Source organism: Vigna unguiculata, chromosome 5 (genome assembly GCF_037176805.1).
Source record: "Vigna unguiculata cultivar grain cowpea cultivar isolate G323 ecotype 2 chromosome 5, ASM3717680v1, whole genome shotgun sequence".
Lineage (NCBI taxonomy): Eukaryota > Viridiplantae > Streptophyta > Magnoliopsida > Fabales > Fabaceae > Vigna > Vigna unguiculata.
The window spans coordinates 46877301-46948758 of record NC_140796.1 but is presented as its reverse complement, the minus strand read 5'-3'; the positions used below and the strand labels follow the sequence as shown (position 1 = coordinate 46948758).

At 30.2% G+C, this 71458-nt stretch overlaps 8 protein-coding genes across 11 annotated transcripts in view; 2 read left to right on the top strand and 6 right to left on the bottom strand.

The window, feature by feature from the left end:
- Nucleotides 1-518, top strand: part of LOC114186199 (putative Peroxidase 48) — a 2645-nt gene extending 2127 nt beyond the window's left edge. The window contains exon 4 of the mRNA XM_028074241.2: nucleotides 1-518. This exon is cut by the window's left edge and continues 293 nt beyond it. Within this exon, the coding sequence (XP_027930042.1) occupies nucleotides 1-198 (198 nt within the window). The 3' untranslated portion in view covers nucleotides 199-518.
- A 5914-nt stretch (nucleotides 519-6432) lies between these two features.
- On the top strand, nucleotides 6433-9708 carry LOC114186198 (inactive TPR repeat-containing thioredoxin TTL3-like). The gene is made up of 7 exons (XM_028074240.2): nucleotides 6433-7271; nucleotides 7366-7561; nucleotides 8025-8209; nucleotides 8290-8623; nucleotides 8734-8935; nucleotides 9012-9118; nucleotides 9198-9708. Exons 1-7 carry the CDS (start codon nucleotides 6679-6681, stop codon nucleotides 9351-9353), a joined length of 1773 nt encoding a protein of 590 aa, XP_027930041.1. The 5' UTR covers nucleotides 6433-6678; the 3' UTR covers nucleotides 9354-9708.
- A 2355-nt stretch (nucleotides 9709-12063) lies between these two features.
- LOC114183102 (uncharacterized) lies at nucleotides 12064-13216 on the bottom strand. Its single transcript, XM_028069971.2, has one exon. The coding sequence runs from the start codon at nucleotides 12679-12681 to the stop codon at nucleotides 12271-12273; it is 411 nt and encodes a 136-aa protein (XP_027925772.1). The 5' UTR covers nucleotides 12682-13216; the 3' UTR covers nucleotides 12064-12270.
- Nucleotides 13217-14290: 1074 nt separating this feature from the next.
- LOC114183516 (bifunctional riboflavin kinase/FMN phosphatase-like) lies at nucleotides 14291-20029 on the bottom strand. Of its 2 annotated transcripts, XM_085674052.1 has the most exons (11): nucleotides 19518-20029; nucleotides 18888-19077; nucleotides 18099-18229; nucleotides 17365-17434; nucleotides 16976-17041; nucleotides 16316-16345; nucleotides 16003-16154; nucleotides 15830-15907; nucleotides 15165-15298; nucleotides 14772-14864; nucleotides 14291-14565 (listed from the first exon to the last, which is right to left on the bottom strand). In XM_085674052.1, the coding sequence occupies exons 1-11, from the start codon at nucleotides 19627-19629 to the stop codon at nucleotides 14476-14478; spliced, it is 1146 nt and encodes a 381-aa protein (XP_085530178.1). In that variant the 5' UTR covers nucleotides 19630-20029; the 3' UTR covers nucleotides 14291-14475. The 2 variants fall into 2 exon arrangements, with proteins under 2 accessions (XP_085530178.1, XP_027926360.2); XM_028070559.2 differs by lacking the exon at nucleotides 16316-16345.
- Nucleotides 20030-23238: 3209 nt separating this feature from the next.
- Nucleotides 23239-26619, bottom strand: GRF9 (general regulatory factor 9). 2 transcript variants are annotated; one of them, XM_028070561.2, is made up of 7 exons: nucleotides 26375-26619; nucleotides 25602-25908; nucleotides 25416-25503; nucleotides 24371-24480; nucleotides 24127-24275; nucleotides 23655-23710; nucleotides 23239-23573 (listed from the first exon to the last, which is right to left on the bottom strand). In XM_028070561.2, exons 1-7 carry the CDS (start codon nucleotides 26445-26447, stop codon nucleotides 23571-23573), a joined length of 786 nt encoding a protein of 261 aa, XP_027926362.1. In that variant the 5' UTR covers nucleotides 26448-26619; the 3' UTR covers nucleotides 23239-23570. The 2 variants fall into 2 exon arrangements, with proteins under 2 accessions (XP_027926362.1, XP_085530179.1); XM_085674053.1 differs by lacking the exon at nucleotides 23239-23573 and having other exon boundaries at nucleotides 23607-23710.
- A 9124-nt stretch (nucleotides 26620-35743) lies between these two features.
- On the bottom strand, nucleotides 35744-36952 carry LOC114185928 (Heavy metal transport/detoxification superfamily protein). 2 transcript variants are annotated; one of them, XM_028073894.2, is made up of 3 exons: nucleotides 36829-36952; nucleotides 36592-36667; nucleotides 35744-36412 (listed from the first exon to the last, which is right to left on the bottom strand). In XM_028073894.2, the coding sequence occupies exons 1-3, from the start codon at nucleotides 36832-36834 to the stop codon at nucleotides 36066-36068; spliced, it is 429 nt and encodes a 142-aa protein (XP_027929695.1). In that variant the 5' UTR covers nucleotides 36835-36952; the 3' UTR covers nucleotides 35744-36065. The 2 variants fall into 2 exon arrangements, with proteins under 2 accessions (XP_027929695.1, XP_085529688.1); XM_085673562.1 differs by lacking the exon at nucleotides 36829-36952 and having other exon boundaries at nucleotides 36592-36709.
- A 1348-nt stretch (nucleotides 36953-38300) lies between these two features.
- Nucleotides 38301-43246, bottom strand: LOC114186204 (phosphoenolpyruvate carboxylase 2-like). The gene is made up of 10 exons (XM_028074245.2): nucleotides 42788-43246; nucleotides 41936-42330; nucleotides 41714-41798; nucleotides 41318-41540; nucleotides 40983-41086; nucleotides 40818-40905; nucleotides 40570-40724; nucleotides 39478-40476; nucleotides 38950-39336; nucleotides 38301-38784 (listed from the first exon to the last, which is right to left on the bottom strand). The coding sequence occupies exons 1-10, from the start codon at nucleotides 42953-42955 to the stop codon at nucleotides 38488-38490; spliced, it is 2901 nt and encodes a 966-aa protein (XP_027930046.1). The 5' UTR covers nucleotides 42956-43246; the 3' UTR covers nucleotides 38301-38487.
- Nucleotides 43247-58115: 14869 nt separating this feature from the next.
- LOC114185473 (T-complex protein 1 subunit beta) lies at nucleotides 58116-63922 on the bottom strand. Its single transcript, XM_028073209.2, has 11 exons — nucleotides 63633-63922; nucleotides 63488-63544; nucleotides 63261-63326; nucleotides 63052-63163; nucleotides 62057-62185; nucleotides 61547-61618; nucleotides 61273-61388; nucleotides 60561-60637; nucleotides 59789-60274; nucleotides 58968-59283; nucleotides 58116-58503 (listed from the first exon to the last, which is right to left on the bottom strand). The coding sequence occupies exons 1-11, from the start codon at nucleotides 63636-63638 to the stop codon at nucleotides 58357-58359; spliced, it is 1584 nt and encodes a 527-aa protein (XP_027929010.1). The 5' UTR covers nucleotides 63639-63922; the 3' UTR covers nucleotides 58116-58356.
- Nucleotides 63923-71458: the final 7536 nt, after the last annotated feature.

Here is a 71458-nt window from a genome sequence, read left to right as displayed (position 1 = left end):
AGAGGACTACTTTTTGCTGATCAGCAACTGATGGCTGAGGATAAAACTGCCAAATTGGTCTCTGCTTATGCTTCAGATGATGGATCAACCTTTCGCATGGACTTTGCCAGAGTCATGTTGAAAATGTCTAATCTTGATGTTTTGACAGGACTTCAAGGTCAAGTTCGACTCAATTGCTCCAGACCTGTGACTTCTTGAGTCAGTATATATGTACATTTCTGTGATAGTTCATTCTTTTGTACAGTTTGTTAAACCAATTTTGATTTTTGATGGAATATACATCTGGAGGCTAGTTTTGATCTTCTAAACTGTGGGGTTCAGTTGTAAACAAAAACATAGACTACTCTATGGAAATGTTCTTTCATTTCTCACCATTCAAAAAGAGAAAAAGCAAAATCCCTATACTGTCATAGTTGTAACAACTATTTCGTATGAATATGGTCCATCCACTAAATTTAGAGCTATTCAAAGTCACATTGATGAACACATAAAAAGTTTATAGTACTTGTGTTAATTCACCCTGTGTACATAATTGACTATTTGGATATTGCATCACCATGATCAATGAATATTGTTTGAAACTTCCATACAAATAATACATTAAATAACATAGGCTAAATTTAGTTTTTTTTTTTTTTAACATGATATCAATCATCATTAAGGTTTGTTTGGATTAGGGAGAGAGTAAAAAAAAAAAGAAAGAAAGAAAATAAGTGATAAGGTGAGATATATATTGATGTCATATGCTTGCGAATAATCGCTAACATGAATTTTCTCTATATGCATGAGTCTTAAATTTCAGAGTGTTCATTTAAAGTTGAAGTACCTGAGCCTTCATAATAAGGTTAACAGAGACCCCAGGTACCAATCATTGAGAAATAAATATATTGAAGTAGTTAACTATTTGATGTTATCCAAATTTACCTATTTATATTGTTAACGTCAGGATTACGAGTAAAAAAAATGAGAAAATTAATAAAAAAATTGTTTGCATTTAAGAAAAAAATAAAACACTCAAAGTTTATAAGATGTTAGAAGAAAAATTCTTGGAAGTGGAAGTTGAGGTGGAGGAGGAAGTTTTTAGTTTGAAAATAAAAATCTAAAAGACTATTATTACTGAATTTATGAACACATAATCTAAATGGAATCTAGATTTTATGTAGTTGTGCAAGTTGGGTTGAAATTCTTGCTGTGACAAAGTTTAACACAGACAGTGAAATGAACTTATTGGAGATTCTTTTTGAGCAAGCTAGGATGGTATTGGAAAAATTCATTCCTTCTTTCAAAAGAAGTTACCTTTGTCTGATAAAGTGAGTTTTGGATAAAGTGTCCACTAAACAAAATTTGTAAATTTGTGTTGTTTTCTTTTCTCTCTTGATCCAATGTTTAAATTTTGATGGGGGAATCTTTTTCTGATAAATAAATATGATAGTAGGGTAGTATAGGGTAATGTGATCCAATTCTTAGGGCAAGTGTGATGATGGTGGGCACTTACCCCAAATAACAAAGCAAATCCATGTATAGTGTTGTTAAGGTTTAACCAAAATTTGTAGATGAAAAAAGCAGTTAAATATTTTGGGCAATGTTGTTTTGTAACTAAGGAAAAGTGAGATATGGGGACAAGAAGACAAAAAACATAAGGAATAGAGGCATTCATCCTTAAAAGTATGTTTGTGGTCAAAGTGTGAACATCAAAAATCCCACTTCCCTTTGTTCTTAATATTAATTTGATAATAGAAATAAATAAAGAAAATAATTAGATTGTGAAAAAAAGTTTGAAAAAGAAATGGTGAAGGTTGGCAATAGAGTGAAAGTGGGTCCCACAGGCAGAGGGTGTGTGATGGACCCAGCTGGCACTGCACATGTCTATCTGCCACACTTCTCTCTTTTTTATTCTTCACTTTCCACTTTACTTCCTTCATTTTAATCACCAATTCATCATGCAACTATAACCTTTCTCCCTTCACAATTTCTACTAAACTATCATCACACACACCACTCTAACTAAACTCAATTACCATAATTCTTCGTAATTATTGCTATATCTCAATTAATTTAGTTTCAAATTTTTTTATTTAATTAATTTGTTCAATTGGTAAGTATTCAATAAATTTATTTTTATTTAATTTGCTTTAACAAGATATAATATTAAAATAACATGTACATAATGTTATTAACTTAAGATATGATTATATTATTTATACTCACTTCATGCACAATTTAAGATATAATGTGGTCAACAGGTTGTCTTGTTAATTAAGGACATACTTTACTTTCCTTACCTTTATGCAGAAAAGTGGGATGAACACATCACATGCAAAAGACTTAAGAAGTAATTTTATTTATGTTTCTGAAATACAAATAAGTTATTTTATTTTCATCTTGTTTTACATAATATACAATGGTAATAATAAAAATTTATTATAATAGTATATATTTTTACTTAAATTAATTAAAATAATTATGTGATATGTATATGTATACACGTATGTTTTAATAAAAAATAATTCTCATATTGTAAATAAAGATGATATAAATTTTTTAATTATTTTTCAGTACACTTCACTTGTTATAGTCTACTTTTTTTAATGTATCAATAAATTATATCCATCAGATAAATCAAACTATATGATAATTTTTTGTTTTATCATGCCTTCAACACATTATACTATATATACCAATAATAATTAAAATTAGATTACATGGTGTATTATATCATAGTGTTTCTTGATAACACTTTTAATAATATTTTTTAAGGCATGGAGATTATCAACAGACTTTTTTTCTTCTATGAATCTATGGACTAAATACAGTTCATCCAAAGGCATGGACGATTTCAGTATCTCTTTTCCTTTTGGGGATAGTGAAAAAAAAAATACAAATAAATATATTTTACAAGATGCATGCATATATTTAAATCAAAATTTTGTATAGAAATTTATGTTTTATTATATGTATAATACATGAATAAATAAAATTAGATAACACTGATATACTTTTTATTAAATATTAATTTGTTAATGTTTTTATATAAGGAATAAACTTCATTGATTTAATTGTTAAATTATAATTTATATAATTAAGATTAGTCACATAAAATATTGTTAAAAATTAATAAAAATAATAAAATAATTTATATCTTAAATAATACACTTTACTTTGAGTTTGATTTATAGAAATAATGCATTAAATACTTTTAGATTAATATTAAATTATATATATATATATGATTTTGAAAAAAACTAATTAAAAACATATTAAATAATGTTATAAAGAAAATGTATGTATATAATTTAATTTCTTCATTTCTTATATATATATATATATATATATATATATATATATATATATCTTATATATATATAATATTTAAATAAAGAATTTTTCTGGTTCAAATTGAATTTCAAAATAAATACTTTTTTTCGGTCATTCCTTAAGTTAATCTACTAAACACAATCTTTTAATTTGAATTTTCTTATTCATGATTTTAATCATGACCTCTATTATATATTTTAAAAAAATATAGTTTATTTTTCAAAAAAAGTTAACCTTTAGTAATGTTTTTTAAAAGTAATTTCTTTGTTAAAAATAAAAACAAACTAAGACAATATGTAAAATCCTAAAAAATAAAATTTAAGAAGTGATACTATTTTAAAAATGGAAGTCATAATATCATTTTCTTTTATTTTAATATTAAAAGATTTTATTATAAATGATTTTGTTGTAAATAAGTTTCATTATTTTAAAACACACTATCTCTTTAGAGATCACTTTTCTAGTCTAGAGTTCTCTGACTTCTCTCTAGGAGTTCTCATCTTCTGTTCATCAGTTTTGAACTCTCTAAAATCATTTGGAATCAAAAATACCAAAGAAAGGTGCCCAATTAGTAAATTGCATTCGATTAATTATTCTCCCAAATTGTTATTTTTGATACACCGTCGGACTCCGTTGTAGTGCCGTCGGGCACTAGGCCACTGATTTGGTGTCACCGAACGCCACTTTTAGACCATCAGGCATACCCAAATTAGTGGGTTTTAGGGGTAGTAATGTCGGGTCCCACCTTGTTTTTTTTTTTGTCTGCATCTTCTTTGGAAAATGAAAATTCCTATTTCGTTAACCATCATATCAAGCTAAATTTTGACAACTGCTCTTAGACACGTGATTAGGGATGTCAAAAAAATCCGTACCCGCGGATAAAACCCGCAACAGGTAAGAAATGAATATTGTAAATGAATATCCGCGGGTAACGAGTATGAGTATTTTTTATGTCCGCATGTTAACGGGACGGGTACGGATATCATAATATCCATACCCGTGGATACCCGTACCTGCTATACTCTAATTTAAATTAAAAAAAATAATAAACATGATTAAAATATTAATATATTGACTTTGTAAACTGTCATTCAACACTATTTAAATATGTTATTTGAACTTTGTTTGAGATTTATGAATGTTATGTATTGTATTTTATTTGAATTTATGATTAAAATATGTCGTTAAATATTTATTTTTATTTTTTTTATAAATACCCGCGGATACCCGTGGATATTAAAAAATTATGCAGGTACCCGTATAACGGATACCCGACAGATATGGATACGTGTACGGGACGAATATTTATCCAGCGGGTATGATACGAGGGAACTACTACCCGTTCCATACCCGCCTTGTTGACATCCCTACACATGATTCTTCACTTTGATTGGTGAGATTTTCTTTTTTTGAAGTTTGTGGTTATTTTCATTATTTTCATGTACTTTATGTATGTATATGTTTGAGATTGTAATTGATTGAGATGAAATTCTTGATATGTGAATTTGAAAATGCGATTAAGGATGTATATGATTGTGAAAGTAATTAATTGTGTTGAAAGTATTGTTGTGAAACTGTGATGAATATGGTTTGTTAATGTATACGAGCATTGCATGTGTTTGACATAATTTCATGGGTCTCATAGGGAGATCTTGTGGTGGTGTTATTTTAGTGTATACATTATTGGATTATGGATTTAAGTAAGGTAATATCCCAAAACTCTAATGACCATTCACACTCAAATAGAGTAGAATGATTCGTATAGTGAGAGTAGGAGTCCTAGTCTAAGGTAGGATAATAACTTTAGATGATCACAGATTAACCTTGTATATGGTAGGGTGAAACTCATTAGCAATGACTCTACAGAGTAGTAGAGGCCACCAAACAAGTGAAGTCTTTAGTGATTCCGATTCCAAATGGATGTATTCAGATAATTGAGTTTAGTGTCAATTGTCTGTGCGTAATTATGTGAATTATTGTAGTTTGTCTATGTATGACTTATAATTGATATGATGTAAATGGTCTTAGGATAATGTGAACCCTAAACCCTAACAATGTATTAATGTGAAGTTTTTTTTGCAAACCCTAAACCCTAAACACTTTGCATCTTTATAGTGTGAGCTCTTAAAATAATGTATATGTACTTTTTATTTTGTTAATCTGCCTTTAAATATTATTATAAAATGTCTTATTTTATTAATTTTATACTATTAAAATTAAATGTTACACAATATAAATAAAAAATTTATAGCACAACTCCATGAAGGATTGTATTTAGTAAATAAATTATTTTCTCTTTTGTTATTATGTGAATAGAAAATTTAAACATAAATGTCATATTCTTTAAATATGTTTTTAAATATGTTTTTAGTTTCTCAATTTTGATATGAAATTGTGATATATTATTGTTCAAAACTTTAATATATTTTGAACTAAATTTTTTGAAAGTGAATAAATATAATAATTTATCTTAATTATGTTAATTTTTTTTTATATATTAAATTGCTTTACACTAATTGACACAATCAATATCAATTGAAAAACGTTTTAATATGTTAAAAAAATTATCTTAATTATATTATATTTATTATTTTAAAATTTTTAAGATAAAAACTAACACACACAAAATTTTAATTTAAAATGAAATCAATTTAAAATCTAATTTCTAATTGAAAAAACATATTTAACCTCTAAAGAATTAAATTACTAGTATGTTTTATTTGACACCACCCATGTTTTATAATGAAAGCAGTGATAAAATTATCAACATTAATAAATGAGAGCAAATAAAAATAAGCAGACAATTATAAAAATAAGTACACTAATAAATGTAAACTAAAGTAGTTTTGAAAAGTGTTTAATAACAAATATACGTAATTCGAGAGAGTTTAAAATTGTCTAGTATAACCTATGATATAAACAATAATATTTATTTTAGTACTGTAACATAACCTTTGACTGTAATTTATGAAAGAATAAATATAAAAAGTGATAATTAAAAATAATAAATATAAATATCTCAGGGTAAAAAGAAAAGCATTTTGCATGGTCGAAGGAAAAGGGTGAGAGAATCTAGAGAGTTAAATAATGACAAAGAAGGAAAGTTGATCCTGAAAGAAGAAAAAAAACTGGAAGCTCCTACTGTTTACCATTTACAGTATTCCTCAAAAACTCTCTTCTCTTCTCTTCTCTTCTCTTCTCTTCTCTTCTCTTCACTTCACTCCCAACCAAACCAAACACATTCTATTCCATTCCTGTAACCTAACAACAACCATTCTCTTCAACCCTTTGCAATCTTCTATATAACAAAAAAACAACCTTAAAACAAACAAAAAACACAACACACAACACACAAACATAAAAATGTCCAACACTCTGCAACAACAAAATCCCACTCTCCAATCCAAACGTCTCGATCCGTCTTCCCAGCATTCCCGTCCCGGCCATCGGAGATCGGTATCGGCGGGAGCTCCGTTAATCTACTCCGGCGGCTCCTCGCTGCTTCCGACTGGGAACATCTGTCCGTCAGGGAAGATCCTCAAACCGGTTCTGCCCTCGCGTGGACCGAACCGGACTGACGTGCTGGGCTCGGGCACTGTGAACTACGGCCGCGGCAGCATAGTGCGTGGTGGCTCCGGCGCCTATCCCGTGCCGGTGGCTGTGCCCGCGGCGGCGTCGCCACTCACGGTGAAGCGCGCGCTCGGAGGGTCCGATCCTGAGGAGTTGAAGAGGGTAGGGAACGAGCTGTACAGAAGCGGGAACTTCTTGGAGGCGCTGGCATTGTACGATCGCGCTGTGGCCATCTCGCCTGGGAACGCGGCGTGCCGGAGCAACCGCGCAGCGGCGCTCACGGCGCTGGGCAGGCTCGGGGAGGCCGCCCGGGAGTGCCACGAGGCTGTGAAATTGGACCCTGCTTATGCTAGAGCGCACAAGAGGCTTGCCTCTCTTTATGTAAGGTAATTCGTGAATGCAATGAGATGAGATGAAATTTTGGATTTGGATTTGAGTTTGGTTTTGTTGAGATTGGAATTGGAATTGGAATTGGTTTAGGTTTGGGCAGGTTGAGAATTCGCGGCGCCATTTGTGTCTGTCAGGGATTCAAGAGGATAAGTCTGAGGAGCAGAAGCTGTTGTTGCTGGAGAAACATTTGAATAGATGTGCTGATTCGCGGAAATTTGGTGATTGGAAGAGGGTGCTCAGGGAATCAGAAGCTGCTATTGCTGTTGGAGCAGATTTTTCGCCGCAGGTAGCATGAATTTCTGATTTACCATGTTCTATTATGTTGGAGAAGTCTTATAAAATTAATAGATAGTCAAGTTGTGATTGGTTTCTGATTTCAAACTCTGTTTCTAGTTTTCAAAATGCAACTAAACTTGGTCGCTCATGTAGCTAGTGGAGGGTGTGGTACAAGGTGAAAACAAAGGAAGATGAGAAAAGATATCCAAGGTGTTTCTTGTTTTTGGCCTATAAAACACTTGTTTTATTACTAGCAACTTTTAAACCTTAATAGATTTTGGATGAGAGATTGATCAGTAAGCACTGTGAAGTTATTTTAGAAGATAGTTTTTAATTGAAAAGTGAGAACAGAGTCAAACCGGCTCTTGTTTGTGGTATGGTATTTGAGTCTCTACAATGATAGTTTTAAGCTCTTAGGATAGTTGGTATATGACAATTTGTATTGGGCTATCTGGTTGGACTGTTGCTTTCAGATTGTTGCTTGCAAGGCAGAAGCTTATTTAAAACTGCATCAACTTGAGGATGCTGAATCCAGTCTCTTGAACATTCCAAAGTTGGAAGGCTGTCCTGCAGCATATTCTCAAACCAAGTTCTTTGGTATGGTTGGCGAAGCCTATGTTCCTTTCGTGTCTGCTCAGGTTGAGATGGCCTTGGGGAGGTAAACACTAAACACCTTAGAGTTGCAATCCAAAGCTAAATAAAGCCTTTGAGTGAGAACTGAATGATGGATTGTTGCAGGTTTGAGAATGCTGTTGTGGCAGCCGAAAAGGCTAGCACTTTGGATTACAGTAATGTTGAAGTTGGTAGGATTGTAAACGTTGTAAGAATGGTGGCAAGAGCTCGTTCAAGGGGCAATGATCTTTTCAGCTCTGGCAAGTTTTCTGAAGCTTGTTCTGCTTATGGAGAGGGCCTCAAGTATGACAACTCCAACTATGTTCTATATTGCAATAGGGCAATTTGTTGGTCTAAACTTGGACTGTGGGAACAATCGGTTCAAGACTGCAACCAAGCTCTTAACATTCAACCAAATTACAACAAGGCTCTTTTTCGAAGGGCCGCATCAAATTCAAAGGTGAATCCACTTGTGTGTGTGTCTGTGTTTGTGTTTGTGTCTGTTCATTGTTGTTTTGTTCTCTGAAGTTGTTTCATTGTCGTTGTTAAAGATGCATGATCATGTTGCAGCTTGAAAGATGGGCAGATGTTATTAAAGATTATCAAGCCTTAAAACGCGAGCTTCCTAATGACATTGAAGTTGCTGAGTCTCTTCGTCGGGCTCAATTAGCATTAGAAAAATCTCGGCTAGTGGTGTATGGTACCAAGTTTGGAGTTGAAGTTGAAGAAATCTCAGCTTTAGACAAATTTAAACCTGCCATTGCTTCTGCTGGTAACTATCCAAATGTTTTGACTCTGCATTTTTCTTGCTTCATCGGTAACTTTTTAACAAAAGTCTGAATTTTCAGGTGTTTCTGTAGTTTATTTCAAAGAGGCATCAAACAAACTATGTGAGGAAATATCTCCATTTATAAACACCTTGTGTGTTAGATATCCCTCTGTTAAATTTATTAAGGTACACAAATAAGTGTTTTCTTTGTACTTCCCAACATAATTGCCATATTTTCCTGATTTTCTTTAAATTTTAATTGAAGGTGGACGCTGAGGAGTGTATTGCAATAGCAAAAGCTGAGAACATAAGAAGAGTTCCAACTTTTAAAATTTATAAAAATGGAGAAAAGGTGAAGGAGATGATCCAGCCAACACATGAGTTATTAGAGGAATCAATAAAGAGAAGTAATAGTTTGTAGGTATTAGAAGAATTCATGGTCATTATTTGCATTCACCTGCAACAGAAAACCACAGCAATATTGAAGAAGGTGCTCCAAGAATGCACCAATGTTTAGTTCAAATTAGGAATTCCAGCTTTCCCTGTGATATAAACCAATTTTTCAGGCAGGAAAACCTCAGATAGATTTTAGATACCATTTTGAAATCATATATGTATATCTTTTCCCGGAAAGTGCTATATGCCTCTTCCCTCCATGTCCTTCATTTTATTGCACCAGGTTTTGTGAAATGTTAAAATGTCACACTAAACATATTATTGTTTTAGATTTAGACCACCTCAAACAAGGAAAAGAAACTGTCAATGACGAGGAAAAATATGCTGTCTCCAAACTGCTTGTAAGTGATAAAAAAATTGGTCTGCAAAACATGAATCAGATGGATTTAGTCCTAAACTCATATATTAGTTGGCTTACTTAGTTCTTCAATGTTTCAAGACTAACTCACGCTAACAATTTTTGTTACAATGTTTTGTATGCACCGGATCTTTGTTCAAAGTGTCAGTGTAGGAGTTGAGAAAATTCACTAGAGATTCGATGAAATCGTTGTCATAATTTACTCATGTTTAAATTTCAATGCCAGTTGCAGATTAGTTGATGTAGGTGGTAACCATTAATTAGGGATTTAAATGTCCATCTTTTTTAGAACTTATAGTGGTATAATACCGTGAATTTTAACACTTTTTTAAACATGATTTTTTACACAAAATTCTATTATTTATTCTTAAAAATTGTGATTAATGTAAATTGATGGTAACACATGTAAAAACTTAGAGAAAACTATTGCTTGTTATGACAAAGTATTTTGTCTGCCTTGTTAATCAGTTTGTTGAAAAATTATTACAGTAAATTGATTGATAATTATTTTAAAGAAATATTTCCTCCTCCTTTGTGGATCCGAAAAATCTGTGATTAAAAATATAAAATTATTAATGTTAGACTTTAATTTAAAAGTTCTAAATGCTAGAATAAATTTTAAAAAGAATGATTTAAATTATTTGTGTGACACAATTAATGTCCTAAAATAAATCATTTTAATCTTAGTTAAATTGGTTTCATATAGATTAACAAAAAAAAAAAAAAAAACTCAACTAAATTTGATCTTTCTGAATCTCACTTTATCTTAAATTTGCAAAAAATAGTAACTTTTTAACATTCGTAATTATCTGCCACAATAGTTATATTTCAGTAGCATCCAACACAGCAAAACGTTTACGCATTAAATGGTAGTGTAGTTGGTGGAGGGTGTATGAGGACAAAATGTATGTATATACTCCAAATACTTTTAATTTTCATTTATCAACAATTAAATAAATGCATATATATTTCATTAATTCTATGACTAACATTAAAGCTATTTTTGTTACTTATTTAATTCATGTATTGTACACGCATACGTATAGGTAATAAATGCATAATCAAACATTTTTAATGTATGACTATGCTTCAAATTGAACTGTCTTCCTAAAAAAATGCAATTAATTGGAGAATTAAACTGTTCATATTTAAAGTATTAGGGATGGATTTGTGCAGTTTAAGTGTCCATAAAAAGATTTTTATACTTTTAACTTTATCAATATGATAAAAGGAAAATTTCAAATTCATTTCAAATAATCTGGATTAAATTACCTGGGAAAAAATTATCTACACCATTGTAAAGTGGAATAAATCAAATGTGATGTAACTACTTTAATTTTTATTTTTTAAATATTGTTTCTATTCTTCTTACTTTCTTTATTATTAGAAAGGATTTTATAAAATTAAAAATACAAGTTGTGTTATGATATTTCCAGCGTATCATATAATACAAATATAATATATCACATAAATACATTATTAATAACATTGGTTTCGTTTGAATTTAAGGCAAGATGCGGTACTAAATCTCCAAATCTAAATTGACTTTTTGTGTACATTTTTAAAGAAAAAAAATGATTTAATCCTATAAAAAGACATAGTTCCTCTGCATGACATGTATTTTTTAAGCTAAAAAAACTAATTACATATCAATAAAAATTAATAGAAACCAGAAATAATTAGTGATTCCGAACTTCCTAATAATTTATTTAGAAAGAGTTCTTAAAAGTTAAAGGCAACTCACATAAAAAAACTTGACCTATAAAACCTAATTAATCTTCAAAAGTTTAAGACAAAGATCAACCTAAATCACATGTTTGTCAGGTTGAGGAGAAGAAAGGGAGATTGAAAAGAAACATAATATAAGAAAGAGAAAATGGAAGATAAGGATATGGAGTAAGGAAAAGGGATAAAAGAAGAAAGAGAATGTGACAAAAATGATGAAAGAGAGAAAAGAAAGAAAATAGTAAATATACATAATGCAATGAAAAGAGAAACTAAAACCAAGAGAAAAATAAAGATTCATAGTTTTAAAATTTATATTAAAAGTCGTGTAAATTTTATTATATAAATAACTCATAATTTAGAAGTCATAAATATTTTGATTTTCCTTTTAGAAATGGTTAAACATGTTTATAATCTTTAAAATTAAATGTGAAATTAAAATTTATTTTAAATTTTAAAAATAAATATATATAGTTCTATTAATTTAACAATATCATTTTTTTTTCGTGTATAAGAACATCTCGTGTAAACATCTAGGGTTTAAGATTTCAGTTGAAATATATTAAATGATATAAACAATTCAAACGAAATATCATGGAGTAAGAGTATCTGTATGGAGTAACATTTACCAAAAGTTGATGAGGTATCTAAGAATTATTTATGATGAAAAGCTTGAAAATATTGATGAACAAGAACATTATAGATATGATGAGGAGGTTGACACATGTTACATGAAACATAGTATAGATCGAGAAAGGAAGGTATTATTTTTTGTTGGATGGTCCTAGAGATGGAGATGTCACTGGCCAGCAGCAAAAGCTTCAACAGGGAAAGTCTTGGTGATACCAGCCAGACTCTTGAAGTGGATCTTCCCCGTCGGAGACTCATCCACTGTTATCTCACTCACCGGAGGCCATAGCATAAGCTCTTTCGCCTTCACACCCTTCAGCTTCTTTATCTTCTTCTTCGAAACGTACCCTGTTATCTCACTGTCATAGCTCACCAACTTCTTTATCTTCTTGAACTCATGCTCCACCTTCTTCTTCTGCACGATCCACATGTATCCCGTGCCCTTCACGTGCCCCACTTCGATCACGTCTTGCAGAGGGAGAAGCCCCTCTGGAAGCTCGAACTCTTGCAGAAGTGAAACGGCGAGTTTCAGACCCTCCTCGTGACCCTTCTTCACAACCCCTCCTTCCTTTTCTGCCATTATCACAAACCCTTTTTCTTGCTTTGCTTTTGGGACTGTGAGAGATGCACAAACTGTTTTCGCTGCTTGTGTGTATATATAGATTCTGCTTGTGAGGGACAGACAACGTTTGTGCTTTGTGCAGATCGAAGTGGATTTCTTTGTATCTGCCGTCTCATGGTGTTTTTCTCTTGTCTCTTGCACTTGTTCTGCAGAATATTTATGGGGTGTGGTGTGGTTTTCTAGAAATAGTGACCATGGTCTGAACAATCAATGCAGACCAAGGAGTTGGTTCTTGGCAGATATTTAGGAAGAAATTTGTCGTAATTAGTTTAGATAATATCTGCATGAACATGATTAGGGTTATCATATGTTGATAACCATCTTATTTTATAATCTCGTCTTATAATTTTTTTATTGAATGATTTAGTTTTTTTTTAATTAAATATGTTGATTTATTATTTTATTCTTAAACAGAGTTGTGAACAACATGTGAGAAAAAAAAAGGTGTCAAATTATATATATTTTTCATTTGGTTATATGTTATGTGGTTTGTTAATAATTATAGATGATAATACATTGGTATCTATCCTTTAAAATAACAACTCTCTTTATTAATATAATAATAACAATAATAATGTATTGATAAAAAATATTTAATGGTTTTTTTCACAAAGAATGTTAATATATTTCTTTTTCTGTAATTTGTGTCACAAGATAGCTTTTATCTGAGTAATAAGAGATTTCATCAAATGGACTTTACTCTAAAAAAAAGAGTATTTAAATGAACTAACCAAAAGATTGTTTTTATTTTACTCAATTTTGGCCATTTGGTACAGCGCAAAAACATAGGTGTTTATCGGCTACACATTTTATATAGAAATTTGATTAATGGAAATTTGGGAAGAAAAGAGAACATTGAATTTTAACAATATAAAGTTCTTAGACTAAAAGGGCTACATGGAAGATAGAGAACATAAATTGTTTCCCAGTACATTATAACTTTTATTTTTTAAAATACATTACTTATCAATTATTACTTGCATTTCCTAACGAATCAATTCATATAATTCATATAAAATGTTAAATATGTTTTTGTCTTGTAATTTTTATTGAATTTTAAAATTAGTTTATTTCGAAATTTTAGACCAATTTAATTCTTCATCTTTTGAAATATGTGGATTTAGTCATTTTAATCAAATTTTGTTAGATTTTTTTAATGTTTCGTATACTTTTCAGGATTGTATTTGAGTTGTTTATACTATTTGTCACATTTTTGTTTTAATATTAAGTTAAATACTATTATGAAACGCACTTGAAATGTCAAATAAATCTAACAAAATTTGATTAAAATGACTAAATCCACTTATTTCAAGAGAGATGAAGAACTAAATTGGTCCAAATTTTCAAAATAAACTAATTCCAAAATTCACTAAAAGTTAAGGATCAAAAACATATTTAACCCTATAATTAATATCATATAGAATTAATATCATTATGACAAAATAAAGCACAATTAATTTCTTTGTTATTATTTGATTAATTTAACTGTTTTTCTTTTAATCTGACAGTTTTTTTCTAAATTTAACCATTTTTCAATTATAAAACTACCTATAAAATAAATAAAAACTTTTTACAATAAAGTTATAAAAATTAGATATATTTAATTTCATAGTTATAACAATAACATTAATAATAATAATTTTATTATTTTTTATTAGCATTAAAAAGTGAAAACACGTAGAAAGTTGCATAATTGTTACTTCCATCTCCAAATATACGGTCTCTTGGCTGTCCCCTCCACGTGAAGCTTTTCTATAAACAAGTGAATGATGGCAAATCCAGTGAAGCTCTTGCAATAGACTTGTACTCTTCTAGTTTATCAAAAGCAATTGACGACAGTTCCTGTTCACGCACGCAAATATTTACCATAAAATGGGGGACACAGATATAAGATAGCAGAAAGAGAAAGCTTTTGGAGCAAAATTGTAATATTCTAATGACCATTTATAACACGAATAATTTTGTTTTATGCACTAAAAGTCCTCGTATGAGCTTTTGGTTGCAAAATAGCCACCTTAGCCATCAAAAAAGGTGTCATCGTTTATTACCTTGTTATCCCACGTTCTTATGTAGCCAACAAGACTGATCTGCATATTCTGCTTCTGTTTCAGGTCACTATTTGAATCAATAAGATAAACACGCTGCAAAATGAGCCCCAAGTATTCTCCGTTAGTGACATTCATCAATGAGGTCCAGAAGGATATAATGCATAGTCTAAGAAAGGATTGCAGAAAAAAGTGTAGTTGTCAAAACTATGAGCTTCCATTCAAATATATACAAATTATGATGTGTACTAAACTTATAAATTTTTATGTGCTCTAACACTAGAACTCAAGAAATTTTGTCTAGACTTAACAACACAAGAGTACTAAATGGTGCATCAGAAGTTTCTGATGTGTAATGAAAAAATAAATTCTACAGTTTTATGATTGATCACTCACTATTTTTTTATAGGCAACACAGGAGAAGTCCAAATTAATGCTAGCCAGTATCTTGAATTTCCTATCTGTATCGATATTGGCCCAACCCAAGTAAAGCCCGACAGCTTGATCAGGAAGAGCAAGTGTTGCATTGTCTGGATTAAGGAATTAAATCAGATCTATAAAACCATGTTAAATCAAGAAGTTAAAAACTAAGAAGCAAAGGGCTAGTTTACTTAAAAAAAAAAGTTTTCATTTTTAATTACAAAATTGTCACCTTGTTTTCCATTTATTTTCAAAAATTTATAAAGGAAACAGAGAAAAGAGAAACAAATAAAAACTTGTTTTCAAGGTTGAAAATATAAAACATATTGAAAACAAGATGACAATCGAAGTAAAAAGTATAACAAAAAAATGAAAACAGAAAATATACTCTCAAATTCCTTAGGGAATTCCAAAATCCTTTTTTTTAGTGATTTTCAAATTTTAAGATTTTAATTATTTGAAATAACTTCTTAAAAAAATTCCCTAATTTTAATTTCATTTAATTTTTTCATTCAAACCTATATTTTTTTTAAAAGAATTTCAAATTTTTCAAATAAATAAATTATTTTCTTAAATTGCTTTATCCGAACATTTTTCATATTGCCAGCTATATCAAACGAGAAAGATGAAATTTCGCAAACCTGTGGCTTCCTCTAGACATCCAGTAACATACAAACCACTCAGATGAATTGGCTCAATAGGTAATGTGTCATCTAACCCTGCCAACATTAGTTTGAAAGATTATTCTGACAGAAGAACACGGTATTTAGGGAAACCAATCAACATTAGAAACTAATTAGTGCATTAGCATTACAGTCATCAAAGGGTGGAAGACCCCATAGCTCAGGTTGAAACTCTAAAAGTGAATGAAGAACAACATTTGCTAGCCCGTTACAATCAGCTTCCCTTCGAGATGGGACAGCCACAATCTTCATTTTTGCAGCATTGGCTGCCTTGACGCCAACCCTGTTAAAAGTGCATTGGAGAACATAAATTATATGCAAATATGAATATCACATAACAGAAATTTGCAAGGTTGCACAGAAGGTGCAATCACAAACTTGGCAGGAGATGTGCGACATATCCTGCTGGTGAATCAAAGCAGTGATTATAGTATGCTCACATACCGAGATGAATACCCAGCAGTTGAGATTAACCTGATCAACATATACTGTTTTGAAATCAACCAAAACTGTCTGGGAGCATTATTTTGAGAAAGTTTACGTAATTGAAGAAAAAATAATTTAACCAAGTACACTGTCGGTTATACATTATGAGAATTTTTTAAAATAATGCAGATTAAAATGAATAGGCAGTGCTCATGTAAAAGCATGGATATGATCTCAACAAACTAACAGAGAGAGTCCTGATAAGAGGGATTGTAAAAAAACAAAAATTCAACTTCTTTTATAATGTCCATTTCAACCAAAATAGGTTAATCCAATTGCATAGTGTCTCATACACTCTTAACATATCACACCTTTTGCACTCAACAGCCATCCACACATATCTGTGTAGGTTTGGATATGGCCAAAGGATTGGTTGGTGGTCTACTTCAACTATAGGCTTCAACACTGGTGGTACAGTGGCCTCTTCATCAGTGATCACTGTGTTTTGGATTATGTTGGTAACTTTAGATGGTACAGAGCAATCTGATCCCAGAAATTCTAGACCATCCTTGGTCAAGATTAGAATTTACTGTTAGTTGTCACCCAATCAAAAGCTTAACAAAAGTCACAACAGCAAATGCAATCATACACGGTATGCAGAAACTCTGGGAGACTTACAAGGAATCCTCAATCACCAGGCAATTAATTGCATCTACACCCATTTTCTTGGCAGCTTCTTCAAATCTGCAAAAATTAGACTTTACTGTTGTGGTAAAATTAGAAGAGCATACTTGACCGAGAAAACGAATTTCCCTACTAAACATAGGATGGAAAAAGTGAAAAAACGTTGGGTGATTAGAGTTCTGGAGGAAAATTTATGTAGTTAGATAATTGTAGTTGACTATTTACTTCTAATTGTGATTAGTACGGCTAAAACTTGGGATGGTGGATATTTATTTGCTGCTGGAAAAGTGTTACAGTTGTTCATTGTCAATAGATCCACTTGTACTCAGGATTTTTCGTTTCGGGCATATATGAGATGTCAAAGTGCTCAAGTAGAATCTTACAAATACGGAGAAGGCTTCCCAGCTTTAACTTGGTCACTTCCTAGAATTACAGAAAAGCTTTCATTCCAACCTAAAAAAAATGTGATGAGCATCAAAGAATTCTTCGAACAGGAAACTATATGTCAATCATAAGGAAAAGCAAGTGTCTTTTAACCAAAAACAAAGGCAGATAATTTCAGGGATCATTTTCAAAGAAGATACTGTACTTCTGTGGTACCATATCATTCTAAGAACAGAGACCGAGAATAGATATAATTTATTAATTAAAAATAAATACAAAATTAGAAACAAAATTGATATCTAATTGGAAAATATTTGGGAAGATACTTCTCCATCAAATTGTATCACATTGTCGTATTTACTATTAGTCAAATCATATTTCTTACATAATCAACTTCTCTGTACCAAAATTTTATCAATTGGATATCAAGTTTTCTTAGTTCTATATAATTATTTTAAAATGAATTATTAACGATTGACTTTAAAGGCATTAGGCTAGCAATTTTAGTGATTCCAAAATCTTAAGCTAAAAAAAGAAGAAAAGAAGCATTATCTATTGTTTTCTTTGTCAGATGTTACTTAAGAAACTAGTACTTGTGTTTGCATATTCCCTTGTACGTAATCAGTTCAGAAATAATGGCTAGCTGATAAGTAAGACAACACTTCTTGAAATTAAAAGACTTAAAATTCAAAGTCAGTAATAAACAAAAAGAAGCTAGTCCACAGAAAACAACCTTTGTGATAAGAAATTTTTGCATCTATGTATTCTCGCAAGGAATTTGAGGCAAGAGCCATTGGAACTCCATTTTTCTGCAAATGTTTGATTAGGCGATTCGCACCAGGTAGTGCTTTGGCCTTTGCCCACCTAAACCAATTTATGATTTGAAAATAAGAACCCGTAAATGTGTAAGCAATTGTAATATGACAGTTTCCAACAGGTTTGATTTAAGTTATTAATAAAAAAAGTGCATTTCTTTGAAAACAAATTTAGAATATATAATGAATCACATCTCTTACAAATTATTAATCACAAATTATATAACAATCTAACTATGCAGCGTTTAGTGTTTCAAAAATAATTTTGACTTTTAAACCATATTCAGCCTTCCTCGTCAAACTAGATATCTTCATATCAGTCTGACCTCATAGCTTTAGGTTCCATTTATTATGTATAAGAAAAACACGGGAAATAGAATGAGAGAATGTTATCCACTTAGTGTGTATAATTGTTTGTATTTTCAATAATTGTTTTAAATTTCAAAATGCAGCTAAATAAGGTTACCCAGACAACTAATAGAGCGTAGTGCAAGGCAAATAGTAGAGTGTAGAATCAAGGGAGATGTTGAATGAGATGAAAACAGTAAAAGATCAGAAAACGTCTCTTCTAGTTTCAAAAACTTTTTTTTCAAACAATTTTCAAAAGTTTCATACACTTTAGACGAAAATCTGATAGAAAACTGTTATAGAAAATGGTTTTCCAAACAAAAACGTGATAAAAGAATCAAGCATGCCATCATTGATACCTTTCCCTATATATAGGAGTGATTTCACTGATAAATTGATCTGGTGTCAACGGAAGTTCATAGTCCGTAACCATTATAGCTGCCGTGTCCTTTTGTGTCATCCCCAACCTCTTCTTGTCCTCCTTCTCCCTGTCCAGTTCTTTTCCATACCTTGCCAAAAACTCATTTACGACACCCCTTGTAGCCCTTTCTGCACACCAGTCACCCACACACATGCATGGTTCAGAAAGAATCCACAAGAAAAAAAATTTCACCAACTATAGAGACTTAAAATTTCACCAAGCATCGTAATTATGTAACTTTAATCGCCCAGATTTCCTTAAATATTGGAATTGAGTAATTTTGCTCCATATTTCACTTTTAGTTAATATTTTCGTAATTTTGCCGAAAATGAAAATGACAGTGAATAATATTGCCTTAGCTAACTTAATTTCCCCTTTACTCGATCATAAATTCATGATACTTGAACAAAAGCAATTAAATATTTAACACAAGACTATATGAGAAACCAAAATTACTCAACTAAGATAATAAACCTAATTTGCACAATTAGAAACTTGGAACAAAAACCGCGCAACAACACTCCCGCAAGACAAAAAGTGTAATTAAATTAAAGCTCGAGGAGAATACCAGAATCCAGAAGGGTGCCATCCAAGTCAAAAATGACACCCAAAACCTTGGCTCCTTCATTGCAGCCTTGCAACTCACAGCAGCAACTCATGTCAGCTCCAAATTTGAGCATACAAAATTGATGGAAACAATGTGAGGTTGATAAATGGATGAGAGTGTCCTATATATACTACAAAGAATACAAGATCTGTGTGTTTATGGAAATCCAACTTGAAAGGCATTCCCTTCTATTCCACGAGTAATAGTTCACAGATCTTATGGTTCTGTTCTAAAACCATCAAACAATGAAATAGACCGAAAGAATCATTAACAATCGCAATATGAATGGTTTCAGAAACCATTCAAATTGCATATGAACTGAAAGCAGCGTTTGATACGTGATATTATCGTATTCACACCCTTCTCCGTCACGTCAAGCATAAATTCCGAACGCTAGTTGATGTCGTCGCGCACATTATGCTTTAAATATTCCGTCTTCTCTCCTAAACGACAATCAGAATGAAGCATTCTTCTTTCTTTGAATTTGTTTTTTCGGATGCTGAGATGGGAAGGTTTATATATAATAAAAATAAAAAAAATAATTTACAATTTATTTAATCATACAAATTTCTTTATAATCAAAGTATATATATATATATATATATATATATATATATATATGCTTTATTTTCTCTTTCAAATAAAGTCAAAAGTGTTACTCTATTTGAGTTTTATTTATTTTAACTCCAAATTTCTTTTTTGATATTTTATTTTTTTTCTCTACCTTATGGCTTGATTTTTTTTATTTTGAATTAATTTTATTAAATACTATTTTTAATTTAAATAAAGTCATACAAAAATAAATAGTTATGTATTAAAATTATAATGGCAACTAAATTTTTATTAAAAATAAAATAGCATGATAAAATGTTCAAAAAGGAATTTTTTTTTCTAATTCATTATAAATTTATTGAATTCTATTATAATTAGTTTAAAATTCTCTAATAAGTTTCGACTATTAGCTTCCATAAATCTTTACCTTCTATTTGGATAATAAATTTTAATAATTTCAATAAATTGAAATACATAATATTTGAATTACTTAAAATGAATTATCTTCATTTGTTAAATAGTTTGTTTTGATGGGATAATTGAAATACCTTGAATTTCAATTAAATCTTGAGTGATAAAGCAAATTGATTTATTTTTCAAGACAAAATTTTATTTTAAAAATATGGTGCCTTTTATCTTCGGCTTGAGCCGGTTTGTCTCGACCTTTTATCTGAATCAGTTTGTCTTGACCATCGGTCCAAGCCAACTTGTCTAATGCCTCAGCCATGGTTGACTCCATTCATCCTTCATCTCGAACTGAATTGGCTCGATCTTCAATGTCGAAGGTTAAGTTAAGCTAGTGGGAGTTGAAAGGTTGAGCCAAGTCAACTCGAACGAAAAGTCTAACAAAGTTGGTCGTGGTCAAAGGTCAAGACTAATCGACCCTAATCAAATGTCAAGACTAATTTGTCCTAGCCAAAAGTTGAGACCCAGCCCTAGTCAAAGGTTGAGAAGAGTCGACCCTGACCGAAGGTCGAGATAAGTTGGTCTTAGTTGAAAATCATGACGAGTCGACCATCGAGATTTGTCGTACTAGGACAAAGGTCAAGAAGAGTCAAGACAAGCCAAAGGTCAAGCCGAGTAATCCCAAATTAAAGGTTGAGCCTCGAGTCGAGCAAAGTCGACTTAGGCAGAAGATTTAGTTGAGTCTACACAATCGAAGGTTAAGACGAGTCAACCATAACCGAAGTTCAAGACAAGTCGGTCCTAATCGAAGGTCGAGACAAATTGACCTTGGCCGAAGGTTGAGACAAGTCGACTTGGGTTGAAGGTCAAGATGATTTGATCTTGATCGAAGTTTAGAACAAGTCGACATGGACCAAGGTTGAGTCAAATAAGCCAAAATCAAATGTTGAGTTAATTAGTCCCAGACCAATGATCGAGCTGAGTGGACCCGAGCCAAAAGTCAACCTGAGTCATTTAGATTGAAGGTTAAGCCATGTCAATTTGTGTTAAAGGTCGAGCACAGTCGGTCCGAGTCAAAAAAACAATCCGATTTATTCATGACAGAAGGTTGAGTTGAGTCGGTCTGGTCAAAGCTCAAAATGAGTCAACCTTGGTCGAAGATCGATAAAAATTGATGTTGATCAAAGTTCAAGATGAGTCAACCTGATCGAAATTCAAAATGAGTCAGTTTTGGGTAAAGGTTGAATCAAGTCAGCCTCGATCATAATCAAGCCAAGTCAACCCAAGCTAGATGTCGAAACAACTCAACCCAAGATGAAGGTCGATATGAGTCAATTATTTTAACTTGTAGATTTTTTTTCACCTTATCAATAAAAAAATTTCAAAATTTATGGGAGTGAATTTCAAGTTCTATTATTTTAGTTATTTGAAACATAATAACAATAAAGGAAAAAATGAATGGAAAGTGAACATGTTTTTTCAGAAAAAAGAAATGAAATTATACACACATAAAGGGACATTTTGATAATTTAATATAAGATTACATTTACTCTTATATTCTTCTTTTTAAGGAATACAAATATCCTATTCCCATTTGCTTTTCCACTCCACCACAGAGAGAATGAGATACTCGTGAGAAATTGTGACACTCTTCCATTTTTCCAATAATTTTCTAATTTACTAAACATAATGGTTGGTAGATTATAAATTTATTGAGAGTAAATTACATTGAAAATTTCTTATTCACTTTTTTTGTTACGATATTTTCTTCTGAGTTATGAAAAATATTATATAGTGTATCTTGTAAAGAAAATAGTTCAAACTTTTAAAAACATGAAAAATAGTGTATAATCTCAAAAAATTTCAAAATGTATCAATGTAGTTTACTCTTTCGTTATCGCTAATGAGAGAAGGAAATATTTATATTTGGGTTTGGAAATTTGAATAGATATGAACCTAATGAGAGAAGGAAATAATGATATACCTGGCTTTGGAATTTTGAATAGATATAAACCTTTGATATTAAATTTTTATGTGAAAGTTTTATGTGATTTTTTTCCTTATTTTAAGTCTAACAAATTCTAACTTAAGTCTTCTTATTTAAATTCAGTGAAGTGAGACATAAAACGCAAAATTTGCTTGAAATCTTAACAGGAAATTTCATGTTTGACCATTTTCTTTTTAATTTATTTAATTCCTTATAATTTCTAATTGTAAATAAATGACTTAAAAAACAAGACTGAGGAGAATTTGAGGAACAACAGGAGATAACAAAGACAGGAGAAAGGTGGAGCCCAAAGAACCAAAGAACAAAGTCAGCACAAAGTAGGAAAAATAAAAACATCCTTTTAAAAAAAAAATATAATCTTTCATTTTCAAATCACTTTTCTCGTTTCTTTTAGTTGAATCTCTTTATTTCCAATAACCTTTCAAAATATGCATTCACCCAACTAAAACAAGGAATCCAACAACAGAGTTTTTCCAGATAATAAACTATTCTGATCACAAAAACAGAATATATACTTATACGGTTGATTTTGTAGTACAGAAGACTGGAGTAAAGGCCATTTTCCTGACTTCAGAAACAAATGCTTGTTTTGCTGATGGAAAAGTGCTCAGCGGTCACTCCTTCCCTAGGACATTTATTTACATGTGCCACATTTCGCGGCAATAAATTAGGGTATGCAATGAAAGTGAAAAATTAAACAATGATGGAAGAATCATCTCCAAAATCGCAGTAAGAGTTGTAGCATTTCATTGGAAAAGGAAATAATACACCATAATCAATTCTCATCAATCAAATCCCCCAGAGAAGGGAGGAAAAGGCTTAGGAATGAAATAGGCCATTTCCAGACACCACACAAACAAAAACATAGCATAAATAGCACAAATGGAGTTTCTTTTTCCCCTATCGGGAAGTATGGCCAATCAACAAGAAACAAAGAGGAAACAATGAAACCCTATCTCTAACTAATACACAGATAAGTAATCGGCCCTCATGTTTCATTCCAAATGCATGCATCAAATCCTACGGGAAGTTCCCATCAACCATCGAATTCACTGCAAAAAAATTGATGAGGTGAACTAAAGCAATCAAACAAAAATAAAATTACAGGTACCAAACAAGAAAGAATTACTCACCTCTGCATCCTCACCTCCACCAAGTTTGGCAGTGCCATTCACTTTTTGAGCATCTTCTGCAATAGCGTGAGACAGTTGCAGTGAACATTTGTAGAAAAGAAGCAGGCAGCAAAGAGGATATTGTCATAATTTAAATCCAACATATAACAATAGCATCTTTCAAAAAACCATTTTGCTTAGCACCAAATGCCCTTAAGTAGGTTTTGCATCCTTTAGTTGGAAATAGTCTAGCATGTCAACGGCTAGGCACCCCAGTCATTATTTCAATTGTGCAAAAGCATATTTACAGATCATGGACCCCACAACCTTACAAATCAAAATAATGATTAGTGTTTAGGGTAAACCATGCGTAGCCAAGAATTAATCCTTTTCCAACCGAGTAATCAAGCAATCATTATCTTCGTTGTACACTAGGTAGCCTGTCATATATGCTGGAAGCAAAGGTTACTACAAGTCTTCTAGCAATAATTACCTCCATCCTCAGGGATGTCAGAAGTCCACAAAGTTAGATTGTCTCTGAGAAGTTGCATGATTAAGGTGCTATCTTTGTATGACTCCTCGTTCAGGGTGTCCAGCTCAGAAATAGCTTCATCAAAAGCTTGCTTTGCAAGATGACAAGCTCTGGAAATAGTGATATACAATTACCCTCGTTAAACACATAACACCAATCAACAATCATAATTCAACTTAGAAATCAAAGGCAAAAAGACACAAACCTTTCTGGGGAATTCAAGATTTCATAATAGAAGACTGAGAAATTTAAAGCTAGACCCAATCGGATGGGGTGTGTGGGTGGTAAATCAGACTCGGCTGCGGTAGTAGCAGACTGCAATAAACAAAACATATTTGTGTAAGCGATGTAAGGGAAGTGTTCTGAGGAGGAAAATCCTTTCGGGTACAATATCAAATAAATGTCAAAAGAAAATAATCATAAATCATATAACAAAAATAGTAAGAATAAGAACTAAATAAAAATACTGATTCATTGCACTAAACAATGCAATTACAACACTACAAACTTAATCACTTCAAAAGAAACAATAACGTTACTATCAATGGACGTTACACAAAAAAATAATAGTGTACAAACAATCTAGACAATATAAAATGGCAATGGTAATAAAACAAAGTTCCTCCAATTTCAGTAACCAATGCTGTGCTGCCCAAAACAGAGAGATCATGAGAACATAGCAACTTAACAAAGAAGGAAAATGATAGGTGAGGAAGAGTGTAAAGAAACATAGCAGGAATCAATTAGCAAGGGTTTAATCGAAAACATAAACGAGCAATGACAAAAATGACCCAAAATGGCTAAATCCTTAAGAATAGGATTGTTGCAAATAACAGTTATTTTCACTCAACATTGTTCAAATCAGAAGAGTTCCCACTTTTCCCCAATAAAACAACAGAAGACGCCTAAAGAAACCAAGCAACATGATATAGAAGTTCTACAACAGGTTTGAGAAATAAATAAACTCAACACAAAACCAGAAAATGAAGAGCAAAAGATTCTTACTTAGATCAATTGTTAACAGGATATTTTCAACAATCCCAGCAAACAACCATCCATTGGATAAAAAATCATCATATAAACTGTGAAACAATACAATATGAGTTGCACCTCATATGTTTCATAGACTGATCAGCAGCTTCCTTAGATCCATTGCTAATAGCATATTTTCAACAATCCCAGCAAACAACCATTCATAGGATAATGCCATCATATAAACTGCAAAAACATTAAAGCAACATAAATTGCACCTCATATGCTTTCATAGACTGATCAGCAGCTTCCTTCTTCTCATTGCCGGTCTTAAATTCAGCAAGATAACGATAGTAATCTCCTTTCCTGCAAACAGAATATGTTAACATCCCCAAATCCACATGCAAAAAATACCACATCATACCAAACAAACCCTGTCGCAGAGAATGGTCGGAAATGCTCACATCTTATAGTAGAACACAGTGGATTCACCAGCTGCAGCCGAAGGAATAAGATGTTCGTCAATCACTCTCATAACATCATTACAGATGTTCGAAAGCTCCAATTCAACCTTCTGCCTATACTCCTTAATCCGCTTCGCATTCAATTCATTCCCTTTTGTCTCCTCCTTCTGCTCTATGGAAGACAGGATCCTCCATGACGCCCTCCGAGCACCAATCACATTCTTGTATCCAACAGAAAGCAAATTTCGCTCCTCAACAGTCAGTTCAACGTCTAGATTCGCAACCTTCTTCATCGAATCAACCATCTCTGACACAAACAGATACCAAAACAAAACATCACAGATCAAAACTCACATCGCATGAAGAACAAAATTAACACACTCAAGTACGATGCTATAACTTCGACATGCAGTACCAAAAAAATTGAAAAAACGCACTTTCCATTTTAAAAAATCAGAAAAAAGGAAATTAAAATAAAAGTGAAAAGAATAGAAATGGAAAGCAAAATTCCTTTCAAATGAACCGCTAATCGTAACAGATTCTTCACCCTCCACTTCCCCTCGCAACCAAACTCGCAGTGAACAGTGATTAGTAAACCAAATTGACTACCAAAATTATTTTTCTCACTAAAAACGATATAAACCGAAACAAGCGAGCAAAAATTTACTCAAATAAGTAGAAACAAGCAAACACACAAAAAATTATCATAAAATCGAGCACATCGACGCGCATGCGCGAGTCAGAGTGCGAGAAACAAAGGAAGAACTTCAAACCTTCGTATCGTTCGGCCTGCTCCGCGAGCTTGGCGATGTAGACGAAGTTGTCACGATCCTTGGAGGAAGCCATGGCCGATCTCTTAGAAATTAGGGTTTGTGAACACTCTCTCCGCTTCTCACTCTATTTCTCACTCTGACCCTCTCTCTGCGATTCTTCCTGGCAGAGAGGTTCTGTAAGAAAAGAACACGGTCCTGAAATGTCAAATGTGTCCCTTCCTTTTCTTTATTTTTCCTTTTTGGTCCTCACGGTGACTCTGGGGCACGATAAGGTGTGTGAGTGCGGAAACTAAACTGGATTTCCGGCCACTGAGTGAACTCCACGTGTCCATCCAAACCTTCGATAACATCTCCCCACCAATCATAACACGCCGCGTTATACCTAACTGCCAATGATGCCGTTCTTTTTGGTTTTCTTTTTTTTTTTTACCGATAATTTTGTTTATTTGATTTGATTTGTAAGTTTGTCCTTCAGTGAAGGAAGGGATGTCGACATGAAAATGGTAGTTTGTCTTCCTTGGTTGTGACTACTGTTGTGTCAAAAAGTCTAATGTCTTTCTTTTTTCATTAATTAATTTATTTAATATCATAAATTAATTAATTAATACAAATTCACATGTCCTTGTTTATAGATTGTAAAAATAAACAGTTTTGAAACAACAAATCACTATAATGATAAAATAATCTCGTTAATGACAACTTTAATAGAGGGTAAATACAAGGTTTAATAGTTATTAACGATTTTTTCATTTTAAAATTGATATAGATATGAAGTGTTTTTATATGTTGTCTAAACTAACGAACATTCTTATTTAAAACAAAAACAAGAATTTCAACCTGTATTTTATTATTGAAGAGGACAATTTTCCGAATTTTGGAAGTGATTACAAAATTGTTTAATAAAATGAACAACTCACAAAACACTTAATTTTAATTTATTAATAAATGTTTCTTAACAAAATTCATATTTATTCACCGTGTCTTCTTCTAATGACATACAGACTTATATTTATTGAAGGATGAAAAATAGCATGAGTTGGAAATTTGAATTTATTTATTTTGATGATTGGAGTTTGAAATATACATAAAAGGAAGAAACTCAATAGGACAATGATATTCCTAGTTAGTCATGTGATGGTTACCACTCAAACAAGTTATATCATTATATCATTTTAGTCACATGTAGACAAAGTTGTGGCGTATATTAAGAGGCATATAATTGATTTAAGGAAAATGAAACTTTGAAACAACAACAATCATTAATATATATGAAACATCATGTAACAAAGCCATGAAATAATTTTATGTAACTAAAAAACCAGAAAAAAAAATACTTTAAAGCTTTTTTGTGTAATTCTATTTTTTATGAGACTCATGAATTTAAAAATAATGTTCATGATATGAAATTAAAATAATTATTTTATTTGACATTATGTTTATTATTTGTATGATTGTGTTCGAAGTTTAAAATATAAGTTAAAAAATTTATTTTTTGATTGGATGTCTTTGAATGGGAAAAAATATTGTTCTTCTAAAAAAATTGTTCACCAGTTAATAATTTGAAAGGTATCACCATGCCATTAACCATGACTTAAATTGTATTTTTAACTTAAATGATTGGTTTGCAGACTAAGGCCGAGTGTTAATAATAATAATAAATTGTAAAAGAAATTTGTTATTTTATTCATAAAATAGTAGTAGGAGGGTTGTAAAAAGATTGTGTTACTTTGTCCATAAATTTGTACGAAAAGTGTTTTTAATTTTATTCACAAAATTGCACAAAAAAAAAATATAAGAGACTACTCAAATTATATATGATTTTAAGATACAACCAATATCAATTACAATGAAAATTAAGACTCTTTATTCTTACAAAGGTGATGAATACATATGTCTTTGAGTGATTTTTTGTTAAACTCGTGGTATTATTCACCAACACCTCCGTGTATACTGTCATTCTAATATCTAATGATGTGGCAAAAAAAAGTAAAATGTTTTAAATGGTAAATATTATGTTACAAGTTCTAACTTGCCTAAAATTTTACGAGGTGAAACTTTAAACTTTGTTTGTCATATTCCTTATAGAGGTTGTGTCCTTATGATTTATGGAAGAAAAAAGAACCATATTTAAAATATTTTAAAGTGCGAGGTATCTTGCAAAGGTTAATATAATTCTTAATAAGAAAAGAAAATTTTTTAGTTATTTATTCTGAAGTAGGTGAAATTTCTTACAATACTATCATAGAATTTAGATATATTTTCTTTAAAGGATAAATTGACTAAAACTATTTGTGATACCTCTAGTATTGTTTTTCCTTCTAATGATAATATCATTTGTGATTTTTCTAGTTATGATATTTAATATGTGAAATTTCTTGAGATTATTGAAGAATATATTAATGCAAATAGGATTTTGATTTTGGTGACACAAAATAAACTATTGATTGTGTTTTTACTTTAGGTGAAGGTGTAGTACCTCATAAACAAATTGCCCACTGCCTCATTAATTTTTAAGATACCCTTCATTGTTCTCTATAAACAATCTCTAGATTATAACTTTCTAAAAGTGTTTGGATGTGTTTGTTTTCCCCTTCTTAGACCATATAATAATCACATGTTAGATTTTTGTTCCCAACAATGTGTTTTTCTTGGTTATTTTGTATCTCATAAGTGTTATATGTGTATATCGAAATTTGGCCACATTTATATATCTAACGATGTTTTGTTCAGTGAAATCAGATTCCCTTATATTGAATTATTTTTAAGTCAACCTAATTTCATTCCTCAATATAATCAATTTTTCAGTCTCACTTCTAATCACACACCTTTTATTGTTGTTCACACTAACTTTGTCACGGTTAGTCCTCTTAAAAATATGTCTCAATCACAATATTTAATTTTTCCTGAAACTACTCATGTTGTTGAATAACCCATGTCTCGGCCCTCAAATACTCATGTTGTGCAAACAATATCTAAATATGGTATTTATAAACCAAGGGTGCATCCTTCACTATTGTTGATTAATATTAAACCATTCAGTGTTAAATAGGCTCTACAGGACCCAAGATGGTTGTCTGCTATGAAACAAAAATATGATGCCATTATTTTTAATCACACCTAGGATTTGGTGCCTCTTCCTACTGACGGGAGAGTTGTTGGCTGCAAATGGGTTTTTAGAATTAAAGAAAATGTTGATGGAACTGTCAATAAATACAAAGCGAGGTTGGTTGCAAAGGGGTTCAATCAAGTTCATGGGTTTGATTTTCATGAAGCATTCTCCCCTATTGTTAAGCCTATTATGATCATGATTATTTGCACTATTGCACTAACAAATGAGTGGAATTTGTTTCATTTGGACGTTAATATTATCTTTCTTAATGGAAATCTTGATGGAACTGTGTATATGGTTCAATCACCTGGATTTGAAGTCTCAAATGAATCCCTGGTTTGTAGGCATTAAAAGGCGATCTATGGCCCCAAACATGCCTTTAAACAATTGTTTGATAAATTGAAATTAACCTTGTTGCAACTTGGTTTTCAGTCTAGCAAGTGTGATCCTCTTTATTTGTCTATCAACACAACTAGCAAACTGTTTACATTCTTGTATATGTTGATGACATTATAATCACATGAACTTCTAGATCTTTGATTTAGGAGCTCACTCATAAACTACATTATAATTTTTCTCTCAAACAATTGGACAAACTTAATTATTTTTTGAGTATTAAAATTAACTATTGTGTTGACAAAAACCATCGTCGAAATACATCATGGATTTGCTACATAAGACAAACATGGGTGAAGCCAAATCAATTTCTTCACCAATTGCAAACTGTTTAAATTTTTACCAAAGGTATTCTCTAACCCAACCTTATACAGATATGTTGTTAGGTCTTTTAACTATGTTACTCTCACAAGGCTAGACATCAATTATGCAATTAATAGAGTTTGCCAATTCATGGCAAATCCTTTTCTTACTTGTTGGAAAACTGTTAAAAGAAGTCTTTGATATCTTAAAGGTATTATTTCTTATGACTTGCATTTGTAACCTACTGCTAAATATAAGTTCATTTCCATCACAACCATGTGTGATACTGACTAGGCATCAATGTTGATGATAAAAGTTCCAAGTTTAGTTCAGGAATTTACTTAGGTCCTAATCTGGTTTCCTGATGGTCTCGCAAGTAGGGAGTTATAGTTAGATCAAGCACATAAGCTTAATATCGCAACCTAGTTAAATCTTCAAATGAACTTTTATGGATTCAAGCTCTCCTAAAATAACTCTTTATTTCTCTTATTATGCCTATCATGTTGTATGACAACCAAAGTGTTGTGACTAGGGATGTCAAAAAAATATGTACCTGTGGGTATACGTGTATAAAACCCGCAATGGGTAGAAAATGGATATTGTAAATGAATACTTGCAGGTACGGGTATTTTTTATACTTGCATGTTAACAGGGCAGGTACGGGTATCATAGTATTTGTACCCGTGGCTACTCGTACCCACTAAATTTTAATTTAAATTAAAAAAATGGAAAACATGATTAAAACATTAACCCATTGAAATTGAATGGGTTAAAAAATCTTAATTTCTTTGTAAACTGTCATTCAACACTATTTAAATGGATTATTTGTACTTTGTTTGAAATTAGTAAATGTTATGCATTGTATTTTTTTTTTTTGAATTTATGGTTAATATATACTATTAAATATTAAATTTTCTTTTGTAAATATTTGTGGGTACTTGTGGATATCCGTGGATATTAAAAAAATATGCGGGTACTCGCATCTGGATACCCACACATATATAGGTACGGGTACAAGACAAATATTTATCTTACGGGTAGGGTATGTGGGGAGCTACTACTCGTACCCTACTCCGTTGACATCCCTAGTTGTGACCATAGCACACAACCCAACTTTTCACTCCAAAGCAAAGCATATAGAGATTGACATCTTTTTGTGTTTGTGATCAAGTTCTCACAAAACAACTAGAAGTTTATCATATTCCAAGCCTATAACAATGGGTTGATATTCTCACCAAATCCCTGTCCTCCAGTAGCCTTGAGCTTTTACGCTCCAAACTCAATGTCAGGGACTTTGTTTGTAAAACTCCCTCACCTCGAGTTTGAGAGGGGGTATTAAAGAGATTTAATACAATTATTCAACTAGATATCCATTTTTTGTTTTCCTCTCTTTATCTATTTTGAGATGTAGTAGTATAGGCTCTTAGGCCCATATATACCTCATTGTACTCTATTGATATGATAATAAAGAATACAATTTCAGTTTACAGATTACCTTTCTCTCCCATATTTCTTTATAATAGTCACAAACCACCTTTGAGAGTTTACCTAGTGAATATGATGGTGAAGCCGCCATTATGAGACTTGGAAAAGTCTCTATGGTCTATTTGAATTCACAGACGGATTTGCGACGATAGATTACCAGCCGCAAAAAGAAGTGATAATGTGAAAAATGAAAAGAAAAACACAAAAAATAAAGTGTGCAGTTCACTTTTTTCTTTCTTCACATATATAAAGATAATTGTGAAGAAAACAAGTGAAATGTCTTAAAAACTTTATTGTAATTTTTTATATTATCAAACTTTATACGTGTAATCTTAATTCTTACTTAAAATAATAATTAACATTTGTTTTTAATAATAAATAATAACAATATAATTATAATAATAGTAATAGTACAATTAATAATAATATTATTATTAATATTAATAATACTATAATATGTAATAATAATAATAAATTATATTTTTGTAATATTAAATAATAAGTTCAATTTCATTTTAACATTATTTTCCCTATTTACATTATATTTATCATCAAGGGTAAAATGGTAATCATTTAATGTTATCTATTAATATTTTTAATCTATCATAGCTATCACATTATATACGAACTTTATCTCAAATACATTTAAATCACCTCCAAATCCACTCCTCCAAATCCAAACCCAGCATAAGTGACACTCCTGAAAAAATATACATGCACAAGGTCATAATGTGTAACCACTTATTAGAATGTAAAATGAAAATTGATATTGTATGTGTTATTTACTATAAAACCTGGTCAAAGGAATGTAACTCAAAATAATTAAATCTCTACATTTTTTTGGGTGAAACTTTATAAGCACCAGGTGTAAGACTTAAGATCGAAAGATTCCTTGTATCGTAATACAAAATTTTGTTTTAAGAGATTATATGTTTTTTTATTTTATTTTTTAAATTATATGAAGATTGTTAGAAACATTTAATATAATTTAAAAAATAAATAAGTAAATAATTATTTTATGATTAATAAGTACCAGAAAAGCACATAAGACATTCTTAAATGCCTAAAATAAGTTGTGCAATAATCTCAACCATTACAATTGATATTTATTTGGTACCTTAGAGGGATGTGGGACAAGACCCCATGGTGGACGCTAAATATAATTCCATCCATCGAAGGTGAAAAATAATACTAAAGTCAAAATAATTATTTTCTAATATCATGCATATGTACATATTATTCTCGTAATAAATACAATATAGTATATCACAAACTATTAGTAAATACAATTGATATACAATTATACATATACAAGTAATACATATAATTATGAGCATAATATGCCACAAATGTCATTGAAATATGATAATTGATATACATATATATAAAAATAATATATTAAATGAAATATAATATGTCAGTCAATGATATTACTAAGGCATAATTTTTCAATCATGATATTATCAATTAATTCACACTTGCTACGTATAAATAGGACACATTCTTACAAAAAATACACACTCAATCAATGGCGGACCATAGAAGGTCCAAGGGGGCCTCCAAGGGGGCCATGGCTCCCCTAAATTTTTTTTAATTTTTTTAAAAAATATTTTTTAAATTTTTTTATACTGATTTTTTTTATAAAATATAATATTTAATTTTAATATATAAAAAATAAAAAATAAAAAATAATAAAGAAGAATAAAACTTATTGAGATATTTTTTTTGTTATCTCTCATTTTAAGTTTTTCATGTATTGTATTCATTTATTATTCTTGTATCTCTTCTTTTGTTTTTTGTTTTAAAAAAGAATTAGAAAGTTAGATATAAATTCATTCTCTCCCTCTTAGTTCTCATCCATTCTCTTTTAAGATAAAAAAGGTAACTCTCTCTTATCTTGATAGAAAAATATTAGTTTGATATTTAGTTTTTTTTTTATCTTATGAATTATTTGTATATTTATTTTTTTATGAATATAAAAAGAAAAGTTATGTAATATATGTTTTTTCATAACCATTTCTTAAATGTGACTTGATTATCATATTTTTTTTTAGTAATTACATCTCTCAATTTTTTATTAGATTTTAATAAATTATTTTTTAATCTTAATTTTTTTAAATAGGTATATTGATGAAAAATAAAATAATAAATTCATTTTTTGTAAAATGATAAAAGGGAAGATAAAAATAATACAAATATACTTTTTCACCTATTTTCAAGCATGATTCTAGGAATTCAATTGTTGAATTAGATAACCATTTATTAAAATTCAAAGAATTATAAGTGAGAAATTTCATATTAATTCTTCTAGAATTATAGGCAGAATGTTTCATATTAATTATTTGAAACTGATTATAAGAAAACATACTCAAATATGTAAATATATAGAGAAGAGATGAAATTAAAAAATTTAATTTAAAATAAGTTTCATATCAAATACAATTTCAAAACTATAATTTTTGTAAGGAAAAACATACAAAATTTTCAATACTAAATTATATATATTTTTGTTATATTAGTAATAATAATTAAATATATAAAATTTGAATATATTATTTTAATCTCTTAAAACTTTTTGACCGTTCACTGCATTCATTGTCATATACTCTTCTATACTTATATTATTGTTATTATTATTATTTCTTATGTTTTCATTCATTTGAGCGTAAGAGAATATTTTGAAGGTTAATTTTCCTTCCATTTTATTCTCAAATCAATGATTCAATTTTCCCACGTCACTTCAGAGATCCCACGTTCTTTTCTTTTTCTCGCAAGAACATGAATATTTTTTAAACTAAAATAAGTCTATTATAAGAAAAATTACCTAAAACAATAAAAATTATTTGTATCTACTTTTAAAATTATAATTGTATTATTTTTTATTATCATAAAAGAAACGAAGTCTTGCGACCGAATTTTTCACTAATATTTAATAATAATAATAATAATTCAATTAATAATGTTTTAATAAGTAATCAGATAAATATTTGTTATCTTATTATATAACTAAAATTTATTATTATCTACCACAATCACTCCCACAGTTTTTTAGGTAAAATAATTAGTGAGATTGTAGATATTGGTATGTTATTGTTACCTCAAAGTTTAAACTAATGTCAAAAGGTTTAGATGATCAGTGAAAATTGTAACTTTGAGGGATGAAAGAGAACATAAACTCTTGCTTTATTTGATTACACATTTGCAGAGCCACTTCTGAATATGCTAACATTATAGGATATAGATGGCAATGTAAAGTTTTTTTTTTTTTTTTTAAATGAAATTGATGTCCGATGTCATGAAAAACTAGAGGAAATGAGTTATGCCGTTGTCTTTTATTTTCTATATAAATCGAGACTATCCAATTATTTTTATTTAATATATTTGTTTGTATCGATAAAAAAGTTAAAATTAATTATTGACATTAACTGAAAATAATAAAATGTTAAGAAAATATATAATTATATAACCTATCGTGATTATTTTTAATAAAAGAAATGAATTATGTATTTACTTTTTAGTAGAGTATGAATTACATATTTTATTAAATAATTTTTTTTTATTTATTGAAGAATAAAAATTATGATACAGACATGAATTAAAAAACTATAACACTTCCTATAATTTATAAATGGGTTAAATATGTTTTTATCCCTAAAATTTCAGTGAAATTTGGAATTAGTCCCTCTTCAAAAATTTTGCCCAATTTAGTCCTTTATCTTTACAAATGCGGGAATTTAGTCCTTTTAACCAAATTTTGTTAAATTTATCTGACATTTCAAGCGTATTTCATGATATTATTTAATTGTTTACACAATTTAACACATTTTTGCTTCAATGTTGACTCAAATATTATCATCAAATGCGTTTAAAATGTCAAATAAACTTAACAAAATTTGATAAGAATGACTAAATCCACGCATCTCTAGATATGAATGACTAAATTAGTATAAAATTTCGAAGATGGACTAATACCACAATTCACTGAAAAACATATTTAAGACTTAAATAGTAATAGCATCTGTATAAAGCAAATACCAAAAAGTAAACGAAAAAAGAAAAAGAAAAAACACAAAAACTTAATAGTTAATGAATGCATCTTATAACATCATCAACCCTTATTTATGCACTTGACTAATTATTCTAAAACAAGTTGACTCTTCTATCATGATGGAATCCATCATCATTAACTCTAATGGATGCACACCGAAGCACTTGAATTGCAAAACAAGCAAGGGTACATAATACTTGAGTCATTCAAAGCATAATTAATAGTCAAAACCAGAGAGAACCCTTTTTTCATACACAGTTTAATTAATGCTTCACACATACACTTCATAATTTAAAGGTATATAATATAATATAATGTTGTTGATTTGTATGAGCATGAAGATGGTGTGGTCACATGATGACACAAGCGTGAGGATTGTCATCACTAAAAGTAGCACCAGTTTGGTGGCCAAAGATGGAAGATTGTGAGGGATAGTTGTAATAACTTGGATCACTGTTATCATAGCCATGCTTGTAATAGTTATAAGATGAGGAAGGTTGAGAAGCATAATAGGTGAGAGGGCCATTGCAATGGTGCTGCTGAAAATATTGGTTTTGAGACTCTGTTGTGTATGGAAGTTGCCATAACTCAGCCCTGCAACCAGTTTTTCGAACAGTTTTCAGAACCTTCTTCTGCTCAGCATACCCATTCACAGTCACCTTTTGCAGTTTCATATCTATTTCAATGCCATCCACCCCTTAAAAAGAAACAAACATGGATATAGAACTATTAACGCCCGAGATACGGACACGGATATAGAGATACGACTAAATCGATGTATAACTGTGAATAAAATATAGAACTTGCAAAAGCCACTTTTAAACGAGAAACTTTATCAATTTCAATGTTAGAAAAAGTGTTCCTATGAGTGTGTACCTTTAAGTTTTTGTAGTGCTTCTTTCACTTTGTTTTCACATCCAGGGCAATCCATGTGTACTCTCATCTCTATGATCTGAGGATAGAGACAAAAAGAGATCATCATCAGACAGAAATAAGAAACAAGTTGACTGATAAAAATGGAGAAAGTGAGACAAAAGAAAAAAAGAAAAAAACAGTGGTTGATTTGAATCTTCATGTTTCCAAAGAAAGGAAAAGGAAAGTGACAGTGCTCACCGTCATGTTGCTATTGGTGAGGTAGAATCTCTTGGATGATATTGTTGTATCTTTTGGTGAAGGTTTTGGAAATGAATCCAATAATATTATTGAGTGTGCCTCTAGCTAGGTAGCAAAATATGTGTATATATAAGGGAAGATAATTGGATGGTATGGTGCCTCATCTTTGCTTGTTATTGGTGTAGTTAGATAAAATATATATTTTTTCTGCAACTGTTACACCGACCTTTAATTGTTGGTCTTAATTTTGGAGAATTGAGATTCAAAACTGAAGCAAAGGGCAAATGCATGTTGCTGTATTCATGGCGCAGCTACCTCTTTTTCACGTGCATTAGAATAATGCCACTGAAATTAATCATGCAAGTAGATCCAGTTCAATTCAACGAGGGTGTTTGACTTTGTGTTTCTACTCCCATCCCCTTTATTAACACACAAGAAGACATTTCTCATTGATGACGCGTTTATCAGTTTTTCTTTTCCGGACAATGAGATTAAAGAAGAATGATATTTTAACTACCAGCTTTTAACAACTTTTTCTTATAACATAATATGTCATTTTTTAAGTGGTTTTGAAATATTAAAAATAAGAAAATAAAAAACTAGTATACTATTTAAAAGATGTCACCTAAGATTGTAAGAGAAAGTTGTTAAAATTTAGTAGTCAAAAAATCATTTTTCGAGATTAAATATGTTTTCACTTTATAATTAAATATGTTTTCAGTTTATAATCGAAATTTGTCTGTCTCAAATTTTAATATAGTTTAAATATCTTTCAAAATGAATAGATATAGTCATTTTAATCAACTGTGTAATACTCTTTTGATGTACTAAACTACATTTCGAACTACGTTTTACACTATTTAACATATTTTAACTCAAATGTTAACCTAAAATACAATCTAACACGTAATAAAAAGTTAATACTGTTAAATTAAAAAGACTATATTTATTATTTTTAAAATTTGAAGATCAAAATATATTAAAATTTAGAATAAAAACGAACTGCAATTTACGAACTGCAATTTTACGTTCAAGTTTAAAGATCACAAACATATTTAACCATTATTTCTTGTACATGATTAGTGTTCAAACACCGATTCATGCGATTAGTATTTATCACCTAGTGCTAATTTTTATTATTATATGAAATGAAAAGTCTGTTCATCATCATTAGTTTGATAAATAAGTATTCTGTTATATCATATCATTTAATGTTTTTTTTTCTAGAACTATTTCAAGTAATGTGTTTTTAAACACTATTTTTTATGTTACAACTTAATCAAAGTTCAACTATGTTATGAAAACCTTCTTCAAAACATGCAAGCAAAGGAATGTTTTAAAACAAACCCCACTTATAATTCTGTGTACAAAACCAAACTCCAAAAGTTGCATGTCAAAGAAAATGGAAAAGTTGCATAATATAATTCCAGAATTGCAAGAGATGAAAGGATGAGAAGAGTCCCAAAAAGACCTTGACCAAAACCTTGTTTTATTGTATAGTAATATAATATGTTATCATCTCAAGAACAACATAGTGACAGTTATTTGATATTAGTGCAAACCTCAAGTAGACATAGTATAGTAGGTTACAGTGCTGCAATGGATGCCACAACACACATTATACATAGTAAGCAAAACACGCTCTACTGAAATGGAAGCTTAACCGGTGTTCTGCATGCCAGCAGCAATACCCTTCATTGTCAAAATAAGGGTGTCTTCAAGGCCAGGTGCATACTCGCTTTTAGGGTTAAGTTTAACAAGTTCTGCTGCAGGCTTGCTTGATTCCATGTAGTCCTTCGACAAGTGTGGCCTCAGCTTCACATGGTAGTCAGGATCACGAATTCTCTTCAATGTGTAGGCTTGCAGCACATTCAGAGTTGTGATGTATGAGTCACGAAGTCGAAGTCTTTGCTTCAAGTAGGGGTCCCCTTCAAGAAGATCCTTGTGCCCAGCAACCTAAAATAAACAAGACGTATTAGGCCTGAACTAGGTAGGGGGGGAATAACATTAACCATACATAGATTTAAGGCTAAAATGTCGGTTCTTTTTTATGCTGATGCTGATGTTCATGTTGTGTTTTTGTACATATTATGAGAACTAGTAAATGCTAATTAAAATTACCTGGAGGAGAAAGCTCTTGGTTTCTTCGTATTTTGCTCTTAAGCTCTCTCCAAATGGACGTAGCTCTTCTGGCACTAGGAGTTTATCAAATAGTGCTGCAATCCCAGGGTCTCCCTTGGCAAACACCATCTCAACCAAGTCAATGGTGACCCTGAAGAAAGGCCATTGGTTGTACATGTCCTGAAGCATTTGCAGATTCTTTGGATCCTTCTCAATAACATGCTTAAATGCTGCACCAAAACCAAGCCACACTGGCAAATGAAACCTTGTCTGTGTCCATGCAAAAATCCAAGGAATAGCACGTAGAGATTCAATTCCTCCGCTTGGCTTTCGCTTTGATGGACGACTTCCAATGTTCATTCTTCCATACTCCAACTCAGGAGTTGCCTGCAGTGCATAATATTCAGAAATATAACATAACCAAAGGAAAGAAATTTCAACTTCATGACCAAATTATTTAAAAAAACTGATAGATTTTTCCAAAGGGTATCTTGTAAACAAAGGTGAGTGAGTAGTAGCAGCACTTACACGTCTGAAATATTCAACAAAACGAGGCTCTCTGAAAACAACAGAGCGATACTCCTGAGTGGCAATGACAGCCATCTGATCCATGAGGGCACGCCATGCAGGGTTTGGTGACACAGGAGGATGCATGCCATGCTCAAGCGTAGCTGCAGTGAACCTTTGAAGTGTTCTAAAGCACAAATGCTCCTCTCCGAAAGACTGTTCAATGACTTCACCCTGAACCGTTACCCGTAGTGAGCCATGAATGGTGTCTGGTGGCTGAGACAAAATAGCAAGATGAGTTGGTCCTCCTCCTCTTCCAACAGTCCCTCCTCTCCCATGAAACATTGTAAGCTTCACACCAAACTCCTTAGCAACCTTCACAAGTTCCTCTTGAGCCCTGTAAAGCGCCCAAGCAGCTGAAAGACGGCCAGCATCTTTTCCTGAGTCTGAGTACCCTATCATAACTTCTTGCTTCCCATTGATGCGCTCTCTGTACCAATCTATGGAGAAAAGTCGCGCCACGGAAGCCGGAGCAGCCTCAAGATCAGCAAGCTTTTCAAACAGCGGCACCACCCTCAGTGGCTCCTTCACATGGCACTCACGCTGCAAAAGCTCCACCGCAAGCACATCAGATGGGGCTGTGGCCATTGATATGATGTAGGCACCAAAGTTGTCTTTAGGTAGCTCTGCAATGACATGGAAGGTTTCCAAAACATCAGTGATTTCTTCTGTTTTGGGAAGGTCATGGCCAAAGAGAGGGCGTTTTCCACTGAGTTCAGACAAGAGCCACTCCTGCCTCTTTTCCTCAGACCACTCTCTGTATGATCCAATTTCTAAGTGCTTTGTGATTGCATCCATTACATCAGTGTGCCTATCTGACTCTTGTCGGATGTCAAGCTTCACGAGTGAGAGTCCAAATGTGGAAACTTGCCGCAGAAAATCAAGGAGGCTTCCATCTGCTATTGGTCTGTCACCACATGCACAGAGTGACCTATAGCATAGTTCAAGAGGCTCCAGGAACTACAAGACAAAATTGGAGGTTATAGAGTTTCTTTCCATGACAAATTGATCATCTTTTTGCTATAGTTTATAGAACATTGATGGGAATTATACCTGATCAACATTAGTGAAGGTTGTCTCCTCTGCGATATCAGAGGTTCCATTGGCTAGTAACTGGCGAGCACGTTCACGTGTGTTATAGAGTTTGTCTCTGATATCACCAAGAATAACACGATATGGCTCGTTTGGAGGAATCTGTTTCCAAAACTCTGCATCAATTAAGAATTTAATACATCAATAACACAGTTGAATGTGTTGAGTTCAAACTTAAATGTGCAATTTCAGAACAGAATAATACATACCAATGTAATGTTTTGCATCTCTCTTTGAGGACCTATGGAGTTCATGAGCACGAACACGGAGCTCGTCAGTGCAACGCCACATAGACAGCTGCAATAGCAGACAAAAAGCAGTAAGAGCCACGTTCTAAATGCTTAATAATAAAAAATTACCACAAAAATTGATACCTCAAACATGAGATCCTCTATCTGAGAGAAGTACATATTAGCAGCCATCATTCTAGCCAGCAAACACACATCCCTTGTAACTTCAGGGGTTACTCTTGGATTACCTACAATGTAAATTAGACTTATGTAAGACAGCAAGTAATAAGGTATTGCCTAACATTGAAGGTGAAACTCAAAAGCATACAATGAATGAAGAAAAAACAAAGCATCAATGATTTGAAACAAAGATTCTTTATATCAGTACCATATGATATTTGGGACTGTAACAAAGAGAAATCTGTTTTCAAGTAAGTGCTTTTTTTTCATTAGTTTCTTATGGAAAGGAAATAATATACCATCACGATCTCCTCCCATCCAAGAAGAGAACTGAATAACAGGAGCATTATATGGGACACGTTCGTTTATTCCGATGTTCTTGAGAGCTGTATCAACCCGGCGCAGAAACTTTGGTACACCTTTCCAAATTGTCTCATGAAAGTAGCTCATTCCTGCCCTCATCTCATCTTGTGGTGTGGGAGGAGTCCTTCGAATTTCATCTGTGCGAAATGCAGCTTGAATCTACACATGGGAAAAACATCATTAGGCTCTAACTTCGCCATATATAATTCTAAAAGTAAAATAATTTTTGGCCATGGTGTCTAAGCATAGGTAAAGTATCTATCAACTCAGAATCATGAGGATGTGAAACATGTGATTGACAGTGGTGCATTATAAATGAAATGAAAATACACCTCTCTTTGTAAAGCCTCATCAAGTTCCTGCTTATCATCTGGTGTTATGTCTTTGGCGTATAATTGGGTCAAACAATTCCTTATCCTGAAAAAGAAGACAATGATACCAACGGATATAATTGTGTCAAACAATGCCAGAAATAGTGTATTACGTATGATAAACGCAACAATGAATCAACTATGATAAATGCAGCTAAATATGAGTTAATGTAACAGATATACCTTCCATGCTTTTGCAGCAAAGATCTGCGAACAGACTGAGTAGGATGAGCAGTTAGAACCAAATCCACAGTTTGGTTCTTGAGAGCATCAAAGACTTCCTGAGGGGTCTTCTTCAGTTGAGTCACAAGCCTCTTCAAGGTCTCTTCAATGTCTGACTCTGTCATGGCAGAGTTCTCATCCGCAAAATCACCCTTCTTCAATAACTTGATCCTTCTTCGGTACGCAATTTGAACTTCTTCTGCCAAGTTGGCCAAATTGAGCATGTGAGAAAATGATTTGGCAATAACAATCGAATCCCCAGCATCAAGACCAGTCAGCATATTCCCAAGTTCCTCCAACTTTTCAGGTCGATGCTCCCCTTCGTATTCAGCTGACAGCTCATAACAATCTTGAACCTATCAAACCACAAACTCTTAGCCACAAGTTCAGATATGTACAAAACTTCAGGCAAAAAACCAAATATGCTAATGAATTGGAATTGAAGTTACTCGACCATGAATTTATATTATATTTCATAAAAAAATAAAACTTTTAGCACACAGAGAATCAACATGGGAAGAGAAACATAAAACAAATGCAGGACCCATTACTTATGTAAAATTAATTACAAACTAAAGGAAGGAGTGTGAAAAATCATGAAATTGTAAACTCGTAAGAAGAAAGTCGAAAGAAGAACTCTTGCAGACAGAGAATGAGCATGAGAAGAGACACACACATGAAACAAAAAACTAAGTTGAGGTTTCGAACAGCAAAAGGAGTTCTTCATTGCAATAACTGAAATGGGGTTTCATAAATCCATGAAGTTGGACTAAAAAACTCATCTTTTTAAAAAGCAACAGGAATTGACATTACCGTTTGTCTGATATCTTCACCATGCAAATCCTGAAGAATGTCAAGGAAACGGTCCAACAGAAGAGCATCATACTCAACCAGTTTGTCATCATCAGAGACCTTGCGTGGTGCCAGCAACCTCAACTGAGCATCAATGGAGGCCATCTTCTCAATGTTACGGGTAGCCATGATTTCAGTATCTTCTTTGTTCCTCACTCTTTATGCTATGACACTCTCACCAGACCAAGACTTGAATTTTGAAGCAAGAAAGGTTGGAAACAGAGAAATGAGAGGGTGTGAGAGGAAAATCCCGTGAGAACAGAGGAGAAAGATTTTGTAGGTTGAAAGATAATAGGGTCCTTATGATCTCTGCACGAGAAAGTACAAAGAAAAGTGAACACTGAACAACCTTCAACCACAACAATAACTGATAACTAGCGCCAGATATCACGGAGAATAGAAAGAGAGAGACTTCATGTGAAGCAAAAAGGACTTGTTCAAGCCTCGTTTTATAGACACTTTGCACCGTAAAAATACAGAGAAAAAAGGAATCATAAGATAAGATAAGATAACCTATTTGTTTTGTTAACTAGAAATCTCTTGAACATTTTATCGGAATATTTGATTTTGAACCATGTTTACTGAGAAAAGAAATTAAAAAAAAGAAGATAAACTTTACTGAATTGATTTATATAATTTAAAAAGAAATTAGCCTGCAGATAAAAACAGTTAGATGAAAATAATATTTGTTCTGTTTAATCTAATCTAATCTAATCATTGTAAGGATAAATTTAATTGGCTGAAAAAGCTAATGTAATCATTATAAAATTACTCTCATCTGATTTTTTAGTTACTATTTGATAGGAATTTATTATAAATAAAGTATTTCTGAATGAATATAGATATGCGAATATATCAAGTGACTTGTCTAAAATTTATGATGTGACCTATGATTTCGGCATATTTATTAAATAAAGTTTGATATTATGTTAAAATTTATCAAATTAAAAAAAAAGACAAATTTTAAATTACGTTAAAACTTTTATGCTACTGTTTTCTTCAATAAATTTATTTTAAATAATTTATTTAATTAAACTTAGTTCATCTTTAATTTTAAAATTAAACTGAATTACTATTCATGCTATACAGTCTTTTTTTACTAAAAATAAGAAAAATTATGTGGAAATTCAATTTCTGAATTCGAATTCTGATTTCTTAATGCAGAAATGGATACATTGAGGATTTAGTGGGAGGATAAAAGAAAATAAAGAAGTGGAAAGGAAAAGAAAGGAGAAGAAAAAGAGTAGAAATTATATTTGTTTAAATTAAAGAAAAATAAATAGATTTGAGTGAAAAATTATAGTAAATGTAATTGAAAAAATATATTAATAATATATATTACTTATTATTTAATTATAATATATAAAAGTGTAAATATTAAAAAATTATATCATAATAATTAAATATTATATCGAAAATATAATTAATTATGTTTTTGTATATCGATTATATTATATATGAAAACATAATCGATTATGCATATAATCTATTTCGTGTAAATTAATTAATTTATAGAGTGTTCGCTAAATAACTAATTAGAGATTAATTTACTGATTAATTTATTTGATAGTTAAGATTTACGTAATTAATATTAATAACTAATTTAGAAATCAATTCATAATACAAACTATTTCAATTTTTCAGTTGTCAATTTAAATATTATAATTTTTTAAAACTAGTTTAGTTATCCATAATTTTTATTTTATAAATTAATATCTAAATTTGTTACTATAATGACTAATTATTTTTGTTATTAAATTTAATTATTATTTAAGATTTTTCTTGTAGTGATATAAAGAAAGTTTTTTTTTTCTCAAAATTTACGATTTTCCAATAATTTCACATTTTCAACTTTCAATATAAATCTCTACACTTCTTTTTTCGTCGTTAAATCAAAATATGTGGTAATTAAATATAGTTTAAGAATTAAAATATGAAGAAGTTTATTTAGATAAATTATTTTTTGAATTAACTTTTCTTCTGAGAACAAGAGTTCATATTTATGCTCTACTATTTATAATGGTTCAATATGCATACTAATAGCAAATAAAGGTGTTAACAAGATAATTATTTATTAAATATTTTATTATTGTACATGTTCATTATGAAATAGCTAAAAAATTTACTTATAAACATCAAAAACAATCCAAAAAATAGAACTTAGAATCGCAAGCACCAAAAAAATTATAAAAGATAAACAAGAAAAAAAATCACACGTTGATAATGGCGTAGTTTGACTTAAGAATTAACACACTTAAATATACTCTCTTAGTAAACTCTCGTTTAATAATACAACTCAAAGTTTAGCTTTCTACTAAACCTACAAGATATTATTTATAGAGCAAATATGTTATAAGTGACACATGTATCTAAGAGCATTTTAATCAAATATATATACATAGAAATTTATGCCAGAGAGAAATGTCACAAGAACTATCCTAAGTTGAGTGTCATTCCTCCTAAAAGAAAGTGAATCAATTTCGATTCTCATTAGTTGTGAAATCATCACTTAAGTAGTGTAAATGCTTAAAAATAATATTAAGATTGATTATATAGTGTGTTTAAAATGATGATACTCGATTTTTTTTAATATTAGTATAAATAAAAATTTTATAAATGAATTTCATTATTTAAAAACATATCATCTCTTAGAAACCTTTTTATAGAGCTCTCTCGCTTCTCTCTAGGTTTGCTCACCCTATGTTTGTTTGTTTGAAGATCGGAGACCACTAGAGTAATTCTTGTAGCGAAATCTTTACTTCTCCAATAGAGTAAGTTGATTTTCTACCATTTTTCTCTTGGTGAGTTGTTCTTTCTTGTGCATGTAAGTTGTTCTAGCTTGCATGTTCCTACTTTAGAGATGTTACCTTGGCCAAAGACGTTAATGGACTAACATTGTGTATAGTAAGATGAAACCCAATAGCAATGACTCTGCAGAACAATAGAAACCACCACAAACACAACTTGTCAAAGTCTGATTCAATACATCTATCCAGATAATTTAGTCATATATGAGTCTTTGTATGTAATAGGATAATATTTATTAATATGACTTATGTGATTGACTAAGTATGGATGTTAATTTTATTCTTTTGTATGAATAACCCTTTATGCATATTAGCTTATCATTTATTTGTGATGTTGTTTTGTTTAGTTTTCTTTGTTTGCAATGATCACTTTGATTGGTGTGAACAGATGAGGATGTAGCAGTTGGATAATGTCACTATAGCTTGTATTTGGAAATCTTTTGTAAATAAAATATTTTGTGAAAAACTCTAGTTCTTTTAATATAGACATATGACGGTTTATATTCAGTATATCTTATATAAATGACTGTAACATAGTGGTTATATTTAGTATTCCTATACTTAATGATTATTAGTTATATAATGTTTTGTTTATTAGTTTTATGGTATTAAATGAAATGATACAAGTGTTATGATGGTCGGACATATGTTAATTATGTAATTATCTAATGAAAAACTCTAGTTTTGTAAATTATGTAATTAATTTTGTGAGATGGAAATGCATGAGATGTGGAGTCAAGTAGAATTAGAACTTATGTCTAATCTACTTAGAGGTATATGCGTCACATAAAACCAAAGATATTATGTTATAATCTATCCAGAAATGTTCTTAATTATATATGTATATCTGCATGTGATGTAAAGATGATTATTTTTAAGAAAAAAAATACTATATTGAATAGTTATAGGATTTTTATTAAATATAAAATCTCTCAAAGAAATTATCCTAATTCTACTAACTTCAAATTCATATAACAAATTAGTTTTTTACAAACTCTAACTTAAATTATTCTTTGTTCGATGTTAATGAGATAAAAGATTTAGTCTGCACCAATAAAAAATTAAATTAATAACATTGTAAAAATAATTTCAATATATATTTAAATAATTTAATCAAGAAAAATTAATTTATAATGAGATGAAAAAGTTTTAATAAAAGATAAATCAGTTAATATAGATTACAAAAGTCATAAATGTTGATACTTTTAAATTGTTAATAATTATTCTATATTTAAATAATTGTTATCTATATCTATATCTTTTCAGTGTTCACATTTATTTATTTTTTGATCTTTTTTTTAATTTTTTTAAAATTAAAATAATCATTTTATTAATTTTATTTTTAAACGATAATTTCTTTAAATTTAACCGACCGTTTTATAAAATTTAATAATTTTTAATTATAAAATTATGTATAAAATAAATAAAATTTTTACAAAGTTATAAAAAATATTTATTTTTAATTTTATAATAATAATAATTATTATTATTATTATTTTATATTGTTATAGAAGAAAGTGAATGTGTTTTTACCGGTACTCATTAAAAATTTAAAATGATTTATTCAAATTAAAAATTAATAAATTTGAATGATATTATTAAAAAAAAATATTTACAAAGTAAAATAATTTAAAATAACATTAATTTAAATTTAATATATTTGAATGAATTAAATGTTGTGAAATTCCTTATTCCTTGATATAAGTAAAGCTTTTACACTATCGTGTTCCAGTCAAAGAAAAAGACCAAATGTCAATGTTAGTGCATCTATTCTAATTTGCTAATTGGCACGGAACTAGAATGTCGGTAGTTTTTATTTTTTTTATTATTTTAATACATTAATAAGACATTTTTAATGGAAACCTTTAGAATTTTTAATAAAATATTTAAAAACAGTTATAAATTACTAAATTAAATACACACGAATCATCTTAAATTAACTACGTAAATACTATATCAGTGTTATCAAACAAATTCTTCAGAATATTTTTCTTAAGATAGTATTTATTAGTATTTAATTTTTTTCAAATATTTGAATATGGTCGGTGTTATATTGTCAGTATCTTATGCAACTCAAGTTGCCTCATCTCCACGACTATAGTCAAAGACGAAAATTATTTCCAAAATAAATAAATTAATTAATAATAAAGCAATACTGACTCAAGAAAAAGAAATTATTAAGGACAAAAAGAAAAACAAAAGAAGAAAAGAAGAAATGGGAAACCTCAATCAGAAGCTAAATTGGAACAATATTGATGTTTTTGTGGTACTCAGAAATCGGAATATATTTTTGAAGGAATAAAAATTACCCTTTTTATTTTGGGGAAAGATTCATAATATTTTGTGCTCTTCACTACTTTTCCCATATTATGTATGGTCACCTAATATCACTGTCATTCAGCATCTGAAAACCCAATAAAGATTACTCTTTAATAATTAGAAACATAACTCGAAGTTTTGAATTGTGTTAATAGTTTTCCAAAATTTAGTTAAATTTTCAGTTGATTGAGATATTAATTTCTTCTCTAGAACAAATTTCATGATATTTTTTTATAACATCTTGGTTTACTTTAAATGAATTTCTTTATATACATTGCTTATCTTCTTGCAATTTTTTCTTCAGCAAAATCAAACTTTTAGAATTTTAAATTTGCACCTCAATTTTTTTATCTTAAAAAAATAATTTAATTATATAATTCAATGTTCTTTTATTCTTCATACTTATATTTTAAATTTAAGACTCTTAAAATATCGCATCATATTGTTAAGATATAATTAATTAGGAGATTATGGGACTCATAAATAGAATAATGGATAAGCCAAATAATAAATGAACAAACACATTTTAATCTTATGAAAGAATTTTCGTCTTATCAATTTCAAATTGAATAAATAATAAATGAACAAACACATTTTAACCTTAAGAAAGCATTTTCTTCTTATCGATTCAAATTGAATGCTGCTCCATTCATTCACACACCTTCAAAAATACTCAAGCTAGAATATTCCTATATTCTTTTTTTTAATAATAACAAACATAATAATAATAATTATAATAATATTGTAGTGATAGTTACCATCACGTCTTATAGGGAAACAAATCATATGTAACAGGAATATGTAAATTTGATTCAAAATTAATTGACTTTATAAGTTTATATATAACTTTCTTACTAACTTGATTTAGTTTTCATTAATTTATATTTATTTTAGCATGCATAATTGTAAATTTTCAATTGGATTTATTATTAACACGTGTTAGGTGACTTATTTTTATGCTTGATTGTAATTCACTTTTATACACCATTATTAGTCAATGATCGGTAAAAAGAAAATAGTGAAATATTAACCATCTTGATTTCGTATTTATTCGGTTACTTGTATTCAATACATGATATATAAAATATAAAGAGAATTTCTTACGTTTGTATATTATGATAATATATAAAGAAGATTTCATTTTTGTGTTTATATTTTATAATATTTTTATTATTTATAATATAATTATATATTAATTTTTTTAATATATAAAAAATATTTTATTTACCATATTTCATAATATTAATTATACCCTTTACAATATAATTATTTATTAATTTTTTAAAATTAACGGTTATTTTTACCTATATTTTATAAAATTGTTTATCTTTTATTCTTTTTTTTATTCATCAACAATTAATTTTTTTATTCATTTTACATTATTTTTAATAAATATAAATTTATTTTATATATTAATTTAATAACATTACACTATTATCACGTACTAACGTACTATCATTTATATTTAAAAAAATATGCGATAACGTTTGTGTGTACACTATTTGTGTCCATATTTTAAAATTTTAATTTTATCCTTTAAAATATAATTATTTATTAAATTTTTGAAAATTGACCATTATTTTAGAAGTTTTTTATAAAACGGTCTATTTCTATTTCTTTTCTTTTTATTTATCAACAGTTATTCTCTCATCTTTTTTAATATATTTTACTTTATTTTTAATAAATATAATTTTATTTTATATATTAACTTAATAACATTATAATATCATCACCTACTAATATAATAGTACGTATATTTATAAAATGCGTACGCGCAATATGGCCTTTACGCGCGATAACGCTAGTATTTATAAAAGAATTTCTTTTTGTATATACATTTACTAATCTGAATTAAAAGTGTTTTTTCTTTAAATTTTAATCATTTTTTAGTTTAACTTTTCTTAAAAATTGAATTTTTTTAATTAAAATAATTATAATAAAAAGAATCAATTATAAAATAAATAAATAAAATTTCTAAAAATTATTTATATTTATTTTATAATAATAATAATAAATTTATTATTTTTTATCATCATAATAAAAATAATTGAATTCCAATTTAACATAAAAATATAAAAGAATAACAATATACTTAACCTAAAACCTAAAATTTATGATTTGGGAAGGTTGACACGATCAAAGTTTGTCAGCATATGAATTTGGGTGAACCTATTTATACGACAAAAGTAGCTTTCAGTGCAGTTAGTGTTGAATTCAAAGAAAAAGAAAGAAATGATGGTTAGCCTGAAAGAGGTAGACACATGTATGGTTTTGAAATTAGGGTTAGCATAATCATTGCTTCTGCTTCTTCTGTAATCTTCATCTCACACCACCCTCAATTCTACTTTCTTCAAAAAATAATAACTCAATTAAATTCCTTTTTCATAAAACAAAGAAATACATTTAATAATAAAGTAAAAAATTCATACAGAAAATTTAAAAAATAATTAAATATACTTAAATTAATGATAAGTTATTTATACTGTGAATAAAAAATATTTTTCCTTATAAATAAGAATGACGTTAATATAAAAATAGTTCAACGGTAATGATGTTAAATTTAAATTATTTCATCCAATCACGGGGTAGTCTAATTATATAAAAAAATTGAAATTGATCGATGTTTTCTCTCCTTTAGTGAAATGTTAATTTTTTCTTTTTAATATTTTTAGATTAATCGTTTTCTCATTTAAAGTGTAAGAAAATCCTTTTACTGCAGACGGAGGAACTATTATGCAACATTATACTTATTACTATGTGACACAATGAAAATTAATATTTATTATACTTTTTATTAAAATAAAGTTATCTACACTTTCTATTTGAATAAAAAAAAAGTGAAATAGTTAACAAAAATAACTTAATGTAAAACAATAAAATTAAGCATAACAATTTTGTTTATATGAAAATATTTTTATTTTTATGTTTAAATAAATGTGGTTTTCAGAATTAAACATATATACATACAACTTATACTTTTGTAATGTTTTTTTATTGAGTTTAAGTTTTTATTAAACTATTTAGTTGCATAAACTGAATTATGACTTAAATTGTAAAAGTTTAGAGATGATATTTTAGAATCAGTGGAAACGGAGAAACATATTATCTGCATAATATCTTATATATTTTCTTATATGAATTGTGAGTCTAATACAATATTATATAAAGTTTAGGAGGTGAGTCAACACCATTAATGACAACAACTTACAAACTATTTCTAGAATATCTTTATTGTTACATAAATGACAAAAGATATAATAAAAGAAAAATTATAATGTAAATATATTCTAACAAGAATTCATAGTGTGTTTAAAGTAGTGATACTTAATTATTGTAATGCAGAAAAGTGAAAGCCTAAATAAAAGATTTATAAAGGGGTTTCATTATTTAAAAACACATAATATCTCTAGAAAACAATTTTTTAGAGCTCTCTCACTTCTCACCAAGTTTTCTCACTCCCACTCCTTTGTTTAAAGGTTGGAGATCGCTAGAATGATCATCGCGGTAAGCTCTCTAGTTCTATTCGATCAGTTTCTATGCTTGAGTAAGTTGCTTTTCAGTTCCTTTTCTTACTCTATTTATTCTTCTTTTTGCATGTGAGTTCTTTTAGCTTGCATGTGGCATTCAAGTTTTCTAAGATTCTTCGTTGATGAGTGGTTCTAATGTCATGTCCTGATCATGTTTGTGTTGTTTCTAGAGTTGATTAGAGCTTCATGTGTGTTTGTGGATATTTTTGGGGTCTTTGAGCTGTTTTAATTGTCTCACAAGTAAGAGAAACTAATTGAATTGCATAAAAATTTTATATATGTTGAAATTACTAATTGTATGATTGTATTATGATTTGTCTGAATGATTTAGCTATGTGATGAGTATGATTTTTGAATTGAGATTAGGTTCCTAATTTTCATGAATTGGTTGTATCATGAAATGTGAAGATGTTGCCTGAATTGTATCATAATTTGATGAATTGAGTTAATATATGTTGTTTAATGGATAATTGGTGTGTCTAGGAATTTGTATGTGGTGTAGGATTGAATCGATCTGGCTAGAATAGCATAAATATGCATAATTGTGTTCTATAAAATTATGCAAATTCGCAGGACGAGGTATTGTGTTGTTGAGCGAGGCCAAATTTAGAAAGCCACTAAGTTGGTAGTCGCTATGCGAGGATATTCTCATTGAACAACTCCAAAGTCAAAGAGTTCACAGACTTGGCTGTCATTGGGCGTGACAGTTCTTTGATGAGCAAATTATGAGTGATTTAATCTCCGTGAGTTTTAATACTTATGTCATTGGGCGAGACATGTAGTCGTTGAGTGAGTGCACCTACAGGCACTACTCACTAAGCGAGTGAATGATCTCGCCAAGTGGGATTAACAAGGTTGTTTAGTATTACATGTCACTGTTTTATATGTTTAATGTAATCTTATGTATGGTTAAGAGAATTATCTGTGTATGTGATCTATAAGAGGAAGGTTAGTAGTAATCCAAGGAGGATTAGGATTGGTCTCATTAGAGTATGCATTGATATAATGATTCAGCATTGAAAGTTATCTTGACGCTCTAATAATTATCTAGTCTCAAGTAGAGAAGGATATGGTATATGGTGAAAGGAGTAGGAGGTCCTAGTTTAGGGTTTCGCCAAAGATGTTAACATATTGACCTTCTATGTGGTAGGGGTAAACCAATTGACAATGGCTTTACATAGTAGTCGAGTCCACCACAAGTGCAAAACTTGTCAGAGTCTGATATTAATGCATATATCCAGATAAATGAGTCTTTATATGTGGTATGTTTGTCCTTATGTAAGATTTGTATGTAATGTTACTTTATTTCTGTTATATGAAAACTCTTTTGGATATTAGCTTACCATTTCTTTTTGTCGTTGTCTTATGTTTGTTTCCTCCTTTTGCAATTATCACCTTTATTGGTGTAAGTAGGTAAGGAAGAAGCAGTTGAACCAATTCAAGATGAGGTATATGCAGTTGTGTAGTTTTATAGGATTGGCTTAGTTTGTACATGATCTTTTTTTAAAGACTTTATGTTTATTTCTTTTAGTCATAGTTCCTTGTTTGTATAGAACTCTTGTATAGGTCTACTTATTATGGTTATGTTTTATATGATTGTTTGTAATAGAATTTTCTCTATCTGTGAATAATTTGTTTATAACTATTAGTCACATTATATCTATTTTGATAGTATTAAACTATTAAAATGTGATGCTACATAAATACACTTAAATATTTATAAGACTTAAATACCCATTTGGTCATAGTTTTGTTTTAGTTTTTTCAATTTGGTCATAGTTTTGAATTTGTGTTCAATTTGGTTCCAAATTTCGTCAATTTCATTCAATTAAGTCCTTTTATCTAACACCATCTAAATTGCTAACAGAACAGTGTACAAGGTGGATTGTTCTTGTGGTGCACTATAGTATGACATGTTTGTTTTGATGTACTGTGACTTGTAGTTTTAGTTGGAATTAAACTTACATAGTTGAAATGCATGGGCTAGGGTTTTTATATGTATACGACAGAATAAGTAGGGGTTTTGTCCACTTCAAAAACCTGTTTGCGATTCACCTTCACTTGAAAATCTATATCTCGTAGGCCATTGTCTTCCTCTTGCAATAGTTGGGGACAACGAAGTTGTGGTTCATGCCATGGTGGTGGTTCTAGGGTTTTGGACGTAGCACCCATTTGCGATTGCGGAGAGCTAGCAGTTGTGCGAACAATAAGAACTACAAAGAACTTGGGTAACAAAAACACAACAAAAACCCTAATAAAAAAATTGATCCAACCCTAATCATAAAACTAACCTATGAGATGAAAATGCACACAATCCACCAAAGCAAGTTCACGCAACAACAACGTTCTCCCACAATAGCGATGTTTTCCAAATCCACAAACTCCTTAGACTGCAAATGGAAGCAAGTCCCCAATGTCCAATTATAAACCCTAAAACCAATTTATTTTTATAACTTTTAATTAAAAATTAAAAATGAAACTACAAGTCAGAGTAAATTAATAGACATGTCATATTACAGTGCACCACGTCATAGGAACAGTGCACCTTGTACACAATTATATTAGCAATTTAGACGGTGTTAGACAAAAGGACTTAATTGAACAAAGTTAATGAAATTTGGGACCAAATTGAACACAAATTCAAAACTAGGACCAAATTAAAAAAATTAAACCAAAATTATAACCAAATAAGTATTTAAGTGTATTTATAAGGCCATGAATTGAAGATGTAATATTCAATTTAAAGAAAAACCTTATCATAGAACTAAATAATTTTAAAATTAAATTTACAAAGCAAACACCATAAAAGACGTAAATATAAAGAACTAAAAGTGAAAATAACTAAATTTAAAAAATAAATAAACCTACTGGGGGGTGGTTATTTCTTTAGACACACTTATAAATGTTGACATGATGCATATTGATTACGTTCTCCAAAACTATTCTTTTTTTTTTCTTCCATTGTTCTCATTGTATTTAACAAATCAAGATTTCTATGTCTCATAAAACATGATAAACTAGACAAGATTTGGGACCACTCACCACAAAACACAAAAATAGTTTTCAAACATCAACTAACTCTAACTATGTCAAAGTCACAAACAGGTTCTTCCTTCCGTTTATTTACCACGTCTTCTACAACTTCTCTTTTTCTTCAACAAACACTATAAGCTACTATTTCTCCACTTTTTACGCAATGAATCTTCATTTTTCTCTATCAAAACTCTTCAATCTAGCTTTTGGAGATCCTTAATACAAAGTCAACTTATACACTAAATTCATAAAAATAAATTAAACATATACTCATTTTCTAATATCGTTAGAATATATATTTTGAAATGGTGTTGTGGATGTTGGTTATATATTCTTTCATATGTTTTTGTTATATATGGGTTATGGTTATAGTTATTGAGAGGTTGTGATTCCATATTGTTACATGACATTAGTCTTACACATACACATATAAAACATTTGATACCAGTTTAACACCCAAACCTTAAGACAATAGTGTTATAGATTTTTATTTTTATATAATGTTTAAGTTTGTCTATTCTATCTGATGTGGGACTTTGACTCACACTTGAATTATTCTCAATAATTAATATGTTCTAACACACTTAGAAGATGATGTATCAATTTTACTTGTCTGTTTTAGAATGGTGTTATGATATCTGGAAGAGATGGTTGAGAAGACAAAAGTAGTGTTCATGTTTTTCTGCTAAAGAAGATTAACGTTTCTCTGGGACCAAATATATGTGTCACTCAATTAATGCCCTTAGAACAGTTCAAAGGTCAAGTTTGTTGACCAAGTTGTTCCCTTTTATTGTGTGTATTGGCCAACTTTTATATTTTTGAAGAGCCACATTAAACCAAACACTGTAATTGCATTTCTATATACGTTTCTAAATGAAAAGGTTAATTCGGTAATTTTGCTCCATTTGTCATTAATATTGTTTCATGTCATTAATAAAACTTAATTAAGTTTTAATTTTTTATATATTTTTAATTGAGTTCGTCCTATTTTGATTTCATCATTAATTAAGTTATCGAAGGATGTAATCATTATCTTCTTTCATTATCTTACTTATTTACTGTGTTTAGAGAGATAAAATTTTGTAATTAAAGTAAAATAATATCGTATTATCGATTGAAAACATATTTTTAATTAAAATTATAAAAGTTAAATGTCATTTTACATTATTTTATACTAATAAAAAAAGAAATTTAACATTTGTTATGATATAGTGACAAGTATGTAAAATAGTGCGATAAGATAACAAACAAAAATAAAATAACAAAGATTCAATTTGAAAATATAAAATATTTATATAAAAGTGGTTTTTGAAAAGCAAAATTAAGATGAAAAAGAAGAATGTTGAAAAAGAATAATGAACTCAGATGTAAAGAGTTTTCCGTATAGGAGGGTGTAAGGAATTAAGAAAAGTTGGTAATTTCTTATAACTTATATGATACACAAGTTGATGTATACATAAAGTTTGAAAGGAAATGGTTTATACTAATTATAGACTCCCAAATGGATTTAGAAAATACCTTAGGATATGCCCTTAGACTCAGACAACACTAATTCAAACCAAGAAAGCTGCAACGTCAAAATTATAACTTGTGATCTTCGTTTCGTGGCACTTAACGAATCACATTCTCCTCTCTCTTTTTCTATTTTCTTTTCCTTTGATTTCACATCTCCTCCTCATAGTTCACATATTCTTTTTATTATAAATGATTAAATTTTCTAACATAAACAGTTGAAAAAAGGTTATATGCTTAATTTAATTAAACGAAAAATAATGAAATGCAGATTTTAGGCTAAAGAAAAAAAATATATATATATATATAAATATATATTTTTATTTTTTAATTTATTTTCTCTTGTTTACTTTTAATTATTCTACTGTTAATTTTTTTATATTTTAATTTTTGAATTTTTTTAATATATTCTATAAAAATAAAATAATATATATATATATATTGTATAATTTTGTTTTATATAATATATTTAAAATAAATAATATTTTGTAATAAATTAAATTAAAAATAATCTTTTAATAAAAGAAATAATATATATATATATATATAAAATGTCGTGTGATATATAGAATTTTTTTAATATATATATATATATATATATATATATATATATTAATCGGATGTGGATATCTATAATAAGAAAAAGTTAAAAATAAATAAATAAAGTATCAAATGTCATCCTATAAAATAAAATAAGATAACAAATATCCACATCCGTCAGAAAAAAAAATACTTGAACGTGAGTGAGTTATAAAGAGTAAAAAATGTAGTTATTATTAACTGAGGGACAAAATAGAAATTTAAAAAGATTTTGGAGTACTGGAAAGATGTCTGGAGATATATGGAGAAATCCCCCCGAAAGAAGAAGGTCGATGAATTGGATTTTAAAATTGGACTTCCGATTTAGGTTCCAAACGAGGCCATATCTTCTTGTCCTATTTGTCAATGTCTTTGGATTTGAGAAAGCTCAACTAGGCCCAATTTAAACATTACTATTTACACGAAAATATATCCTAATAATACTTCACAGAAGTACAAAATTAAACAAATTTAGAAACTATTTTTAAGAACATAAATATATTATTTTCTCATACTACTTTATTAAATGGATGATGTTCATTAGTAATTGGATAAAGTAAGTTATGGAAAGATTAATTCGTAGAATTTATTTAGTATAACCTTATTAAATTTTCATTTCAATTTGAGCGTAAACTAATTTATGATCCACTTTATCTATTTAAAAAATGCTTAGAAAACCCAAAATCTAAACTGGGAATCACTTTATTGTGGAATTTATGCTGACTAAATTAATATGTTAATCTTATAGATTGATTTTTGTGTAGTATTCCGTGTGCATGTGGACATTTCACACTAAAGTAGGCTTTTACTTCAAGCATCTCAATGAGTTCTAACTACACCTCCATAATTTTTAAAATGAACATTTTATCTTTTATAAAAGTAATTTTTGAATTATCTGTTCCGGAACAAGTTTTTCAAAATTTCCTAAATATGATTTTCAAAATAGAATTTATGGAATCGTATTTTCGGAACAAGATTTTAGAATACACAAAAATGCATTTCGGAATGAAATTTTTGAAATAAAATTTCTGAAACATAAATATCTTTCTTCTGCTCCACGAGCCATCTTTCCCCCTTCTTTCATGCTTCCTCTTCTTGTCTTCTACCCTTTCGTGTTTAACCTTCCATGGTTGTCTAACACTTCCTCCACTTTTGCAATTGCAAAAAGAATGCGTTTCCGCATGCAGGGTACACTAGGTTTTCCTTTCAAGAACATTATTATCTATTTTTAACTATAATATATATATATATATATATATATATAGAGAGAGAGAGAGAGAGAGAGAGAGAGAGAGAGAACAGGTTAGTGTTAATGTCGATCAGAAAACTCAACCAACCTTCCATGAAAGGTTTACTCTGAATTCTGTAGCATCGCCCATTCGATGAAATCATTATAACAACATAAAAACCATCATCCATGTCTCTTTTTAATAGTGGTAATTAACTCGCATAAGTAAATTTAAAACCAGTTTCAAATTTATTGGTTACGTGTTAGGCAGAAGTGAATGGATATTGTCTATAAACTTCGTTGAAAGGATAAATATTAAAAGATATATTCGTTGAAGAATGAAAGAAAGTGTTCTTAAATTCAAATAAACATAATTAACTCTAATTAACCTGACTCTGCCACTTGCACGCGACTGGATTGCAAAACAAGTCAAAAACTTACCTAACAAACTTTTAGCATTACAACCAGTTTTTTCCAATCACAACCACCATATCAAAATCACAGCACTCGTACCTTCACCATATTTTACATTCTATCTTCTCTTCTCCTTGGAGCACAGGTGATGATTTCGTCAACTCTGAGAATCATCTCAGCTGCCTCTGTTGAAGATAGCAATACAGCTTGTTTGACTTTGAATGCTTCGCATATACCCCGTTCAGCCATGTCTCCAACCTTCCACAAAAACAAAAACATAGGTAAAAGTAGAACAGAAATGCAGACACTACAACTATATACAAACCCTCGTAAAATCCTGTTCTTACTAACATGTTAAACTTGAACACACACACTCAATAATGACAGGTCCTAACTCACCCGGCATTAGGCACATACCCTCCATGAACATATACATATATTTTACATTTCGACAAGGTACATCAAACTAAATAGCAAAAGTTATATGACTCTAAAAACCCTTGACCCTAAACCAGAAATCAGTATATGACAAGTGAAAAATAAAAACGATCAGCTACCCATATAAATAAAGATGACAATTAAACATTACATTACAAAATGAAATAGCTCTTCTCACAAGTCTACTTCATACAACCAACGCAAGAGAAAACATAAACAAGGCAATATCATACATCATGATAATCACTCAACAAATTCACCAAACTCTTGGTTTCAATACTTACAGAACCAGAAATAACATCAATTCCTGCAGTACAGCCCTCCTGATGATGCTCTGCACGGAGCTGAGAAATCAACTCAGCACTGTCCAAACCAGCATTATCAGCAATGATTGTTGGGATAGCCAAGAGTGAACGAGAGAATGCCTCAATAGCAAGAGACCTCTTTCCAGGAGTTTTCTTGGCCAATGCATCCACTTCCTTTGCCATCACCATCTCGGGCCACCCACCTCCAAGCAACACTCTGCTGTCATTTACAGTCTGTGATAGCACACAAAGAGCATCATGCAATGACCTCTCAGCCTCATCGAGAACATGGTGGCTGCCAAAAAAGCAGATGCATCAGACTTAAAGTTGCCCATACAAAAAACATTTGTTCTAGTTTGTTTAAAAAATGGGTCTATTCATACAAAGAAAACATTCCTAAGCATGTCCAGCTCACAATGCACTGACTGAAATATAATTTTTGAACAGCACTACATAAAGGCATAAATTCACTATGATCACATGAAGACATTAAGACACCAAATAAAGCAAGTACCATTCAGAAATCCAGCAATTGGTAGTTAAATCACTGTGTGGTACAATTCTAGGTGTGAAATTTCAGTTAAGTCATCACGTAAACAGCATAAGATTGTAATCCACCACAAATAGTTAATGATTTTGGTCAAGGTTGATAGAAGCAGAACATACAAACAAACCCTATTGCCAAAATATAAAAACTTCAGCTGACAAAATTTGATGTAGCATGTTATCAATATTAAATTGCCTAACTATGTAAAAGAATACTGGAAAGAAATTTTGTAATAACAAAAAAATAAATGTACCTAGCACCTCTCAGAACTATTGTACAGGCCTGTCCCATAGCAACACCAGAGAAATGAATCAGTTTATCCTCGCCAATCATAATCTCCTCAATAAGGTCACAATGACCAAGCTTAACAGACTCGGGATTGTCAAAGGTCGATGCAATTTCACCACCAGTTACCAAAGCCAGACGCTCAATACCATCAAAATCAGCATGCTCAATAGCCAATATCCCCGCATCAGCAAAGAGCTCCTCTGGAAAATTGTAAATCAACTGCCTGTTAACAAAACAGTTGATACCATGACCTATTATCTTCTGCACCTTTTCTCTCATTTTCTCTTTCTCAGCTGTTTCAATCTGAGCAACTCTAGCCATAGAATCAACACGAACACGTGCACCGTATATCTTCACTTTGTCTGTATCCATGGCAGTGTTGGCCACCAGTATCTTTGCATTCTCAATCCGTTTGGGTTGTCCAATACCGATTTTCTTGTCAAGAATGAATCTGGCGAGAAATATGAATTCAATTAAGATAGCCTACACTTTGCCAGAGCAAGGCAATGTTAAGTCATGCTTAGAAGAAAAAAGAAAAACAAGATTACTGTAGCAAAATCCATCATTATACAGGAAAATGCAGAAGTTCATAATCATCCTTTTTAGGAGCACGACTCTGCCAAGTTTCTTGTAAACAGCTTGTGCAACTCAATATAATAAAGATAATGGATTCAGCAACAAGTTGAAAACTTCCTATTTGAAAACTGCAAAATGGTCCAACTTTTCAATAATATTACCCTTCATCTAAGAATGAATCCTTCAGTGAGCCTCCGGGTTTCTTTATAATCTGGATAGATTCTAAATTAGTGCTTCCCTGCATTTGAAAAACACCATTGAAAGGATGGATATAAGAAGATGAAAGAATGAAAAGACATACTTAAAATATAGCTCAAACTAATAAAATAAATATTGAACAATAATAAACATTTGTTCGCACAGTAATGTTATTGAATAGCCCAGATTACAAAATTAACAAAACAACTTAAGGAAGCTTCCTATTTTAAGACCGTCTAGAAAAGGAAAAAATCACTACAAGACATGAAAAGCTGCCATAACCCAGCAAAAAAAAAAAAAGAGTTAAAGAAATAATTTGTGCGTTCCTACAGAGTGTTTCAAATTCACGATTATGAAATTGCACCACATGCATATTGTTATTTATTGATTGGAATACATTTGAATAGCCGCATTCATACTGTAAGAAATGGTTATGAAACGACAAATATTCATATGAAAGTACTTATGTAATCCAACTACCTACTAACACGTTCAAGAAAGTTGAGTCAAGTATGTGGAAAAATAAATCGATAAGTTTGAATCTGGTGTATCAAGAGTGAAATTCATCTTCTGTTCCAAAATTGTCAAAGGGATAATTTAGCTAACAGCAAAGGCTCTATTTGCTGTATCCATTAAAATTGAAAACTGGTATCCAGTAGGATAGGAACGATTTACCTTTAGCCTCATTACAGCATCCACAGCTAATTTTGCAAAATGCTCCTTGTCCTGTGAAAGAATCTTGGAGCTCAAAGTTGTCATTGCAATGTTCAGTAAGTCAGACCTGAATTTCTCTGCACATTCCAGTAAATTATATCAATATATCAGACAACAAGTTATAAGAATGCCTAAATACCTGGTCCGGAATAATAATAACAATGTCTAAAGGGTAACAAGAGACAATGATAAAACGCCAAAAACAAATCCTACTAAAAAGCGGGAGAAACAATACCAGAATCAGCTTTGTTGTCCACAACCTTCTCTAACAAAGCATTTCGAGCACACTCTGCTGCCATTCGGAAACCTAGAAACCATGTGGAAAAATAAGTACTAGTACATATAGGGCAGCATTCGAAATAAGGAAAATAAAAGATTGACAATGGAAATTTCATTGACTACTTATATTACCACACCTAACAAGCATCAACAAATTAATTCTTAATTTAATTAGAAAACAAAGCACCAAAATTTTTGCATTCCCTGCTTAATGTCGAGCTTCAAAGGAACATTAATGATATTAGACATCAGAAAAGACGTGCTATCCAAAATACTATTCAAAAACAGATGATGCACAATAAGGGAGATGTTGCTTTCTTATCCAATACAACTTATTGAATATATTGTCTTGTATTCAAAGAGTGAATCGCTGAAGTTGCCAGTAGAAAATTCATTAATATGACAACATAACAACATTTTCGGGATAAGAGAAGTTGAGCCATTGTAGAAAAGAAAAGAATTGAACCTGATATTATTGTCATTGGATGAATCTTGGCTGCAACCAGCTTTTCTGCCTCCCTTAAAAGCTCACCAGCCAAAACAACAACAGAGGTGGTTCCATCCCCAACTTCATCATCTTGTACTTTTGATATGTCTAACTTATATTAAGGATGGTTATCTTAAGTTTTAAACATGAAAAAAAATATCCACGCCAATGCCTCTGATAACTGGATGGGTACCATAAGGACCGAACACAAGTGGGATCTGGGTTGGGTATGCACACAACCTTATACCCCACCCTTGCATTCAAAACTAGAGAGGTTGCTTCCAAGACTTGAAACTGTGAACTATATATATAACTCACAGGGCAGCAAAACTACCAATGAGTCAATAATCAACCTTATCTGGATAGGTGTTATGCAACTAACAAATTGCTTGCCACCTCAAAGATAAATATGCAGCATATAACATTACCACTAGTTGAAATTATTCAAAATTGGCCATCCATTTGTATGATTCTAGTATAAGAGGAATTTTTGAGTTACTATTTTGAGAAATTTGGAGATTCCTTTCTGCTTCTGTTCACTTATGCTGCCTCGTATTGGTGGGTGCCATATAGTTTGTGAACTGCAACATAGTACTTTTGCATCTCTTTTGCAGATTCAGAAAGTGATAAATGTATATTAGTCTGTGTCTTTTAAAATTGCAGGTTCCTTAAATTAATGGTGGCCTTTAATCTATCCAAATCATAATCTGTTTTTTGGTTTTGGCTCCAGACCTACATCAATTCGCTTTTCATTGATTAGGGACTTCAATGAAACTAGGAGTTTCTCGTGTGCTTAAAATCAAGACTTCTCACCTTGGATTCATTATATTATGCGTTTTCCATGATTAAAAACTATTCATCATGTAACTATCAAACCCTTAGGTAACATGAATAAGAATTTCACATTAGCTCTCTCCAAAATCCAAAATTTTCTAAGCTGTTTTCACCAAAACAATCAAAGTTGATAAGGATACCGACAAGGACTTTAGCAGCTGGGTTATCAATATGGAGGGACTTCAAGATTGTAGCCCCATCATTAGTGACAGTAACTTCACGTCCTCTACCTGTAGACTGCAAAATTTTATCCTGCAGTAATCACATCCAAGACATATGAATTGGCTAGGAGTAGAAAATAAAGCATTGATCACCACCACTTATCAAAATGAGCCAAGAATAGTTTTACCATTCCCTTTGGCCCTAATGTTGTCTTGACCAAGTCAGCAATAGCCATGGCTCCAACAAAAGAAGCCTGCACAAAAACCAAATCATTCAACACACATAATTAGAGTTAACCAATGTTCCTAGACTCATAAAAATAATAATGCATGGTAACATTTGCTGGTACAGATCATAAACATTATACTATTCTCGAGAAAACAAGACAAAAACATAAGATCACAACATGCTCACCATTCTGGCCCGCTCTCCTTTTTCTTCACTGGCTTCATCTTTAAAAATTCTATCAATCTATAGCATTCACCACAAAAGAAATCCTCATATGAAGAAAAAAAAAGTAAGAAAAGAAAACAACAAAATTGTATAGTATGTAACTTACTGCCATTGCAGGAAAATTCAAATGCAAGGAAAAATGTGGAAACCACCGCTGCTGTGGAAACCGCAGCTGCTGTGGGAACCGCCGCTGCTGTGTGAACTGCCGCTGCTGTGAGAACCACCTCTGCTTTGGGAACCGCCACCGTGCGCCTCCTCTCCCGATCTCGCTCTCCCTCGTGTCACGTGGTATGTGGCGTTGCGGTGGTGGTCGCTGCTCGCGGTGGTGGTGGTCACTGCTCACGGTGGTGGTGGCTCACGGTTTGTGTGCCTCGTTTTGGTTTGCCCTATGGGTTTTGTTTTGTTTTGTCAAAATATGGGTTTATACACCTTCTTTAAAACGAATCGTTTCGGCACCTCTCACTAATTTTTATTTGCTTTTCATAAAATTAAACATAAATAAAATCATGTGATAAAGGTAGGTAAAGTTATTATGTTAAGAGATTTGGTAATCTAATTTATAATATTGTTAATTAGACATGTAATAAAATATATTCTTTCTTTGATAAAATAAATAATTAAGTAATTTCACTTCATTTTTAAATAATTGAATAATTTTATTTTCTAAAAATAATTGTCAAATTATTTTACAAAGTATATATATTTTTTATAAATCATATTATTTTCATAATTTTTAATTAATTGATAATTATATATAAAGAAAATTGGTCTTTTTTCCTATTCAATCATTTCAACTTTATCATTTCTAATATATATATTTGTTAAATTTTTAAAAATTAATCACTACTTTTACATATTTTTTTTGGTAAAACTGTTTACCTTCTCTTCCTTTTTATCTTATTTATCAAAATTTATTTTCTCTATTTATTTTATTTTATTTATAATTAATATAAATTTATTTTTATATTATTAATAAAATAAATATAATATTATGTTTAAAAAGTATGTACATTGTGTTTATGCTAGTCAGACATAAAAGTAATAAATTATACTATTTTAATATAATAAAATTCTAGAGATAACACGTTGGTGTAAATTATGTTTTTACAGATAATAACTTCTTTTTAATATAGTTTGTCCAATTTTTGTATTACTCGACGAAAAAATTGACATTGCTATCTGCAATATGAATTAATTAGTAAATAACTCAATGCAAATATGATTATGGTTCTAAGTAATAATTTCAAAGCAGTTTTGTTCTTAATGAAGTATGATTGATACTTATTTTAAAACAAAAAGTATATCTTTATCTTTAGATCAAGGGCTTACTTCTTCTTCTTCTTTTTTCAAAGCAGAATGATCGAAAGATAAAATGGAACAGTTTATTTATATTTTTTTAAGATTTAGGTGATTTAAATTTGGAAATTCTTATGTAATATATAAAATAAGATTTATATATAACAATATATAAAGAGATTCCCTCTTTTGTGTCCATATTTCAATATATCACTTCTACCCTTTATAATATAATTATTTATTAAATTTTTTAAAATTAATGGTTATTTTTACCTATTTTCTATAAAAGTGTTTTTCTTTTTTTCTTTTTTTATTCATTAACAATTAATTTCTCTATTATTTCACTTTATTTTTAATAAATATAAATTTATTTTATATATTAATTTAATAACATTAGACTATTATCACCTCCTAACATGCTATCATTAATATTTTTAAAATGCGTATACAATATCGCGCATGTGTGTACGCTAGTTTTAATAATAAATGTACTTTTATTTTATCTAAAAGTTACTAAAAATAACTAACTTGTTATAATTGCACCTACTGAGTTCATCCATGAGCTCATTAAGCATAATAAATGAAGATATTCCAAAATATTCTCATCATATTATTGAGGTTTAATAAGTGGAATGATATCCACTTTCGTGTTCATGTATCATTTTGATACTTACTTATAAGAAGGTGTCCATTGAATCCTAATCTTTTGAAAAGTGTCTCAATTATGTTCACTTCAAAATAAATTATTAACATCGTTAACTTTATTCATAACTTTTACTACAAAATTTTAATATAAATATCAATACTTAACTTTGTAAGTCAATTTAAATATCGATACTGTTAACAACACTAATAATTAATTTTTTTGGTTTAAAAGAGACATAACTGAGACATTTTTTTCAAAAGTTAGGACTCAATTGACACCTTTTTAAAATTGGGTACCTAACTTACACGAACAAAAGTGGATATCATTTGACTAATTAAACCTATTATTTATTCTCATATTAAGGGTAACTGTTTCAGTAGTTTTATTATTCCATATATTCCTTAATATTGTATACTTTCATAATACTTGACATAAGAGGTACGTTGGCACAAATATTATTATGATTATTACATAATTAAGGTAAGTCATTATTTTACTTATATTATTTGATATCACCATACCAGTTTTATCACATGGACCTCTAGGCTAAAGACCTTATAAATATTACTAGTATTTCTTAGGAAAAAAACATACTCTCATGTGGTCATTCTCTCTTACAGTAAAAATCCTAACTCTTGACAAGAGAAGTGTAACCTCTCATTTAATAGAAAAATATCATTAAATAAAACATCACGTCGCTTGAATATATACAGATATAAACGAGCAAACGACAAAGAGGTTACAAGATTAACTATTACAATTATCCAAATATTTAATTATGCAAAATGTCTAAGGACACAAAATAACTCAAAGAACAAACTATGAACATAAACATCCTAAGGACACAAAATAGTCCAAAGAACAAACTATGAACATAAACAGTCGAAGAGTTTCTCAAAAGGATGTTAAAAGAAAGGGAATTATTTATCTATAACATCTACTATAAACAACAACATCTTCCTCTACTTGATTAGGATAAACAGGTGTCTCCTTATCTGTTCACACCTATTTTTGATGATCATTGAAAAAAAAAAGACAAACAACAAAATAGAAGCACAATGAAAAGGGTAAGCTAGTGAAAATAAAATGAACAAATAATAATCAAGCCATTTTAAACACAACCAACATGTATCACCAAACATAAAAGACATTTAACTCAATTATCCGGATACATGCAACTATCCTGCCTTAGACTAGGATCTCATGCTAATCTCACCACATTCAATTCTGTGTGAGTCTGAATGGTCATTAGAGTGTCATGATGTAACCTTATTTGACTCCATAAATCATTACATACAATATATTACCACCAAAGGAATTCCTCCGTGAAACTCTCATATATTTCACATGTTATCTCATAATAACTCATATCTCATTTAAAACACATCAAGTCAAGTCTCAAAATACCACATCATTCATGCATAGTTTCATACATCATGTTTTTAAAATTAACTTAAACAATCACAGGTTGAAAATAAGGAATTAAAACTTTGCAACATTCTCGTTTGAGCGACAAAGGCTCTCGCTTGAGCTAGAGATTCTTGCTTAAGCGATAGGGGCTACCGCTTAAGCTAAAGATTCTCGCTTGAGCTAAAATTAAACAGAAACAAAAAGAGTTACAGTAGCTTTCTCGCCTAAGCTAGAGATTCTTACTTGAGCGACACGAGCTCTCCCTTAAGCTAAACATTATCGCTTTAGTTAAATTTTGAACAGAGACCAAAGTGGAATTTTGACTATTTTTGCTTGAGCTAGATTTATCTCGCTTAAGCGACAAAGGCTTTCACTTAAACTAAAGATTCTCACTTAAGTTAAAATAGTAGATTTTCACTTGTTCTCAACATCCAAAACCAGAACCACAAACCACTAAAATTTCACACGACTCATCAATCCAACACATAAAAAACAACAATTTAAACGATTCAATCGATTAAATTATAACATCCAATAGCTTCCATAAAAGAAATAGCTTCCTTCACCTTAAACATAGATCAAGATTGAAACAACGAAGAACCCTTAAGACGAATTTTGAGTTGTAAAACCCCAATTTAACTTAAAGAAACCAAAACCCAAGAACACGAAAAATAATTAGGGCTCTGATCATGGTTAAAGAGGAATAAAAACCCTAAAACAGAGAAAGGGGTGGAAGTTAGATTATCAACTTAAACAGATGAAAAATTGTTCAGGTGGATTTGAATAGAACTCCACCATGAACCCAAAACTAACTCTAATTCAAAAAGAGAAGGAAGATCAAAAGAGAAAGAGAAAGAACAAAATTGAGTTTAGGAGAATGCCCTCAATTGAGAGAAAAAGAAGAGACAAACATTTCAACAAAATAAAACTTAGGGTATGGTGTTTGTTTTTAGAAAAAAATGGGTTTTACAAGAAAAATTTTAAAAATATACATGAACTTAAAAAGCACTATTTAAAATATTTTTAAGAAATTCAATTCTCTCAAAGGCTAAACCAAATATGAAAAACTAAAATAACGTGAGTTACTTTATAAATTAATGGAATTTGAAACTTACTATTCATTGTTGCACTTCTAAATTAAGAGATGTGGTTGTGAACAGAAATAATATTCAAACAATAGGTATAAAATGAAAACATTTATGCATATTATATAGTAAAATAATAAAAAATACAAAAAATACTTTTCAAATTTCAATTTGATATTTTTCATATGAATAGAAAATAAGTTATGATATCATAACATATGATATTTACATTAATGTACATAGTATTTTTTTTTTAACTACTTTTTAAATCATACAGCTTTATCCGTGGTTATAAAATAAAATGAACTAACTTGATACATAAAAAAACATGAGTTATATGGTAGTATGATATTTATATTTTATTTAGTTATCAACAGTCAAGTGATTTAAATTTACTATCATTAGATATGTGAAATAAAAATGCAAAGTGTGAAGAATGTTTATTGAAAGCCTAACATATAATAAAAAAAATAAAGAAATGATACTAAAAATATTTATATGCATTTAAAATGAATAATTAACTTAACATTCTTTAAAAATGTATTTTGAACAATCGTTTGTTCAAGTCCATAATTTATTTCAACATCTTCACACATTAGTTGAATAAATAAGGTATAATTACTGATTTGGTACTCCAACTTTTTAGTTAAGTTCAATTTGGTACCCAAACTTTTAGTTTGTTCAATTTAGTATCCCAATTATCTAAAGAGATTCAATTTGGCCCTCTCTGTTAAGTTGGAGTTAACACCGTATCCATACAGGACACTGTCAAGCCATGAAATTTTTATTTTTTTTTAATTTTTTTTTAATTTTTTTTTTCAAAAACATTTATTTTTTTTCAAAAAATTTTAAAACTGCCACGTGTCAATTTATCATTATGTCACTTGGCAGCTTACAATCATGACACATGGCAGTGATAATAGTTGTTTTTAATTTAGTACCCCAATTTAAATTTTTGGTTCAATTTAGTACCTCAATTTTTTAAAATGATCAATTTCGTCCTTTCCAATTTGAAATCAAATTAGTAACTAAGTTTAATTATAATTTATATATACATGTTAAAATAATTGTTTTAAATTTATACATCAAATCACTACACCTAAATATTCAAATTATTTTACTTTATACAAATGTACAAGTGTAAAAAATTTCGTGTAAAAAATTACAAAGGTTAAAATGTAAAAAATAAAATAATTTAAGTATTTAGGTGAAATGATTTGATGTATATATTAGAAAAAGTTATTGTAACATGTATATATAAGTTGTAATTAAGCTTATTTACTAATTTGGTCTCAAATTGGAGATGACGAAATTGAATCATTTTAAAAAATTGGGGTACTAAATTGAACCAAAAATTTAAATTGGGTACTAAATTGAAAGCAACTATTACCACTACCACGTGTCATGATTGTAAGTTGCCATGTGGCACGATGATAAACTGACACGAGACAGTTTTTTAATTTTTTTGAAAAAAAAATAATTTTAAAAAAAGTTTTTTAAAAAAATTAAAAATTTCATGGCTTGACACGTGTCCTGTACAGACACGGTGTTAACTCTAACTTAACGGAGATGACCAAATTGAATCTCTTTAGATAATTGGGGTACTAAATTGAACAAACAAAAAATTTGGGTACCAAATTGAACTTACCCAAAAAATTGGGTACCATATCAGTAATTATTATAATAAATAAAGTGTTATTGTTATTTGTTGTACACATTATAATAATGGGATGTGCACGAGGCAATTCTCTTTCTATCTGTTTATCATTGGATAGGCCTCATTGCATCTCAAGTTTTGGGCATTGGCATTTGATGCAATGGATAGGCTTCTCCTTATTGTACCACAATAATTCCTCCCTACACCTTTGCGAAGTATGAGACAAAGGTTAAATTGTCTATGTAATATATGAAAATATTACTATGTACAATATATTTTCAAATTATGTAATTTGGAATATTTTTCCAAATTTGGAAATATATTATGAATCATAATAATATCATTTATTATATAATTTATAATATATTTATAAGATTTAATTGATATTTTGTTTATAAATTGAGGTCTTTGATTTCTTTTAATTTCTATTTTTTTTAATGTTTGGATGTTTTAAATCGTGAATTAATGTGCGGTTGGATATTTTACGAAAAGTTTGGTTACGGGACTGTGGATTTCTTATAAGGTGTATTTAATGTTTTTTTTTATAAAATTTTTATAAGTGATAAAGTTGGATGTATGGGCGGAAAGAAAAAAAGGGTTATTAGAAAAATGAAGATTGTTTTGTTTTATTTGTCAATAAATAATTTGTAGGATAGATCTTTAGTTTTTTTTCTTAAATTTGCTTTTGGATGTTGTTTATATAAAGAAAAAAAATGGTGATGTGATTATGGAAGGTCCAATAGAATTAGTTTTTTTTTTAGTATTTTAATTTATATGATTTTAATATTTACGTATGAATATCTATTAGCATAGATAGCATGATTTATTTATATATATGCGTATGTTGTAGATTAGCGGGATGATGATTATAAAAAACATATTTTGTAAAAATATTATATTATAATGGTATGAGGATTTTTGGGTTATGAAGATGAGGTTTCAGATTGAATGAGAACTTGTTTGGTTAATTGCTATATGGACACTATTTTAAAACCTTAAATTAATAGTGTCACATTACTGGTGTGGCGCCTAGCAGTGCAAATAGACCTATTAGACGGAAGCCACACAATGTGACAGTTTTGGCAAAACAGTGATGTGGCGTTTGGCGACACGAGGAGTGGCGTCAGGTGGTATGCGTGGATTCTTCGCCTAGTGGGGCTTTCGCAGCGCCAGGCGGATACAGTTGCGGCTAGGCATTTTATGTTTGTGATGTTGGGCTTGAAGGACTAAGTCCATAGGCTATCTGGGATGTGCTTGGTTTGAGTCACGAGCGAGGAGTTTGTGTTGGGTGAATTGCATGCGAAACGTGAACGGTTTAGTTCACCAGAGGTACTCTTGTTTGGGATGAGTGAGCGAGGGAGTTCATTTCATGCTCAAACTTAAGAATGCTATGAACGAGGGAGTTCATAGTAGGAAAGGCGGGTATGCGTGTCCGGGTGCGAGTGAGGAGTTCGAATAACGGGCGAGGGAGTCTGTGAAGCAGGACTACGAGCGGGATAGGCTCGTAGGTTGGACCAAGAGTGAGGAGGTTCGTGGAAGCACGGGAAAGTCCCATGATCAAGAATACATGCATAAACTCATAATGGTTATGAGGGTGGGAAAGTCAATGTTTTTTTAAAAGATAAATAATTATGAGATTTTTTGGGTGGGTTTATTTCATATTTATTTTTATCTATGTGCATAGCTCACCCTAGACATGTCAAAGTGAGCCAACCCGGCTCACACGGGTTGGCTCACCACGAGCCGGGTTCAAAATGAGTGAACCCAACCCGGCTCACTTTCTGGTGAGCCAGAAATTTTGTAACCCGGCTCAACCCACCACGGGTTGGTGGGTTAAG

Excerpts from the sequence above, each read along its gene's own strand:
- LOC114186198 (XM_028074240.2), top strand. The coding sequence starts at position 6,679 with ATGTCCAACACTCTGCAACAACAAAATCCCACTCTCCAATCCAAACGT. Across the intron at positions 7,272-7,365 it reads CTTGCCTCTCTTTATGTAAG|GTTTGGGCAGGTTGAGAATT; the intron begins GTAATTCGTGAA and ends GAATTGGTTTAG. Across the intron at positions 8,210-8,289 it reads GTTGAGATGGCCTTGGGGAG|GTTTGAGAATGCTGTTGTGG; the intron begins GTAAACACTAAA and ends GGATTGTTGCAG.
- LOC114183102 (XM_028069971.2), bottom strand. The coding sequence starts at position 12,681 with ATGGCAGAAAAGGAAGGAGGGGTTGTGAAGAAGGGTCACGAGGAGGGT.
- LOC114183516 (XM_085674052.1), bottom strand. The coding sequence starts at position 19,629 with ATGCTCAAATTTGGAGCTGACATGAGTTGCTGCTGTGAGTTGCAAGGC. Across the intron at positions 18,230-18,887 it reads ACTCCTATATATAGGGAAAG|GTGGGCAAAGGCCAAAGCAC; the intron begins GTATCAATGATG and ends AAATTGGTTTAG. Across the intron at positions 14,566-14,771 it reads TAAGAACGTGGGATAACAAG|GAACTGTCGTCAATTGCTTT; the intron begins GTAATAAACGAT and ends GTGCGTGAACAG.
- GRF9 (XM_085674053.1), bottom strand. The coding sequence starts at position 26,447 with ATGGCTTCCTCCAAGGATCGTGACAACTTCGTCTACATCGCCAAGCTC. Across the intron at positions 25,504-25,601 it reads ACTGTGTTCTACTATAAGAT|GAAAGGAGATTACTATCGTT; the intron begins GTGAGCATTTCC and ends TTCTGTTTGCAG. Across the intron at positions 24,481-25,415 it reads AGTCTATGAAAGCATATGAG|TCTGCTACTACCGCAGCCGA; the intron begins GTGCAATTTATG and ends TGTTTATTGCAG.
- LOC114185928 (XM_085673562.1), bottom strand. The coding sequence starts at position 36,697 with ATGATGATCTCTTTTTGTCTCTATCCTCAGATCATAGAGATGAGAGTA. Across the intron at positions 36,413-36,591 it reads AGCACTACAAAAACTTAAAG|GGGTGGATGGCATTGAAATA; the intron begins GTACACACTCAT and ends TTTCTTTTTAAG.
- LOC114186204 (XM_028074245.2), bottom strand. The coding sequence starts at position 42,955 with ATGGCTACCCGTAACATTGAGAAGATGGCCTCCATTGATGCTCAGTTG. Across the intron at positions 41,087-41,317 it reads GATGGGAGGAGATCGTGATG|GTAATCCAAGAGTAACCCCT; the intron begins GTATATTATTTC and ends TTTACATTGTAG. Across the intron at positions 39,337-39,477 it reads TTGTTGAATATTTCAGACGT|GCAACTCCTGAGTTGGAGTA; the intron begins GTAAGTGCTGCT and ends TATGCACTGCAG.
- LOC114185473 (XM_028073209.2), bottom strand. Across the intron at positions 63,327-63,487 it reads AAGGAGAGCGGGCCAGAATG|GCTTCTTTTGTTGGAGCCAT; the intron begins GTGAGCATGTTG and ends GTTTTTGTGCAG. Across the intron at positions 61,619-62,056 it reads TCCAATGACAATAATATCAG|GTTTCCGAATGGCAGCAGAG; the intron begins GTTCAATTCTTT and ends CATGGTTTCTAG.